The following is a 72,089-nucleotide window of genomic DNA, read 5'->3' as shown; positions in this document are numbered from 1 at the left end:
CGCCTTCTTACTATAGTGTGACCGCAAATAGAAGGTAGTATGCATATCACTTCATTAATAGAAGCTATATCGCACGACACTTCTGCGTGTTTATGCGGCAGCTGCCTCAGTTGCGCTCTATTTTCGCCGAGAGCGATATTTCTTGTTCATCATCGTCGAGGCAAAAACAACAGAGTCCATTACCTTGATTTGCTTTTCATCCGACTTTCCTCACCCTTGTACAAGGGTTCTCGATTACTTTTATCAGTGAAACCTTGGAACAGAGCCGGTACACGGTTTTTCAAATACGCACACTTCCTTTTGTTCTTCTCGATTTTCGAGATGTTAATGCTTCGGCGAAACTTTTAATAGACTTGTTTAAAGCCATACGAGCAACTAAACTTTCTTTTTTAATTGATCAACAAAGTTTTAACAAGGTAATTTATAAAGCTTTTCCAAAGCCATTTAATCACACTCGGATCGATCCAGCGTATTCATCTATCGCTAATCTTCTCCGAATCACTCTTGCACGCAGCTTCCCACTTTTTTCTCTTAAGCGCGCAGCGAAGGTCTTTTACGGAAAAGTTTGCGGATTCCTCCGGTAAAATATCGCTGCGGATCTTTTCGACGTCAGGCGCATTTGCACAATCCCCGAGTCGCGATTTCAAAACTGAAACTGGGCTTTTAGAGAATTCGAGAAAATTACGGTTGTTTCAAATTTTTTATAAAACGTGTAACCGCCAAACGCCACCTCTCAATTCTATGTTCTCCGCAGGAAAACCTTTCCCGTAACAATATTTTCTTCGGCGCCCCCCAACCCACGAAACTGGAACAAGCGAGGGAGAATCGACTGCAGCTAATGAAATGAAACGCTCAGCGCACCGCAGCATCGACGGCTGTACGTAGGCTTCTCGAGTGAGGGCAAACAAAAGGAAAGCAGCTGCTGCGCGCGCGCTCGTAAAACCGAAGGAACGAGACTTTCGCGCAGGGTGTTGACGTAAAACGGACGTGGGAAAAAAGCCCTCGCGCGAACCGAAACGAGAATTCACAAACAGCTGGATTAGAGAGTGAAAAGCGCAAGTGGAGTAGTGTTAGAAGCGAAAATTTGCATATCTTTAAATGGATGCGAAAACGTGAAAGTTAAATATTTTCTCCCGGAAGTGGTGTACGGGCGCGCGGCGAGAGTCGCAGCTACTCGGCAAACACAGTAGGCAGCGCGAGAAAAAGACACAAAGCCACCCAGACAAGCAGAAACGTGTAATTACGTCGCGCGCTCGTGTTCTCTCTCGGTGGGGAATTTAAGAAAAGGGCCAGTACTATTACACCCCGAAGAGGAAGAGTGGGCGCGAGCCGCGAATACAAATGCCCTTCGCGAGACGCTGCTGCTCGTTTTTCTCGCTAATGGCGGTGCCGCACAGCCCTCGAAACGTGGATCTCTTTACGAGGCTGGGGATAGAGACAATGGGGTGGAATTTTTGGTACACTCTGTTGGCGGAACCGTAGCTGGCAGCTTGGATTATTGAATCGACTGGTGGAAGTGATGGGTGAGTTTATTCTCGGTGGGATTGGATTGGTACAGTTAATTTTGGGCGGGGTTTGTGGTTTTCATTATGAGTTAAAAAAGGTCGATCAAAGTCTTATAGTCATACATAATTTGTCCCTGTATGCATTTTATAAGGAATATTATATGGAAACTACTCTTTTGGAATTTTACCTTTTCTACATTTCTCGTGCAGCGAGTTATGACATCGCAGGAAAAGTCGAGCGCGCACTCCCCTAAGGTCAAGTATTGGTTAATCGCATACTTTCTTGTAAGACTTCCCGAATAAAAGATTCCATTATCAAACTTTCGCATAGGATAAGGTTAAAGTTAAAAAATATTTGTAAACTTATCTGAATTTGGAAAAGTTAAGAACTCCGAAACTTTGTTGCGTAAACTGTCATTTGTGTTTTTTTTTAAACTTCCTAAGTTTGTCCTGAAGACCTTTCGATTTTTCGTACTGGGAATACAACGCTAATTTTAAGTTGTGTTCCGGAATTACAATACGAAATTATTCTATACACCAGAGGGCGCGAGAGTGGTGTACACTAACAAGAAACATCCGAACTACTCCCAAAGTTACGAGAATGTACACTGAGCAAGTGAGTAAGTCATCGCCTCGTGCTATTTACAGTTAATTTACCCTCTCCAGTCTATAATTAAACACCTCGGGCTGACGTGAAAAATACCCCCTCGGGCTATAGCCGAAGAATGCGATTATACGACGCAAATTGATGCGCCAAAGTTTGCAACTTCCACCTTTTCGTTTTTCAAAGTTCAGGATCGATAGGGCATCTGCGATATTTATTGCGAAGTAACAAGAAGACCGAGACTTCATGAATATCATGTTTTATTTAACATTTTACTTCGCATATAGTGAGGAACAATCGATCGAGCTTTAAAAAAAAGTAAGAAGCCCTCAATCTTTGTTAACCCGCTCGATATCTCCGTACAAGCCATAACCATTGCGTCTCAAGGTGTTCCGTCTCACACTCCATACACCTGACTGGTCGATTCCCTTTTTCCCTCACAGCGAGCGTCTCCGAAGCGATTTGTCTTCGATCGCGGACAAATTGCTTTTGCCACTGCGCGACGGGCTCGCGTGTATATAGGTGTACCGATGGAACTCGCCGGTCTCTCGAAAGAATACGAGGAGAGAGAGAGAGAGAGAGAGAGCCTTTGCCGTGGGATTACAGCGCCTGAGGGCGGGACCGGACACGTTGTGTCCCCAGCGTTACTCGTTATTTTGAGGTTGAGAGGTCGGATGGCTTGCGGACGGCGGGTTATGCTGATCTTTCTTCCTCCTTTTGGGGGACGAGAGAGTGGTAGGATTGAATTTTTGTTTTGGGGTGGACTCGAGGTCGGAGCTATTCTCTGCTGGGTAAACGACGGTTTCGAAAAAATTGCACTTTTCTAATTAAATTTCAAAAGAGAGCAGAGTAGTCGTTAAAACAATAATGAAAAGTAACTTCGTTTGTTTTGCGCTTCTCCCTTTGTCGTCACGCTTCTGCTGCAGCGACGTTTATGACATTTCGTTCCTTTTATTAAAACAATCGCGGCCATTGTAGTTCTACAAAATTTTATCTCCCGTCCGGCAGAGCTACACAGCTACGTCCATTTGAAAAATACAGCTGCGAAACGGTCCTCGCATTCGGATGAGGCTTGTAGCACAATGCCGAGGAATTGTGTAATAATTCCTCGTATACGCGACGCTGAGATGTAGAAACTGGGATTAAAATTTTTAATGAATAAACATGAGATTATTCCGCGACGGTCGGGGCGCAAGTAGAAAGTGCCGAGATGTGTCAGACGCTTGCGTAAGGATGAATTTCTTTTGTGTGTGTGTGTGTATATGTGTGTTGCAGAAGTGTCGGACGCGTTACGAGTAATTTATACGTTACAAAGATCGTTTTAATTTCAAAGCTTTTATTGGCTTTCTTTCCATTCGCTCTGAAAAAAAAACTTCTCCAGCTATTCTCAATGCATTGGAAGAGTCACTCTCCGGTGCGCAATAGCGTAGAGATTTGCTTTCAATTTGTTTGAAGTTTCTATGAATAAATTCCAGCCACGCAACGCTTCTGCTCTTCCACCATAACAAAGACATCGGAGATGAAAATAATTCCATCTCGCATCGCAAAAACGGCTATTAAAAGCCCATCCCGCGGGCAAAAAAAAATTAAATTTCGTTCCAATCGATACCGCCAGTATGAAAAGCGAGGCGCGATCAGTCAAAAAAAAAAAAATAGATAATCCCACAAATCACATCGTCACCCCTTCCAATTTCAATTCCCTTATCAACTCCGCCGTTAACACGCTGTCCATACAGGCGGCGCGAGCGCGTAGACAGACGGACAGAGAAACAAACGAAAATCGCGCGTCGCTGTCCGTCCCATCAATTCTCCGGATGTCGAACTTTCTCAGCGGCGATATTCGCTGCGCGCGGCCGAATGACGTCGGGATTTTCGCATGACACGACGTCGGCTGCATTTCGCCGTGAGAGCATCAGCCACACAGGTAGTAAAGCAATTTTATGCGCCTAATACAGCGCAAAGTGCGCGCAATGAATAGTCGGACGTGCGTCACGATCGTAAAAACGCACTCGCGCGCGTATCTCTCGGCGCTGCTGCGCATCAGTTTCGCAACGCAAAAAGCATCGTATTGTGCAGTGTGTGCTACTCACAAGAAATCGTGCGTGGATGGGACGGCCGCTCTCTCAGCCCGGTCACAATAACACAGCGGCGGTGGCAGCAGCAACGGCTACATGATCAAAGATTGCTATATCCACACAATAGAACCAGAACCAAGAATTACGATGAATTTCTTTTCGTCGGCACTCGCGGAAAAAGAAAAAACAGTCGCATGAGAGGAGGGCGATTCAAGTTGCTGGCGCTTTGTCGCACATGTGCAGTGCGTCGTCTAGGAGGGTGAGAAGAGAGATAGAGACAGAGGGAGAGCGCGCGCACGAGCCGCGTCGCTCGGAGTGCGTGTCGGGGCGCGGACTGAGCCGGAGCGAGCCTCGGCATCGCCACTACCCTCGGAATGTTGCCGCGAGCGAGCGCCACCTTCTTGCTCGATCTCGCTCCCTCTCGGCTGCGCGCGTTGTCTTTTCTTTCTCTCTGCGGCTGATTCTTTCTTCTTTTCTTTTTTGGCCTGCCGCGCGCGCAAGAGAGAGAGAGAGTTTGGGGGCAAAGTCGGGGGGATGTATCGTTAGTCTTTTGCTAGGAGGCTTCCGTCCGTCGCTTCGATCGGGGATTCGTCTCGCAGTTAGACTCTATACTTATATTGAGTTTTGGTGTTTGGTTTTTTTTTGGGATGCAGTGTTGCGCAATTTTGTATATAGGTGCTGGATTTTATCGGGAAGATGAGCGCGGAAGAGTCCAATAAAATGGACGATCGACGTTTATGGGCGATTCTCCGAAATTTGTGAGCTTTTTCATGCGTTCGATAGTTTTGAGGCAGGAGATGTTTTATTTTTTATTGTTAAGGAGTATTTTACCCGGCAGTCTTAAATGCTTCGTTGTGTTCGTCTATTCTAATCCCCGCGACGGTATTTTTAGCAGAAAAAAACTATTGTAGCCAGGCTTGCGATCCACTATTATCGACGGTGCATATACATTCGATAATCGTTCCGTTCTTGTATATTTATATCTCGCCGTACACATCGCAATAAACAAAAAGCATCAAACGATCATCCAGTCTGCTCTCGAATTTCATCTGAAAGTATTGCCTCGTCGGCGACTCTAATTTCTCTCCATATAAATATTTCATCCCATTCAGAGTCCAGAGATAACGAACGTTAATAGAAAAAGGCGACGCTCGTTCCGATTGTAACGAATGGGCTGCAATATTTACCCCCGGCGTCATCTCTCTTCTTCGGATCGCTTTTCTTTTCTTTCCGCGTTTATTTACCTGTCGTTTTCGCTCAGTTCTCGCTTCCTTTATTCGCGCTCGATGCAGCTCTTTATCTCGTTCTCGCATCGCCAATCTCTCAGTCGCGCGGTGACAACGACGTTTATTTAGCGAAAAATTGGAAAAAGACTCGGAGGGGACAATTGCGCGCTTCCTCCTCGCCTGCGTCCTATTGACGAGTTGAGATAGGAAATGGCGCCATTGAGGAAATAATAGAGAATCAAATTGGTATTTTTCCTCCGTAAATTGTGTCGTTAGCAGTTAAAAGTTTATTGAATTAGAGACCTTCGAAAAGTTAAAATAATTACAGCCTTGCCATAAGCCGGTAGTAGTTAATAACGGCCTGAACAATCCACAAGTTACTTTGATTAAAAGCGTATTCAGCGAGGCGATGTAATTTCGAACTCGTTGCAACTCGCCTCCCGGCTATGCTCATTTTGGCCCCACAAAACTACACGCTACACCACCACCGTGTACATACGCGATTAAATAGGATTACGCGACTTTTAATTGAATGCATCGTCTGCATATATAAGCCACCGTATACTCTTCCCCGGCCGCCTCGATTGAATGAAATCTCGAGGCGGCTGTGCGCCGGAGAGCAAGAGGAGGAGAAGGAGCTCTCGAGTCCTTGAGAAGATTATCGCCCGATCCCTGACTCCGGTGTCGGACGACACGTTTTATGGTATGGCGAGCCGAGCGAATCATCCCTTAAGGGCAGAGGACGCTCTACTTTCCGCTGAATTTATTGCTTGCTCGAGCGAAGTAAAAAAAATCTTGGCGACGATAAGAGTTAACTACTTTTTGTTTAAAAACTTTTTGCGAAAATCTTTCACGAGCTAAAAACAAAACGGCTCAAGCCCTGATCCCGAAGGGCTTCAAAATATCTGGCAGTATTGGAAAGCGTTTCTCGTTATCCCAGCGCTCATATCGTCGCGTGTGATCCGGCTGCCCCGTCAGCGTGTTAGTAGATAAAAGACGGAACAGTTATCCCTTATACGCGAGAGTATCCCACGGAAGAGAGAGATAATCGTCGCCCGCACGCGCGGCACTTTCTTTATCTCTCGTGCCCGGAGAGCGAGGAGGATTTAGCCCATTTCCAAGGATTTTTCCGTTCTCTTCCCTCCCTATTTTTTTCCGCCGCTGCGGACTCTCATTGTTGCTCGGTATGTAAAACTCGATATTTTCATCGAAAATGTATTATTCATGATGCGCGGGGAGAGAAGTGCGTGCGAAACCTCAGCGGAACGTCGAAAACGTCAGTTGGATCTCGCGCGCGTCAATCAGCTGCGCGCGAGTAAGACAACTGTATGGGACAAGACTACATTAAGGTTCAAAAATAAACTGTGAAATCATTGTTGATCAGATATTATGACTTTATTGAAATCTCCTAACGATCAGGTCCTGGTGTGACTTTCTCTCACAAGTTGTCGCCGAGAACTGACGCTCTACTCATTAAACGCCGCCGAAAACTCGGGCCCGCTAAACAAAAGCGCTTTCCCGAGGACTGCCGAAGGGATTCGAAGCAGTGCGCGCGCTCCTCTATATCTATAGCTATACACACACACAGTCATATGCCCACGCGAACGCCTCCCGCCACTCGACTCTCTGGCCTGGCAGTCACAGATCGGCCCTTTAGCCTCTCCGCACTGAAAGTGACCCTCAAAATCCGCGGAGTAAAACTCCTAGAGGGCTTTTGCTCCTCCTGGCAGTCTAGGAATGATTATAAAATCACTCCTAACCGCATTGGCCTGAAGCCACGAATCGCCTTGTCGATTCGCGCATATGAGAGCCAAGTGACGGAGAAACGTTCGCTAAAACTACTAATAGGTAGAATATATTATTGATAAAGAATAAATAAGTCGCACTTGCTGTTATCCCTAGCAGCCCTCGGTTACGTCCGGAACAACAACAAAGCATCAGCGATTCAAGCATTAAAAAACAAGGAGCGATTCGCTGATGAAAAATCCAGCGGGACCCCCGTCAGCTGTCCGGGAGCACTCGAAAAGTCGATTACGAATTTAGCGGGAAAAAATAACGCCCCTATGCCTCGCTTATTTTTACGACTCGCCTAATGTGAATCTCCATTATTCACATCCGCGGCAAGGAAAGAAGATCCCGTGGTGCGCTGACCTTGATTATCGAGGGCCGCCGAAAAAAAGAGTTCGAAACGCCCCCGTGTGAGAAAGCCGTACTCTCCCGGGGGATCAATTCTCACGTTTTCTCGGCCGTAAAGTACATGGGACGCGCGGTGCGAGTTCTTCCGTGCCGTTTTATTTATCGCGCGCGATGCAGGCGCGTTATAGTTCCTCGAGTGCGCGCGGAATGAACGATAAAATTCGAGGTGTTCCTTTTACGAGAGGAGGTGCGACAGTGGATTGCGACACGAAATTTTACGGTAAAATGAACGGCATTTTAATGACACCGAGATTAGAAGCGAAAACCGGCGTTTGATGCTACCTCGGCGAAAAGAATGCTATCCTATAATTTCGAAGGTCGTCGAAATTCAAAGCCGCTATCTGGGCCACCGAAATGATACGTCCGAGGCGTAATTGATGAGCCAGGTCGGCTAATCACAAGCTTAATTCAAGTTTCACATGCGGAATTCCGGGTAGCACGCTGTGTGTTTGGAGCGGCGAGAGACGCGAAGACATTCATCAGGCGGTGTATTCGAATAGTTTAAATCAAATTGTTGACAGACTTTTCGTCAAGATGACGTCGACGGCGTCGGTCTAGAGTTTGAGGCGAGTAGTAATTCACTTATAGACTGTTGTGTGCCAGTTAGCCTGTTACAGCTCTGGAGTTGTAACAGATGGTAAACACGAATGTAGTTTACTTCGTTAGTGCTGTGTTATAATATAGTCTGCGGGGAGATGTAGCGAAATATTGTTTTATTTTATTCGCGTGATATCGACTTTCCTATTCAAACTTGGATTATACGGTACATCTTCAAATAATAGCGCGTAAGTTTTAAGATTTTAAAAAATGTTGAACATTATTCTTACAGAAATATCGATTGGAAATGTTCGAGCCGACTGAAATGGTTGATATCGTATGTCGCCGTGCGAGTTTCAACGGAGGGAAGTAGTTCCCTTTGACGATCGTTGAGACGGATTCTAAAGCAGTTACCCAAAGCCAACATCTACACGTTATACGTCGCGGCATTAATCAACTTGCTCTTTGTCCCTGACACACTTGGATCAGTTGAATCGATTAATTGTTTCGGTGAGTCGTTTATTATTGTATAACATAATAAATCGAAATATAAAATTGAGTTTCTTGAAAAACTCAAGATAATAATCGTCAAAAGCTTTTAACACACTTTTCATAAAACTCCCTCTCTTTCTACAAACTTCCGCACACGCGCTACTAACAATGCTTAAAGCCTGAGATCGACGCAAGTAAATTCGTAATTAGAATCTTCGTGCGCTTAAGGCGTTCGTTTGCCTCCTCGACGAAAGCATTTCACTGAAAATGAAGCTTGAATTAATAAACGACGTCTCTGGATCAATGCTGAATCGCTGCGTTGCTCTTAGTGCGAGCTGTAGTGCAGCATCGGGACAAACAAGTCGACTCTCCTCTTTACTCTTCCAATGAATATTCGACGGGGGTCCATTCGCGTTCGCTGTGGAAAAAAACTGACCGAGTCGTAACTGAATAATGTTCGATTGCCGGGGATCATTGATTGAACTGGATTGCGGAGTTTTTTTCCTAGCGGTATGATGGCGCCGTTCATTAGACGATTCTTTTTTATTGATTTTATCGAAAATTGCTTGCATAAAGGCGTAAATATTATACGAACCTTTTTGCGGATTTTATTATAGATATTGAGAGATGTTTATATATATATATATATATATATATATATATATATATATATATATATATATTCGTAGAAAACGCAAGTGATTATTGATAAAAATAAATTCTTTTTTCTGAATTGGTGCAACGAGGGTAGGAAAGATGAGAACTTTTTTGAAAATTACTCTCGGTGAACGTTCGCAGAACCTCATTAATAAATAATGCATTTTATACCTCATTAAAATATTCAAATTCATCGCTATTTTCCATATACCATGATACTCTTCCATGCGTAGTGAAATTAATGAGTGCCAAAACTATTTTCCAAATTAAAATGTCGCTCGCAATTCGCCGAGAACCGAGTAAGTGCATCCATCTCAAGATGAGGGAGTATGTCCTTTCTCCTGTGGGAGATACTGCTTCACGGTCCAAATCTACTCAGCATGGTGTGAAAACGCGCCCGCGTTTTGCGGAATACAATAGAAAACTCGATCATCTTGCAGCTGCTTCAGTGATGAGAGAGTCTTTCATTGGATTCATAGAGACAAGAGTGGGTAGGTCTACGTGACCTGCAAGTTTTAGGTTAGTTAGAGTTTATATAATATGAGAAAGGCGCGCGGGGATTGTGTTGCGGTCTTGTTATCTTTGCATGCATGTTATTATTATGGAACGAGGGGTAGAATTTTCATATGCGTAGAAGTGTATTCAGTTATTTTAAAAATAACACAGATGAAATGCATATTTTCATTTATTTTCCCCTGCTCTCGATGATATATGCGATCGATAAATGACTTACAGCCGGATAGTTACAATTTTTTATGTCACTTACATGTGGTTAATTATCGAAGGATGAGTTTGTACTTGTTTTAGAATCACGCATTTTTTTTTAGATATCGTTTGCAGTAGCGTGCCAAATGCGACCATGCAGTCTTCAAAATCTTCAAAACGTTTTCATTAGGAAATTCTGATCATAAATATTTTATCATAACCGCTGCAGGATGCAGACTAAGATCTACTGACGTAATTTTCCTAAAGCCGCACACAATACTGTTCTTTGTAGCTGTCGAATATAATGCTATATAGACATTACAAGTAGAGCGGGCCAACATACAATTAGAAAAACAGATATTAACTAGATCAACAGTATGGTTCAAAAAATATTTATTTTATCATATAATGACGGGAGTTTAAAAAGGGAGGAATAAGCAACCGGTTATATTGAGAAAAGTTTGCAGCTAGGAACAAACAGTAACTTCATTTGATTTAAAAACCCCTTCGGAGTAAGAGGAAAAGCTAAAGCAAGGTAAATATGAAATTTATTACAAACAAAATTTATAAACGTAAACTTACGTGTGTGCAATTATAGTTGAGAACTTAGATAGATACGCCGCTATTGGCTGTCTAAAGGCGCCAAAAATGGCATTCTTTTTGCACGCGTTAAAAAGATTAATTTCCTGCGATTTTTTGCTATTAATAGCTTTGCCGATAAAAAAGCAAATTATGGTAACGATAGCAACACGTGTATCCCTTGCAACAAGCTATAAGAAGTCACTGCACCGAATGGCAAACTTTTCTACTAAGCTGCTAATTAAGCGCCTTCTAATTGGGGGGCTGCTCCCCGCTACCGGTGAGACAACGGAATACTATTAACGGGAATCGATGATAGAACTACGAGTAGCAGCGGAAATAATCGAGGCCAACATATTAATGCCCGTTTGAAGGCTCCTCTTTGTCTGTCTTGTAAGAGATTGCGAGATGCTTGACTCCTGCGCACTCCTGCTTTGCTCAGACTGAAAAACCCCTTGATTGAGGCGTGAGACTGTTCTGTGTTAGAAATTCGAGTTGAAATTGACGGCGGCACTGAATTATTCGCTGGTGCATGTCAATGTCGAGCTCAAGCTCGAAGCTTGAATTAAAGAATACATGAGGCGATGGAAATATAAGGAGCGAATACTAATATATATATATATATATATATATCAAAGGTTGGTCAAAAAACATGCAAATTGCGAAAATGTAGAGTTTCTGAATCTCATGCATTGATTTTGTCTTAAAATAAATCCGCTATCGGCTGAAAAAATAACAAACGCAAAGTCGTCTGTAAACCTCATCATATACAGTCGCAACTCGTATTTCTGCGCTACGTCGTTTATCGATATTAACGGCGCGTCAGCTGGACGTATATACCCTAGACAAGTCCTTTTGTTTTTATGAGCAAGGGGTCGCTATGTGCACTCGGTATTTTCTTGACACACAGAAACTCATTGCAGAAAAGGTCAGTTTTTTGTCTTTTTAATGTCCCACGAGTAAATGCTTTTTCTTCGCCAATCTTTTTGTACCCGGTTTAATCGTGAAAAATATCACCCATTTTTCTGGGAAAATCAGATTTATGGCTCGATCAAAGCGATGTATCAGGATAATTATGAATCCGCCGTGAAAAAGAACGTCACAAAGCCAAAATTGCGCTACTTTTTCACTTCACATTTTCATCTGCATAGGCTTTCCATTACTCAGTTTCTCGCATTCTAAATCATCCGACAGCGCACCGCATTTATAAAATTGACAAGTCCACGCTACAGAAGCAATTTCGAAGCCCGCAACGCAGTATCGACAAGCCGTAAAGTGCGGCAACTTATGCAAGAACCAGCGCGAATTTAATTCGTTAATTTCAATGCAAATCGGCGATCGGGCCAACCGCGCGTCCGCGTGGTGCTACGTACATTATTGTTTGGAGACGCGCCGGTTCCCAGGTTTAATTAAAAATAAAGCCTCGATTTTCTATCAGGGACGAGTCTCGCGAGGAATCGCGTGGATTATGATAAATTATACTGTTTTGTCGCTTTCTTCTTTCGAGTCGGAAGACGTGCTGCGAAAGAAAGTGGAAGATTAAATTTTTCCATCCAGGATTCTTCGAATGCTTGGCGCGTCGAATTATTTTCTTTCTATTTCTTACGCTCCCTCTCACACTTTGTAGGGGGTATTACCTCGAGCTTCCGCATAAATTTTTGCGAAGAAATTCGTTTGTAAGTAAAAAAGTCCATTTCCTGAGTCGGATAAATGCCTGGATACCGTAGTAGCTTCTTTGAAACGCAAGTTTTTTTAATAGTCGCTAAATTCTAGTTATGGTACAATCATTGTAAACAATATTATAAGACAATCTTTGACATCATATCCTATCGAGCCATCTTTTAGCCCACAATCCTCGCGACATACTCGAAACTTCGCAATTTCGATAATATATTCACACACCACCAGAACGAGAAACTTCTCGCTTGGTCGTCAATGTGCTCTACGTATGCATATTCACGCGAAATTTCGCGCAGAAATCATATAGTCGTTCTCACACAATTACGTGCGCATAGAGGCAAATCTGCCGCACCGACTGCCGAGGATTTCCGTTAATTCCGCCGGAGGCTCAATCGACTGAGGCGCGGGTCTGGCTCGGGGAGATGTGCGATTTATTGAAATTTTATTGACGGTTTAAAGATTGCGCTGCTCAGGTTTGTCCTCGGGTATTTTTATTGGTTAATTCAACGCTAGAATTCGTTCTAACAAGATTGTTACAAGAATGAATGAAATTAAAACGTTCGGAAGAATCGATCGAATAATTTCCTATTCCAAAGCTGTCCATCAAATTTCCATTCGTTTCCTTGACCTCAATATTCCCTCGAACGATTGTTTCTCAAATCGAACGTTATAACTGGTTGTCTTGAAACTTATCCTCGGCAATTTCTTCGTGGCAAAAAGAGCCGGAACTTTCGCTGAAACTGACAGAAAGTTATTTGAAATGCGGAGGTAAAGGGATACTTACCCGGGACAAGCTCGCGCGACGTTTAAGACGCGTGTGAATAAGTGTAATACTCGTCGGACGCGACTCGCTGCCACACTCGGCTCCTCTCAAAGTTATTGCTCGCCTCTTATGGCTCTCGTAACTTTCTCGCGGATAAGAGATAGAAAATTCGCGCGTCGGCTTTTCGTTTCGGCACTAGCGCGAAATCGAGTTAGTTTTGGCATGTAAACTTTGAAGCGCTCGCTGATGCTTTGTTTTTTACTCCGATGCTATTACTAAAGAACGATGATAAATGATTTCAAATGCACAGAAACAAAAGGATTCGCGCGAGCTTGAAGCTAAAAGCCAGCGAGATACAATTTTTCACATCGAGCGATTCCGCATGGCCCAGAAGTTTCATCCTGAGTGGCACTTCCACGACAGCGTAAGAAAAGAGCATTTGCCCTCGTTGTCCTTTATTTTCCTGCCTGCGCATTTGCAAATCGCCCCGCGCGAGTTTTCTTACAGCCCGAACTCGGCTGCAGCATTTCAAGGAAGGGCATTGACTTTTTGCTCTACTCTTCGTATGAAGATTGATAAATAATACCCATTTCTTAGTCTGCTTTCTAAAGCTTCATCGATCATCTGCCGAAGCTGTTTAGTAGGTTAAAAGCTCGGAGATTCGTTTTTAACGGTCTCGTTGAATTCGAATATGACAATGAGATTTCTCTGTTGCGGCGGTTCGAAACGGAAAGCCCATGAATAATCATCCTACGCAAAGCTCTCGATCAGGAGAACATAACTCCTACATCCTTCTGCTCAGCGGACCCTTATAATATTCCTTGATTCGCAAATCCACTTACCCCGCATGATTAATGCACCCAACGGTATTATGAATATCGATAAGCCGGAGCTGGGCTTGTCTACAGAAAAAAAATAATAACATAAACCGAAGTAAGAAGCGGGAAAGAAGCGATGTAGTAGCCCGTTATTTACCGCAGGTCAAGAAAAAAAGCAGCAGAAGCAAAAAGTTTGAGATACCTCGGGCCTCTAATCTCCGAAGGTATACACTCGACAAGTTAGGGCTATTATGCGCAGCATCCGCACAGGCTGAGATATATCGATTCGTCTTTATGAAACTGCTGAGCTTCGCTAATATTCTATATACCTGGGCGTCGCCAATTCGAGGTTAAGAGACGACAGTGCCGAGAGCTGGGGCTCAATGAACTCGGCTCCGAGAGCTTCCACTCTCGATAATGAAACGCTTTGAGATACGATCCTTCTCCGAGGCGACTCCTCGGAAAACGAGAGTCGAGAGAGATGATTTATTCATTTTCGAGGCGATAAGCCACGATTTGAGTTTTGCGCGCTCGTTACTTTTTTCGAGCTCCATTGTATTTGTACATCGGTCATTGTGTTTTCAGTGACTTTTCAGAGACTTCGAGACCGATGTTTGCTAACGAGCTGCGTTTACAGAATTATTTGTCGAGTTGACGAGGGTTTGAGATGCTTCGGAACTCTCGTGTAATATGTAGATTATATTGTAAATTTTTTCTAAGAGTGAAAAACATTTTCATATAACCGTGCGGTGTTACAGTTATAAAGTTCTCCAATATTCTATTACACGCAAGAACTCACTTAATTGGGTGCGTCAACTTGTCTTACACGATTAAGCGGGCGGCACGTTTGAAGCTTCTATATAATATACCTTTACAGAGATTTCACGTGATATTCGCGAAATAATTGGCTTATTACGAGCCGTCGACTTAACTCGAAATGTATTATGACGATGCGCATTATATTTCAGCGCATAATTTACAATAAAGTACATTCCATTTCTTCGCTGGAAATTCTAGTCTGCTGAAGATGAATCCGCGCAGATCGAAAGAAAAACACTCGACCTCTTGGAGAAACCTCTTTTCTCAAGTAAAACACAATCAGCCGTTAAGGCTCAGATTAGCACGGCTAAGTCCGAGTAGCCAGCAAAAGGCCTGATAATCCCTGGAACTGGCAAACGTTCGCTAATTAAGATGACGAATTAGTCTTCGTACAGAGAGCTTAGGAGCCGGCAATGACAGCTTGGCAAATGGGCCTCGTTCGGATATCACGAGCAGAAAAATTTTCGAGCCATGTGTTCTCTCGAGAAGGAAAGTTCTTTGAGGCACGTCTTCGAGGAGAGGAAAAATTGCTACGCTCGCTGAGAGAGACAATGAGCATCTGAATACAGAACGGTACGGTAAGTATTAATTCTCACCATTTTTCAAGACGTACGAAAATGAAATTTTCGTGAAGGATATGTAGGTCATGATTGTGAGGGAATTTTTCCTCTTTTGCCAACGTTTTATTTTTGCGCTTTGTTCTGGGGATTACATTTTTCGATATTATTCTATAATATAATTATTTTCTTTTGATTGCGGTAGTAATGACATCGTTAGTCACGTTGATTAAACAATTATTCAGACGCAGTTGCAGAAATGTAGATTATTGATCGATTCATCAATGGATGACTGGATATAGGGAAACGATTGCAGCTTGTATGCGTTGCATATCTTTTACCGAAAATTTTCCACAATAATCGAAATAAATGATCGAAGAAATAAGGATAAAAATTTTAAATAAATATTACATATTAAATCAGTTGTGCCAGTCGTTTATTATTATAATTTAAATTTCAAACATTAGTATGAATTAGTATGAAAATATACAAACTATAAAAATTCTATAATAGAATTATCTAGTAAAATAAACAAAATCAGCTCCTCAATTAAAATAAGAATCGGCCAAACTTTTCTTCAAATGAAACTACAGTATCGAAGCGTTTATTTGACGATGAAACCATCAATTACTCAACATGACTCAACAATGAGCTGCGTCGCGCATATCGTCAAAATTTCTCGACGGTAAAATGAGATTCGTGATAGAAATCGGAGCTCCAGAGAGAGAATCCCCAACTGCACAGTTTTGTATGTTTGTCGAATCCTCCTACCGCTGCCACCGCAATGAAACTGTTTCGGGAATTAGGCTCTCGAACGCGTACTTCGCACGTCATGGCCTGTATTTGCCGATTGTTTGGCGAATATGTTTGCGCAAGTTTGCGGTCGCTCTAATGCACTGATATACGAGTCCTTTTGTTTGAATGCGTAGATTCCTGATATTGCCAATGTTGCGTTTCACCAGTTAGAAGTGATAATCGTTTTATAAAGAATAAATTATTATTTTTTAATGATGTCTTAAGAATCGAATTTCAGAGCATTTGTTAGATTTAATTGGAATTGTGAGTACATCACGAGTGCACTGAAGTGCAAATTCTGTATAGTGACACCCTTCTCGCATATCAGATAATCTTGAATGTCACGCGAACCTTAATGAAAAATATATTGTGTGACGTATACACTGCATTATCTTCGCTCCATATAATTATAGCAAAGTATCAGCCGTAACAATCGCGAGCAAGTTTATGAACCTCATCTCGCCTTATCACGCGGGCAAATACCCTCGTCTCCTAAGGCATCAATTCCAAAATTTAATAAGAGAAGCTCCTTCCTTTTTTACATAAATGTTCAAACTAGTTATTAAGAAATCAGTAAAAAAATAGTTCCTAAATTTGTTGTTGTATGTACGTTCATAGCAAACCTCTTAGCTGAATTAAGACGGAAATCGCGAACGGCCCCATACAATTTTCTATAGCAGAGCGAATCCGATATCAGGCTCGATAGCGTCCTGACAGCGACAACCGGTAAAACGGAAGACACAGCCGACGACAGGGGGGCTGCGAATTCGAGCGAGGCCGATGAGCCGCGTAGGACGGACTATAGAGAGCGAGCGGCATTTAACGTTTCATTTATATGCTAATGCGAGGAAGGCTACATTGTCCGTCGGTAATCAGTCCTAATGTATTTACGTATTCCAAGACGTCTTCGGGCGTGATGAACGGCATTGTCTGATGGACACACGCGTACAACACTGTATACGGCAGGGGTATATGTGTCGTTGAACGATCATGACCCAGACGAGCGAAGATACGCAGCTCGACACAGCGTATGTGTGTCGCAGTGTGCTATTTTTAGACGTCGCGTGAATAAGTCGCTTTGCTGGTGAAATATTGATAGGTCCACCGCTGCAGTGTGAATCGAATTATCTTATGGTACGATGATGATAATTTTAATTTCAAAAGCCAGTAAGTGGCTTTGCAACAGAATAAGATCGACGTCAAGGCGCGGGCCGCAAATTGTTTCCCGACAAGCAGATTATTATCCTCATATACCTACCACAAGACCCAAGACGTTGATTACGCTATAACATCGTGCGAGATTCGTTATTCATCAAACGCTGCACCGCTGCGAAGCAATAGCTTTCTCGAAATCACGGGTTTCCTGAAATTTTTCACCTCCACTTCGCCGGGAAAAAATCCCGGCCAGATTACGACAGCACATCCGTCTGCAACTCTATGTATAGGTATACATTTGTACACTCGGAGGCTTCATTAATGCGCCCCAGCGAAAGTCGCCTCCCTCGTGATTTAGTGTATCCGCACGCGCGCGCGAGTATTTACCGAGAGCCGCGCGAATAATTCAGAACGCGTAATTCAGCGGCGGCGCGCGGAGTTGATGCCCTAGCGCGAAAAGGAGCGAGAGGGAAGGAAGCGGGGCTGTGCGCTGCGCACGGGATATGGAAGTGTAGAGGAGATGGATATCCGTGGGGGAGAGAAACGAGGACAGGAGTAGTCGCACGCACATACGTAATTCCGTCTTTTTTTAGGACTTTGTTTCAGTAATCTTATACTTTTATTCTCGTTTTTTATTTTATTTTTTCTAAATATTTGAACACGAGAGAAGAAACAATACAAAAATGTTACGAGAAAATATGAAGCCGACGAAAAAGATAAAACTCGCGTATAAAAAGCGAAAGAGATACACGAAAGCAGATGTAGATAAGCAAACAAAGTGGAGGCAGCTTTGGAAAGGGTTTCGCGTATAAGAAGCTCAAAAGTTAGTCAGCCGAGAGATACGGAAAAGAGTTTTGTGTTTTCCTTGCGCGACTGTTTTTCCGATGCTTTTATCCGGAGGGGCTTATTCTGCGGAAGTTCGCGGCTTCTCGCTTGAATAACGAGTCTTCACTCTACAGCGCCGTTCGAATAATGTTCTCGAGCGAGAACGTTTAATACTTGAATTCGGAATGAATATTTGCCGTTATTAGTTTAGATTTCAAGTGGTTTTACTCTCCACTGTACTGGCGTTCAATAAAGTATGACGGCACGGTTCGTTGTAGTTTCAACGTCTGTGTGCTTAGAATTTATGCACGATTGCATTCGAAGTAGAATTCGCAACTTTGTGTACACTGCCGAATCTAATTACGAAATGAAAATGAATCTTCCAAGAGTTTATTTCATTATCCGAAGATGATTATGTAACTGTAGAGACAGGAACAAACAATGGCTGTAACGCATTACGTCATGCTCAGTTTCGAGTTGTAATACTACCTGGAGATCCAGCGCACGCCAGGAATGTCTGACTATACCGGATACCTGCTCCACTGACATGAAATGTATACCTCCGGTAATCCGGTCCGCCTCGCGATTTTTCAAGAGTCCGAGTTTATCAGCTTTTACATTTTCATGCAAGTCAATGTTTTCTCGACTCTTATCAGAGTATAACGCTTTATTAATACAGTTTCCCGAGCACCAGATCGAAGAGTGGATTAAACTCGCCCAACTTCATCGCGAAGTTATAATATCGGAATATCCGATACACTTATTACAATTTTAATAAAAATTCTCCCTCCCCCTCAAGAATCCACGGAAGGCACGTTTTAATAAGGGCAAAATATACGGCTTAGTGCAGTTGGCAAGCTCGTGAAAAAGGAAGAAGCCGCGCAGCAAAGAACCGCTACCTGTTGCCATGGCAATGCGCCGCTCTGGAAATTCGGATCGACGAGCAGAAGCCGATGTAAAATCGGCCCGATTAGGATAATACGACCCACTTTTGACAATGGCTGCTGCATCGGCAGAGCGACATGGAATTCAAAGTAAGGCTCAACCCCTCGTGTGTGTATGAGAGAGAAATATGCGCCGGATGGCACAGTGGACCGTTTTCGACCGGCACTTCGTTGCGCAATCGATCGCCTTGTTGCGCAATCGAGCGCTGTGGAAGAGAAAGACAGCTCCTGAATTTTAAATTCAAATTTTTCCTGTCAATTTTAGAAGAGGCTCTTAGTGGCGCATTATTTGGAGGATTTACTTTTACGCGGTTGCTTGTGGGTAATAAATCGTATTTTTAAACTGGGAGATACATTTTTTCCGGTAAATCAACGGTCGGCGATACCCTTGGGTAAATATTTAACGCGAAATCACATATAGAATATCGATATTCCGTTAACGTTCCGACTTGGCGATAAATCACAAAGAGGTTATAAAACTGACTCAGTCTACCACTGCGTGCTCGTGATTCTCTTCACCTGCATTAAAACGCCCACTGAGCCAAAAGCGCCGATATATGCTTAATCAACTACATCTGCCAATAATAATTCAGATCACATATCCGAACGTTATGAATTTATCGCTGCGAAAAACGGCGCGCTAACGAAGAGCCCCACTCGCCGTTTCATTAATTTTACATCGGGAAATCTCACGCCCCGCGTGCGACGTATCGCGCTCTCTTTCTGACGCGAAGTTTTGCGCTTCATTTGCTCGCGGATCAATCGCGCGATAGCCCTATACATACCGCTCATTACTGTAGTCAAGTCTCGAGAGCGCAAACATGTCATGCGTCAATGGACTCTGTCGAATCCGGCCGCATCGCTTCTGGCCTACTACTCTCTCTCTCTCTCTCTCTCTCTCTCTCTCTCTCTCTCTCTCTATGCACATACGCGCTGCGAATTCCCTTCGATAGCACATTTGCATTGGTAAATGTACGGGACTCGTACGCTTACGGTTTTAAAACGCCGATGCATATTGACTATACGGCGATGACGTTGGTTCGATGGGATCCGCGGAATCGAATGTTCTATACTCTCTGTGCGCATTATTTTTTGGCGTTCCGCGAGGCATTTGTAGTAGATAAACAAAGATGATACTGCGGCAGGATGATACTGGAGCAGGATGATACTGCGGCAGGTTGATTCTGCAGCACCGTGACGCGCATGCGTAATAATTTACATGCGTTGTAATTCACGTGCGTTAAAATTCTTTTCCTTCCTAATTCACGGTGAAGTAGGAAGAAAAAATTTCGGGTGTGCGGAGATTCGAACCGGGAACCCTTCGGTCGCCAGCCGAGCATCTTGCCGACTTACCCATCGGGAATTGTTAGGTGCCCTGAGAGTCAGACGTCTTACCAATTGCGCTATAATGGCTCTCAAAATATATATATATAGCTTGTATATGTAATAAAATTATTGATCCGAAAAAAAAAGATGGTTCAAACAAATAGTCCACGTTTAAAAATATTGGTAGCCCTGAAAAGGGCTGATTGTGTTAGCTCTTAAAAGAGCTGTTTAAATCATTGCTCGGGTTCACTTTCGCAAATGACTAGACGATTTGGTGATCGTCGTCGTCATCGCTACTAAATGATAAGCGCCTCCTCACAGGTCGACGCTCTGGCGTGCTGTTCTCGCCGTCATCTTCAAGCTTCCTCTTCGTTGTTGATTGAGGAGGCGAGACTAGGTCCACCAACTCTGGTGTCATCTTCTCCGGAGTTTTTAAAATTTCCACTTCGGGAGATGAGCTGACCTCGACGACTTCTGTCTCGACGAACGATGGATTATAATACGCTTCCATCAACGCTGGATTGTAGAACGGGTTTAGAACGTATTCCCGTTGGTCTGGAGAAGCCGTCGATTGAGGAGGCGAAGCGTCTTGATGCCAGGACGGTGAGGTTGGCGAAAAATAATACACCGCCTGCCAAGTTGGTGAACCAGGCGGTGAAGAATCTTCTTCTTCAGGAAAGCGCAACATATTTCTTGAATGCATGGTTTACTTGTTACTTGCTAGAGCGAGTGAACCAGAATGACTTATGATGCCAACTATCCTCCCTTTTATACTTATAAGAACACGCTATATGCTGTCATGATCATGGAGGGGGTAACTGATTCCCCCTCCTCTCGGTCTCATAAGTTTTTTTTTTTTTACTTTCAAAAACATAGCTGAAAAAATTTTTCGAATATCTAACACGTTCTCAGCGGCCTTACAATATCAGGGTATATTACTTTTTAAAAAGAAAGTTTAAATAACGCTAAAGAACTTTTTAATTATAAAACTTTACATGGCGCGATTCATTAAAAGAATAATTGTAGTAAAGACTCAAAATCTGTCTTACTCATCCGAGATTTTTTTTTAAGAAAGTTGTAGAAAGAACTATTGACATTTGTCTTTGAGGTTAAGGAACTTATCGCTAAAAAAAAAAAAATTTCAGTAAGGAGAGATGATTTTAAAACCACTCGATCTCTCTTACTTATCATTTAGAAAGTTCTGGAAAGAACTATTCTTTAAGGTTAGGGGACTTATCGCTGAAAGAAAACATTTCAGTAAGGAGAGATGATTTAAAAAAAAATCACTCGATCTCTCTCTTACTCATCATCATCTAGAAAGTTCTGAAAAGAACTATTCTTTAAGGTTAGTATTGGACTATAGTATATAGTCGTTTTCGCGCTACTGGCGACTCATCGTCGCTGTCACCGCCTTTCGGAGGTCGCCGAGACTTCTTTAACTCGCAGAGGATTTTGACCTCTGGAGAAAAAATGGCCAGCACAACTGGTGAATCCTCCGATGATGACGTGATGTCGATGACCTCCGGCTCGGTGTTAGGGCTTCGCTGTAGCTGCTCGGGACAGCGCAAGATGACTGGATTCTCTACAACCACGTAGCGCCTCAATAACGGATTGTAGAGAATCATTGGCGAACCGGCCGGTTCAGCCTCTTGCGAGCTAGTCGACATTGGTGAAAATTTCGCCGACTGCGTTGAGGACACCGAAGGTGATGGAGATGAATTCTCCTCCATCGGCAATGTGGCGTCCATGTCTTCAGAACTGCTGCTGATGTCCATCATAGGCGGTGTTGGCGGCGGAGTCGGCGAATTCATCCAAGCCGGTAATAAAGACTCGATCTCTTCGAGATCTTCGAGCGGGAACGCTTCCATCTCCCCGTAGAGGATTTCCAAATCCTCCTCAGCCAAGCGCAGAAACTCTTCTGGAACTTCTCTTCTTCTATAGACTCTCATCTTGAGAATAGTAGAAGTGTCGAATAACAACTGATGCGTTCGCGCGAAACCGCCGCTCTTTTATGGGCAGCGCGAAAAAAGTTCCCCCACTCAGCGCTCTCGCCGCCGGGCGAGTGAGTGGAGGGAGTCGCCGCCGGTTGGCTCGCTGTGGCTCTCGCGAAGTCTATAAGGGCATCCTCATCCGCGCTTTAAACATTAGTTGAAAATCGTTCTTAGAACAATAAACGTCTGAACAGTACAGACGACAACGGCTGCTCGAAGAAGACCGCAGCATAACCAAGGCCTACGACTACTTTAACACACAAAGAAGAGGACCGGTGCTGCACATCCAAGGCCGACGACGACGACGACGACGACGAGGACGAAGTTTTTCATCGAAGGCCTACGAAGACGACAGAAGTATCCATCGGCCAGGGGCATGAAGAAGAGAATATCCGAGGCTGACGATTACGACCTGCAGAGGCGGCGGCGGCATATAATTTTGTTGCTACGTGGGGAACAAGCTATTTTGTTGACCCGCGGCAGCTTATTCGAACGCGAAGCTGTCGCGGTCTCTTGCGAGATGAAAGCCCTTTTTTTTTTAGGGCTATTATAACTTTTATTTTTTTTGTTTCCCAAACAATCTTTGATATCGACAAGAGTCGATATTCTAACGTAGAACAAACTATTGAGGAAACCTCTATTACGAGCAGATATTTTTTAACGTAGTCGAAATGCATCGGCTCTTTTCAGAGCCCCAATAATATTTAATGCAGGAACATCTATAAGCAAAAAAAAATTCTTTTCCCCTCTTCCCTGTCTTTGTTTTCTGTAGCTTTTATTGTTAGGGAATTTAACGAGAAAGAGAAAGAGAGAGAAAGAGAAAGAGAGAAAGACAATAAATGTATTGTTGATAGGTTAGAGTTGTAATTATAAGTAGTTCTATCATGAATTACAGTAAGAGATGAAAGTGTGTGTGTGTGTGTGTGTGTGTGTGTGTTTTGATATAACATACAATAAAACACACTTTGAATGGTCCTGGACAAAAACTTAGTTCAGCGTACCCAAAATCAGGGGTTTCGATGGTATCAAATGTACACTTTTGCTCATAACTCTTTATCTAAGATAGATAGAGATTTAAAACTTTGTATGAAAGTGTGTTTTGATACATCATACAATAAAAACCTACTTTTAATGGTCCTGAACAAAAATTCAGTTCAGCGTAGCCAAAAATGTGGAAATTTTGTGAAATCAAAGACTGCGATAGTAGCAAAATTCACATTTTTGTGCATAACTCTCTTTCTCTGATAGATAGAGAGTTGAAACTTTGTATAGAAGTGTGCTTACACTTAATATACAATAAAAACCCACTTTGAATGGTCCTGAACAAAAATTCAGTTCAGCGTAGCCAAAAATGTGGAAATTTTGTAAAACCAGAGACTGCGATGGTAGCAAAATTCACATTTTTGTGCATAACTCTCTTTCTCTGATAGATAGAGAGTTGAAACTTTGTATAGAAGTGTGCTTACACTTAATATACAATAGAAGCCCAATTGGAATGGTCTTGAACAAAAATGAATGTCAGCAAAGCCAAACATCTTGAATTTTCATAAAAGGACGAAACCTCACAAAACGGGAATGGGTCTTCGCATAGCACATGGCAAGACATTAATTAAAAAAAAAAAAAAACGTTACTGAAACTAAGATTACCACGGAGACCGCTTACTGACTCCGACCTCGTAAAGTATGCCAAAATTTTAAAAATACCGCATTTTCGCGGCGTGTTCATGAGAAACGATTTGCCTGTTGACGGTCCTCGTTACAACGAATCAGCTGTTGTAAACTTGGATGATGCCAGTGGTCCTGGAACGCATTGGGTGGCATACCGTAAACGAGGAAAATCGGTAGTTTATTTTGATAGTTTTGGCAATCTTCAGCCTCCTACAGACTTGATGCTGTACTTGAACGTTAACGGAGTCAAGTACAACCCAGAAAGATATCAAGACTATAATTCATTTAACTGTGGCCATCTCTGTCTCAAATTTTTGAGCAACAAGCTTCATACTCCTCTTCGAACTATATAAATATGCGAAAAGTCCAAGTTGACTCATTTCCAATTTAACGATCATGGAGAATTCATGTACTCTGACTCTTTCCGGTACTTCATCGGTACTCGAAGCTCAGTATTTTCCACCCATCGAATTATCACCGCATAAGCAATACGTTCTTGGATTGGTTGAACTCTTAACTTTTAATTCGATACCCAATATCGATAAAGGGAATAATAAATTTTACGTTGGTAAGGAGGAAATTGTCTTACCTACTGGTAGTTACGAGATTCAAGATATCAATAGTTATCTTCATGAAACTTTGAGTAAAAAAGGGATTTCGATTAGCATACAACCTAACAACAATACGCTCCGGAGTATTATAAAGTGCGATCGTAAGATTGATTTTAGACCGCAAGACTCGATTGGTGCTTTACTCGGCTTCACTCGACGCGTTCTGCAAGAAAATATGAAGCATTCTTCTGACTCGCCAGTTGCTATTCTCAAAGTTAATGCTCTGCGAATCGAATGCAACATCACTGGCGGTGCCTATATAAATGGACAGTTAGCGCATACTATTCACGAATTTTTCCCCGCAGTGCCGCCAGGATATAAGATCATCGAAGTCCCGTCGCAAGTCATTTACCTTCCGATCACCGTCAAGAGCATAGATCACTTACAAATTCGCATAGTCGATCAAGACGGACATCTTGTAAATTTTCAAAACGAAACTATTACGATTCGATTGCATTTAAAACCAACATAATGGGAATAGTTTATAACAGCAAAGTCGGTAGAGGCTATATAAGCAAACCGACATGTCGCACAGTTATCAGTCGTCGGCGAAACGCCAAAGCACTAACACGGCAAAACATACAGTTCCTAAAAAGCCTAAATTTGCGAGTCATCGCTCCTGGTGGAAAATAAATTGTATACTATTCTGCTGCTTGACGAAAAATGGACGAGATTCTAAGCATACAGTCACCAGTAAGCTTTGATGAGTCATTGGCACACTATGAGCTGCACGCTCATCAACCCTACACGGTTTCATCGTACAACAACAGCGACGAGATTCGCATCGCCATTCAACATCAAGATTTGAGCCTTTTACCGTCTCGTAGTTCGCTGCACATTTGCTGTAAATTAACGAAACCAAATGGTACTGCTCTAGCACGTACTAAGCTTGTAAACAATGCTATCTGCCACATGTTCGAAGAGATCAGATATGAAATGAATGCTGTAGAAATCGACAGGTGTAAAAACGTCGGTTTGACCACAGTCATGAAAGGCTGGATTTCACACAATCCCAGTCAAAGTTTAATAATGGAAAACGCAGGTTGGTTAGACATTGCAGAGACTAAATCACTGACCAATGCCTCCGGCTACTTCGACGTCAACATACCGCTGAGTATGATATTCGGGTTTGCCGAAGATTACAGAAAGATCGTAGTCAACGTGAAACACGAGCTCGTACTAACGAGGTCTCGAAACGATTTGAATGCAATTATTCAGACAGCAACCCTGGCGGATGGTGTCGCTACCTTCGAGGAATATAAATTAGAATTGACAAAAATTGAATGGCTCATGCCATACGTCGTAGCATCCAACACTAATAAAATTCGACTTCTAAATTACATAGAAAAGAACCGTCCGATTAGTATGAGTTTCCGCAGTTGGGAGCTATACGAGTACCCGATTCTTCCAACCTCGACTAAAAACGTGTGGACTGTCAAGACTTCCAATCAGTTGGAAAAACCACGCTTCGTGATTTTAGGATTCCAAACTAATCGTAAGAATCAGCAAGCTCAGAATGCCAGTCAATTCGACCATTGCGATATAAGCAACGTCAAGCTTTTCCTTAACTCGCAGTACTATCCATACGGCAACTTAAATTTGGACATCAACCGTTATCAATATGCCGTATTGTACGATATGTTTGCGAATTTCCAGAGCCTCTACTACGACAAAGTTTCAGAGCCTGTCGTAAATAAGAACGATTTTATTTCACGCTTACCACTCATAGTAATCGACTGTTCGAAGCAGAACGAGTCATTGAAAAATGCTCCAGTTGACGTTCGTCTTGAATTCGAATCTCGAGACAACTTCCCAGCTGGAACCTCAGCTTATTGCTTGATCTTACACGATCGCATAGTTCAGTATAACCCTGTCAGCGGTGACATCAAGATACTCATATAAGATGGAGTACGCAGTGGACATGCAGGGCTTTAAGAAACCAGGAAAAGACTTCGTCTTGAAGGAGCTGGCTATACTACCTCTCGAGGAAAGCGCTGAGCCTATTGTGCTCTTGTTCAAGGAACCATTTCCTTGGTGCATATTAACTCAGAAGTATAAGCGTGAGAATTTATGGCTCGAACTTTATCATCATGGATTGAGCTGGGACTCCGGTGATCACGAGTATACTGAAATAGGAAATATTCTTCGAGACGCATTCAAGGACGCTATCAACATTTTCGTCATTGGTGATTTAAATAAGAAGTGGCTCGAACGTTTCAACTTTAAAGTTACCGATATCACTGATTTCGGCTATCCATCCATTGATCATCCAAAATTAGTCACCATATGCACGAATCATAATGGAGCGCACAAAGCCACCTGTGCACAACAGAACGTCAAACTTATGAGGGAGCATTACTTGGATCATGTGTTAATGGAGTGGGCTGACATCTCGTCCGACACATAAATACTCGCGTAATCGCTCATTCGAGTCATTTGATCAAGATGAGTTCAAACCGAAGCAGCTCCGGCTACACGAGGCTCCCAAAAGACGAGGATAAAACGAAAAAAGATTCCTCGTCATCCTCCTCCTCCTCTAAATGGAAAGAGTATGTGCAAAAGTATTCTACGAATACAAACTCTGTACCTGAAAAAGATGGCTACAAAAGATTTAAGTAGCGCACTTCCAACAGAAGGTCAGAATGGGTAAGTCGCTTAGGTGACAGCCTCGAGATAGAAAAATCTCGAGTTCAAATCCCGCTGACTTCAATTTTTTTTTTCACTCACGCAAAATAATCTTAAAAAAATTTATTTTTTGTTTATACTTAGAGTCATTAAAAACCTATTTGAAATTCACATGTAGTAGATAAGCTTATAGAGATGATAATCACCTAACAATTCCCGATGGGTAAGTCGGCAAGATGCTCGGCTGGCGACCGAAGGGTTCCCGGTTCGAATCTCCGCACACCCGAAATTTTTTTTCTTCCTACTTCACCGTGAATTAGGAAGGAAAAGAATTTTAACGCAAGTGAATTACAACGCATGTAAATTATAACGCATGCGCGTCACGGTGCTGCAGAATCAACCTGCCGCAGTATCATCCTGCTCCAGTATCATCCTGCCGCAGTATCATCCTGCCGCAGTATCATCTTTGTTTATCTACTATTTGTGGAACTTATTCCAGCGTTTTTCAGAAGAGGCTCATCCTTTTTCCGCGAATTTGAATGAATTGAAAAAGTTTCAAGTGCGGCTGTTATACTGTTGCGACCCCTCTTTGTATACCCATGCACCCTGTGAACTTGAAAAACAATCAAAGCCTCCAATGACTACTCGAAGCTAACGATTGGAAAAGTTCGTAATGAAATTAATTACAAGTTCTTCGATTTATCTAAGAGAAAAGTTCCGCTCGCGAGGAATAATATAACTACTTGAAAGCGACCGTTCCTTTTGCTTTACGAGATATAGACTGTGATACCGCTCGTTAAAAGCCGACTGTTCGATAGCGTTGGGGGCAGCAATAAATAAAGAGGTGCTTTTAATGCATTTTATTCGAAGTCCGCCAAACTTTACGTGTCTTGATTGTACTCCCCCGGAAGTGGAACAAGTTGCCTAGGTGAACACGCTTTGTCCCACCCCCACACCCGTACATGGATTTCCTTCTAAAATCAACAGCGGAGAAAAACAAAACTTTCAACTTCAGCAACTCTATCAACTGGAGCATTGGAGTATCGAGTATAATTCCAGCTCACGTCCAACCAAAGCCACAATGTATTTGCAGAGCCTGCCGGTGTATCCCAAAGCTCCATCGAAGTGCCTCGGACAGCGAGGTATACGTAGCATGCAAGGCGCGTGACAGGACTGCCGAGTCGACGCTGCATCGGAATGTCGTAATGGATGCAAGCGCGCGTAGACTCGGTTTTACGCGAGATTTTCATAGCGGCCGATTAAAGCGATGTTGCTGTTGCTGCTGCTGTGTTGCAGTGAAGGTTATATGCAGTACTTGGAATTTCGATGCGTTGCTAGTAGATACTGAATTTACGGGTTTATTTTTGTGAGATTCGTTTTAGATTAAAAGTGTTACAATAGAAATATTGGAAGTAAAGTTTGTTATTTTAACATTTTTATATATTTGTTTTTTATCAAAGAAAATTTTATTTTTGCGTTTCTACTTTTATGAAGTATAACCAAGCTTGTTACATTTTTCCCAATTGTAAGTGAAACCGTTGATCCACGCAATTTCAAAACCGCTAAATAAAAAAAACTCCGATGCTTCGTCCCTTAGTAGCAACTGCCCGAAGTTCTAGCCTACCTATTTTTGCGTATTTTTCCGTCCTTTTTAAGCCTCTGTAGGCTAGATAAACGAGAAAACGTGCCAAGGCATAGAGAACGCCCGACAAGTGAATCCCAAGAAACACCCGATTTCCAGCCTCCGGTTCGCACCGATGCTTCGCCCCTTAGCAACAACTGCCCGAACTTCTGCCCTACCTATTTTTGCGTATTTTTCCGTCCTTTTCAAGCCTCTGTAGGCTAGATCAACGAGAAAACGTGCCAAGGCATCGAGAACGCCTGATAAGTGAACCCCAAGAACCATGCGAAATAGAGCCTCTGGTTCGGACTGATATTCAGTCCCTTAGAGCACGAGGAAGAATTTCTCCCGCGCCGTTTATTTACCTTAAACTTATTACGTACGTTGCCAAAGATTATCACCTTGAACGCGATAGTGACAGGCGGCTGCGACAAAAGGAGGTTGTTGGAAAGGCATAATCCATAGAAAGTTTTCCGATAATTTTCAATTTCCTTGATATCTCTCAGCGTGGAAACAGCGCTGCAGCGAACGACTGCTAGAAGAATTTCGATCTCGCGCTGCAGTGTGAATTTCAGTTTTCCTCTCCTGCTTTTTCTTCATATAATACACTCGTTTATTTGAAGTCGCTAATATTCTTCCGTCGCGCCTGGTGTTGATAGGAAGCTACTGCGAGCCTGGTGCAACCGGATTCGATTGCGCTAATATAACGAGCGGCTAATGGAATTACAATAATAACCCGGTTCAATCTGCCAATCAAAATCAAGATGTAAATATACCCTGCAGCTTCCGCCTTAATGAACCCAGACGTGCTGCGATCCCACGAACATCGAATATATCCTAATCCATAAAACATCCTTCCCGCTCACCCGTCAATAATTCCTTTCACTTTTACCGAAGGCTACTAATCGCATAGTCACCAGGACTGCGCTCGATTCTTACGAGTCGGCTGCATCTCCCGCGAACCGCTTAATTATTACCATCCAATTAAAACTTGCCTCTACAGCTGCATAATTCACGCGTGGCATCGATTCTCTCGAAAGGGAAGCTTGCGGCTAAAAGATACGCTGAATTATTAGGGTGACACTCCTGGGAAATAATAAGAATCTTGTGTGCGATCATTTACCGAGAAAGCCGTCGGATAAAGAATAGACGCGAGAGTGAATACAACATCGCGGATGTGAACGATCGATCGAGCTTCCTCGTACGACGTTGACAAAATTAATAGACCCTGCTTGGAATCGAGAGATCTCTTTGAACTGAATTATAAGGAATTTCGGCGAGATATAGGTCGAACGTCGGTTGCACTCTGCCGGAGCTCATTTCAACTTATTCAATCTTCGTGAAGAGGAGGAGTTCGAAAAAGGGAGCTTGTTCGTCTACTCGACTCGCATGCATGATGACGACGATAATAAGTTTGGGTGGAAGCGCTTTCGATTATTGCCAGGATGGATTCGTTCATAATTGTCGAAGTTCGATTGAAAAATGCGGTTCGCGGTAATAGTCGACGGTTTGATGCAGTTCCGGGAGAACGCTTTATTTTTCATTTCCTGTGAAACACGTACAGCGTCGAAATTCGAAGCGACGAATCGAAGCCCTATCAATGAAGTTCTCATATTAAAACCTGCGCGACTTGGTTGTTTTTATACTGATAATAAATCACGGACGTATATAAAAAAGAGGAGGATTCGGGAGCTTCGAGAAAATGAAAATTTTTTAATATTTTCATAACGCACATGCAGAGTAATCTCTGAGCTACTCCATTTGCCGAAATAAATATTGAAGAACGAGGAAACTACTTTGCGATTCTTTCCATGCAAACTAGTAAAACCTTTCAAATCTCTTAAGGCAAATGCCAAGTAGCTGAATAATATTACGTCGAGAGCCACCCTCCAGCGACAATGGAAACTCTAAATGGGCTCATCATCTCCAGATAGCTACTTAACACTTCTTAACATCATAGCTGTTCATAAATACAAGCATGAAACCATTTTTCTAAAATAGCAATTACAACGGTAAGACCTATGCAGTTTAACCGTTGCGCGGAAGTACATCCTAATTTGATAAGGCGCCGAAATATACGACTAGATTGATTGCCAGGTTTTCAAAAGTCTTTCGCAAGCAAAAACTGCCATTGTGCCAATGGCGATGCAATCCTGGTGCTAGGGGGCGCTGCTTTTATGTAAACTGAGAAGGAGAGAGGGAAATTCGAACCGATTGAAAGAAAGTTTGAATGACGAAACTTCGGAACGAGCCGCCCTTTTGTAGGTATACAACGAGGAAGAAGGTGTCGACTCTGCAGTATACGGTCCGTCATTCAACTGTATATCTAGATACAAGCAAGGGAGAGGGAGCGCTTGATTTATTTGGACAAGTGGTTTTAGAGCCACGTCCGGCTTCCATTTCCCGAAATGATCGATCGCCGACTGCATCGACGAAATGGATTGCGATTACTTTGCTCTGAAGTGAATTAATTCTTCTCTCGCTCCAGATACATCCTCCTGCGTGTATATAGATTGGACCAATAGATTCATGCAGGTATGGCTCATGCAATATATAGATGACGCGTGCGTGCAACACCTGACACAGACATCCTCAGCGTCGTCTGAGCTGGGGCGCGTGACGGAAACTCAATACACAGAGGCCATAAATACACGTTACGACGTGTCCGATTTCATTATTCGACGTGAGACTGGTGCGTGGAGTGACTGCGACAGGCTTATAGTGTAGGTTATGTTGCCTGTGGAGCTAATTCTCGCGAGTGTTTAGTACGCGTACTGGTGACTTTACACAGAGAGCTTGCGAGGACTCTTGGTGTATGCGCTGTATTCGAAGGAGCTTAACAAATGAGCAACATAATTCAATCATACCAACTATTATTATCATCTAATCACGCGAAAAAATTTGAAATAATCCAAACACCAAAAAAGAAATTCCCCAAAAGCATTCGACCGCGGCACCGAAAGTTCGCCGAATTAACATTCCCGAGTTGTCAGGCCAGCAAAAGTGTCGTCGCGCGCGATGCTTGACTAGGGTTAATTGCCAAAGTTTTCCGGCTGCGCTCGTCGCGATGAGGACCATAAAGCCTCCTAGTCGTCCGGTGGTAAAAGGGCTCAGGCCATACGGTTGGGGTAGATAACTTCCGCTTGCACAGGGGAAACTGGATCGGATCGGAGATCGTGGCTCTTAATGCCGACGCATGTGAAACGAGCTTAGAGCCAATTACTCTCTCGGTGAGTGCACCATGGGCGCACTCAATTTAAAGTTGTATCGTCCGCTGATCAGTTTGTTGTTGGTCGCGATGTTCGGCGGCGATTCGATGACTTTGAAGTAATTTATTATGGAATTACCGAGTGAACGCTGACGGTTTTATGCCAATGGCGGAGCTACTGCAAAATTTAATGCTCTTAAAACTTTTTTTCGAATCAAGTTTTTAGGAGTGTAAAACTTTCGGGGCCGTAAAATCATTATCCCGAGACTCAGTGGGATTGTACTTTTCTTCATAATGTTTCTTATTACCTGGAGACGTTTTATGAAGATAAGAAAGTTTTAATAACCGAGAAGTTCTTTGAACAAATTCTCCTTCAAAATGAAATCGTGCAAAAGGAGATGGACTAATTAAAACTGTACTGAAATCCGGCAATCGATGCGCCTACTTCTCGAAATCAGTCTCTCCGGAAACGAACACCGACGCCGACAGTACTGTAACCACACCGCTTTAGAGCTCTGGTTTCTCCTTTAATCCGTTCCTTAAACTGCCGGCAAAGCGACTCCGGCCACGAAGTGGCCATATTCAAGCGGCCTCTACTACCACTACTACAGCCGCCACCACTGCACAGGACAGCCGCGCCGACGTAAATCGCCTCTGGCTTGAAAATAAATTAAAGCAAGGAGGCGAATCCCGAGTCGCTTAAAAATCAATCAGGATACGAGGGGTAGTAGCGCTTCTTTTTTTCGTCCCGGATAAGGTTTAGTTGCGTAGCAGGTACATCGGATGGAAGTTGGAATAAGATTTTCTCCCGATTGAATTCCTGCGGTTGCTGGTATCTGGATATATTCAGATTAATAAAGTTTCTCGCACTGTTTTGTTAAATAAAGAAACAAAAAGAAATCGTAATTTCGCAATACTCTAATTAGAATCATCCACAGGCTGCTCTTTATTCTTATTACCGCACAGCCTGAGTGCTTCAGCGGCAATTAGCGAAACGAGTTTGGGCGTCCCAACTTATTCTCCTGCCGTTCATAAAACTGGCAGGTAATCAAGGCGGGGAGCCTAGGAAACCCCTTGGCAGAAACTCGTCGCGGGTTATTAGCATCGACAGCCCGAGAAACTGTTGCCTCTCGGAATTGACTACTTCGGGCGGAAACGAAGTCGATTAAAGGCGGCGTCGTTATTTCTTTACGAGAGGCGCTTAAGTGCGTGCGGGGTGCGGGTCGCTGGTTTGATTGCTGGTGCGATTAAAAATTATTCAAGGGCCTACTGGGACGATTGATTGTTCTTTTGTTGCTTCATGAAAACCAAACAAAATTCGTGCGGAAAATATCTTTTCTGAAAGCAACGAAAAGAAGAAGCTCTTCTCCAGCCCCCGATCGTTACTCCCTTTACGAGACTCGCGCTCAACACAGTCATCCGCAGCTAGACAGCGGAAGGGGCCAATAAAGCAGAGGCCAAGTGTTCGCGCGGGCAGGAGATTGGCTTCGCGGCGCGTACACAGCTCCGACTCGAACTTGAACGGCAACGTGCAATCGTAATAATTGCCCGGACGATCGAGATAACGGCGCGCATAACGGCCGAGGCGAAAGCGTTATTTGATATAGACTCGTCGGCGAGGGCTTGTCTGCCGTATCGGACTCGTGCAGGACTATTCGCGGCGAGGGCGAATGGCTCGTGTCTTCGCGGGAGCCGTTCGCTTGTACAGCGTCGCTGCGGCTTTAAAGCGCGGCTGTTGAGATAAAGCTTTTTTCTTTTTTACGAGGCTTGCGCGGTATAGCGTTTTTTGATGAGAGCTTAAATGAAAAACTGTGAAGTTGACGTAACTGGCGCATGAGCGCAGAGTTGTTTTATAAAACTCTCTATATGGGAGTAATCGTACTTAAATGTCAATCTTCCTGTCAATCTGAAAGCGATTGACATGAAACTCTTGAATAAGGGTATATGTAATACTCGACAAAAACTGCGTCACTCTTCACGTACAGAACTAATTTATACCTTGTTTGTAACCTTGTCCTCCACCGCATTCCTCGCATTTCTCCCTTCTCTCAAAAAAATTTTCATTAGCCACCCTTCCGTTCCAAACGACACCTGCACTCGCAACATAATTGGGCCGCTCTCAAAGCGCCGCTTAATTCTCTCGCCGCTCCACCGCGAGGACTCTTAAAGCGACACATGCTTTAAATAACACACAGTCAACTGGAGAAAGGAAAAAAGCTGCCGTTGTGCGACGGCTCCTCGCGACAAAGGCCTTGGTTGTAAGCATTGTGTCTCTTGCATTCTGAGCTCGTTAATGTGCGTGCGACGAGCGAGATGTGTGTCGTGAATTGCCTTTCTTGCCAGCGTAAGAGTGTTTCATGAAAGACAGAGATTACGTGCGTAGGATGCGACGCGAAGAAGCGGAAGACTTTTTCCTTGTTATACCGACGCGAAAAGAAATAAAATCGATGTTGCGAAATCGCTGCAATCTCGCTCGTACAATAGCGAAGTTCGATAAAGTGCAATAACCGTCGAGCAAGTAGTACGAGCGCGACAATAGTCAGCCTTCCGTCGTTCACAGTTTCGAACTTGTTTCCCCACTCGATCATATGCTTCCGCTACATTTCCCCCTCGAAATCCCGCAAAACCGCACTCCCCTAAACTGCGCCGAAAATCACAATAAAAGAACCGTTCAGCGATTCGCGCACCGCAAAAGCCAAGCCTTGCCAAATCAAGCGCAGCAGACTGCCGAAATCTATGCACCGCTAGTTGAGAGACTATATAAACGAGGTTTAAAGACCTCGATAAATATGATTTCCCGTCTGGATCCGAGCCCTCCAGGATCTTTGGCCTGGTGCCACAGTGAGATACGGATGGGCCGTCGGTGGCCGCCCCATTGTTCTCTCGAGTACGACGGTGCAAAGCCGATATACATTCGGCCGCGCCAGACGTGGTTACATAAAGACGATGACTTTTTCGGTTGTTGGTATAAAGGAGCTTTATTCGAGTCTGCGGTAGTTTTCAGAAGCACCGACGACGCAGTAACGCCGCTTTTAAGTAGGCAATACGCAGGAGAGAATCGCGAGGACAATGTGTTGATAGGGGTGAATGCATCACTCGTAACTGCGCGACTATGCTTTTCTTTGTTGTTATCATGATCGCGGAGAAAAAGAATTACACGAAGAGCGCCGCGTCGCGTCTTTTTGTTCGGATCGAAGAATAGGGCGTGCACCGCGGATGACTCATTAATAATTATAGCGCAGCGTCGGCTATAGTCAGCCTTCGCGTGTTCCAGCTCGATAGCTGCAAATGTCAAACTTCATAAAAACTTCAGGAGGATGATCCAACTTCATTACTCTCCAGCACTCGGTATAATGGTTTATTGCCCTGTCTTCAGCGGCCGTTACAACTCGCATTACAAACTTTCCGCCGCGGTAATTATTCACGCGTGTACGCTCGTTTAATATAATTACATTGCGATAACTGGAGCAAGAACAAGGAGCTCGGAAACAAAGCTGTCGCGGTAAAACAATCAAACTGAAATTAATCACGGGGCTGCTTGCATTAATTGACTCGGAGTCGTCTAAAAACGCGAGACCGCTGCAGCGGCGCGTATTTGCTCGGTTAGCGATGAATATTTATGCGGCCAGTTCTTCGCATTGTCTTTGACGCGAGCCTGTGCATAGTGTCTTCCCCAAGGGTCGCAAGGCGATGGTAGGATGGTCAACCGCGTAAACCACTTTGTTAACTGGCCCGACGTATATAGACGCAGCGGATAAATAGAGCCGGCTTTGAGCCTCTCTGTGCGCTGTGACCGTTTGTGGAAGGTTAGGCAAGAGCTTGATTCTTGGGATTAATTAATTGCTTGGCACGAGGTGGGGGGGGGGGGGGCTAAGGTGATCGCTTACTTTTATGCTTGAATATATTTTCTGAATCTTCGCATTCGAGGAAAGGAAGTTTTATCGTCATCCGGGCGTATTCACTCAAGCCGAGTGTAAAACAGAGCAAAGAGAGCCGAGATTTCCCCTTGAATTCTTCGAAGTCATTCACGTAAGACGTACTCGCTCGACTGCTCTCTTCCTCAAACAGTGTCTGCATGGGCTCGAAATAAAACTTTATCTTCTGCAGCAGTAACGCAACAGTTCAAAAAGCCACGGGCTTTTACTGCTCCGCAGAGCAGCAGCGGCAGCTTCGAATTCTAAGCTCTGCGTTGCTCGATGTTTTGTAGTGACTGAACGAGCCCTTTTTCATTGTACTACACCGCCCATTCGTGAGTCTAAAAAATTCACGTTTCGAGGAAGCAGCGCAGATAAAGTTCTCGATTTCGTAAAAGCTCTGCTCCCCGCGTAATAAAAAAAGCCATCATTTCGCAGAGTAAACAACGACACATCTCTTTGCTAAATTAAAAGCAAGCCTTTCTCGGTTTTATTTCGAGCACACGCGCGTATACGGTGGTTCTACATAATGCTGCCGGAGGCCATTACAACGAAACGAAAAAATTCCACGGAATCGACGTCTTCCTCCGCACTTTGTCGCTGAATGACCTTTCTGGAGCGGCCAAGTGCAACGGAGCTTCTTAGCTTCTTCTTCTGGGAATCGGTGTACAGAGCCGTCGTAAAGTGGCTATAGCTATAGAGGAGGTTACTTTTCTGGAATGCCGAATGAGATAGATTCGTTTTTTTTAGCGGGAAACGTAAAAGTTAATTTTTAGTTTAAAAAAAAAAATAGAAATTTTATTAACCTTCGTCAATTTTCACGTTTTGCAGTTATTATAACTGGGAAAGACGCTTCGCCGACCTCTTTCCGCACAAAGTAAGTAATTCACTACATTTACTTAGACTCTTCGATCAGCACGCGACGTCTCTCGTGACTCTGCGCGCGAGAAGCGGGGAGAGAATAACGAACTGTTCGTACACTTACTTCGCGAAGTTGCAAGTGCTCTAATAACTTACCTAAACACGACTACGCAGCGTGTCCGTGTGTAACTTGGAGGATAGGACGCGCGCCTATAGTTCTTGTTGTTCTTGCGCGTACAATTGACTTTGAGAGTCTTGGCGCGGGTCAATGTATGCGAGATAATTTCTCGAGACTACTGCCTATTTGCATTAAATTTGTGTAGAGCAAGGAGAATCGATTTCACGAGGGATTAGCGCGAATTTTTTATTTTACGGCTGATGCTTAGAAATTTACGTACTCAAGGGCAAATATTTTCAGCTGGTTTTAATTTTTTTACTCATCCGCTAAAATTTTCATCATTTATCAGTTCTTTTTTTATTTTTATTATTAGTTTTTATATTTTAGCAACAACAATTACATGTGTGGTAATCAAGTATCGTACCGACTGAATTTTTCGATACCGTTTACGTTTGCTATCGGTAAAGAAGAAATCTGAAATATTATGGTTGGAGATTACCTTTCCTAGATACCATTAAAATATGTATAATTGTATAGATTATAAAGAGCCAGAAAGTTAAAGTAATAAGTAATCGAATTATAGATGTGTAATATTTCTAAATAGGCTTGATTTGGTAGTTTGCCAACGACGAAATAACTACGTCGGGTAAGTTAGAGTCCCTGCCATTCAGCAGTATGAAACACAGCATCTATCGGTAAGGAAGAACACTACATAGCTCAAGTTTGACTTACGGTAAAAGAAGTCGTCCTTAAGTGATGATCCGGAATCTCCGTTGCTGCTATAGCCGGGTTTCAACTTGCACCAAGCTGTAAATAGTCATTCAAAATTAGTTTAACCATTAAACGGTACCATGTACTATTGTCTTTAAAAATATTTTTAATAAAAAAGAACTCAAAATGAAATTCATAATGTACCTCTTCTAAAAAACACGCCAATTCTAGAGTGCTTAGTTTCCTGTTGTCGTTTCCATCTCTCCCGATGATGCTGCCTCATGCTCTCGATCTCCTCGTCCATATCCAGCACTGACGAATCCTGGAAGCAAACAAACAATAAATGAACATTTTCTAAAACTCTATAGCCAAATCGCCCGGTTAACGAACTCTCGTCTCGCAAAAGATGGAAGGTCGCGAGTGGCGTTTTTCATCAAAGGCAAATGATCGGGCATTGATATTCGCGAGACCAGCGACACGTAGCCGACTGAATTACGTCGGCGCATGAATACGAACGACGGAAGAACTTTCTTCGATTATATCGCGCGCGGCCCTGCGAAACCTTGAGACAGTAATTGTGAATGCGACTTTGGTCTCGGAGACGTCGGCTTCCCTTGCGTTTGTTTATAACGGATGCATCGCTCAATGGCCGACAGGGTATTTCATAAATTAGGAGTTTGCTTCGTGCAGTGTAAACTGCACTTTTTTCGAAATTTGATCGTTAAATTTGTCAAATTATAGAATAGCAGAACACATAAATATTTATTTTCTTCATTTCATGACATTTTTATCACACTTTAAATTATATTTATGATGTATATTCGATGACTGTGTACAGCACTAAACGTATTTACGCGCTTCGAGATTGCACATTAAAATATTTTGATAAAATCTTCACCAATTTTGTCAATTTATGTTTTTATTTATGCAAAAAAGGAGTATTAAAATTGTCGGATAGTTTAAATCTCCAAGAGAAGTTGTTGAAGTAAGTTTTAATTACCATATCCTCCCACATAGTAGCAAAGTCAAAACCTCACGTAGAAAATATAACAAAGTTTAAAGTCCAGAACACCGGAATACACACACTATTCGAAAAGCACTTTGCGGTCGTATAAAGTCCGTCGGAACGCGGGATGTAAACTAAAAACGGATGTACTTTCCAGCGGCTTTCCTATCGTGAATTTTCGGTCCTCTCTCTCTCTCTCTCTCTCTCTCCCTCGCTTCATTTCTCCATTTCACTCCCACTCGCAGTCTTCACATCACAATCAGGATTATTTTTGGTTCGCGGTTTACATTGCTCGCTCTCGCGCATTGTACAGTCGGCGAAAGTCAGCCTGGCGTAGCCAATGAATCGTTCTAGCGATGTTAAATGAATCAAAATGTTTGAGGAGATTTCTTGGCTAACGCTAGAGTTTTACACCGCCGTTTAGCGGAATTTCTTAAGAAGTGCTTTTAGCAGTTTGTGTACGTAATCTTTTCTAGTCTCGTTTCTTATACGTAATTTTTTGCTAGATTTAAAATTTTAAAAGTTGATTTTTTAATTACCTCATTCAAATTAAACTTTTCGACTTTTCATAAGCGACGATGTGTTTGATCTGTCGTCAACTTAAAAATCAATCTCTCATTCATCTAGTGTCGAAGAATGTATGTATTTACCTATGCAGATTCAGTGAACGGAAATAGCCCATCCGACAAATGGCACTTGTCTTAAGTTCCAACTTTGTTTACTTTATCTCTACAATAACACAGTTCGACATAATCCACGCTGGAGTCACGCCAAATTTTTAAGTTATAACTCTTTTCAAAAGAGATCATTTTCATATTTCTCAGGCCGTTTATTTTATATAACTCACCAGACATTCGCTCGCAAACTCATCCGCTTCAGGTTGCAGCATCTTGATTCTTGACAGTCGTGGAATTCGCTTCTTTTTTTCTAAATATTGATTTTCTCCAATTCGTCTGAGATGTATAGTTCGGCTCGTTAGGTCAACATTTTTAATAGAGAATCGTGTGAATCAAAGTTTTCGGTAAGCGAATGGTCTGAATTTATGATATCTGTCACTGGATTTGAGAAATACATTGATCACGCGTGGTTACTCTGAATTCTTTCGGATTCTTTACTACTCTCCGACATGATGACTTTTTTCAGCAATTTAATTAATCACACACTCACAGCACTGTGTACATTTTTTCCCCCAAACTTCACTCGCTTTAAAAATTACACTCCACCCCTTTTAAGCACACGGATAATTTCTCTAAAAATCGCAAAGCAGCCTAAGAAAACACAAGCCACGAACCGAGCAACTTTGACACCTGCAGCTCACGCGGACACTGACTCTCACAATACAGCTCGCGCACTAGGCTCACGCGGCTTCGCGTAGGAGATTATGTCCAAGGCTATTTGCGGGTGAGCTGACGACGACGACACTTGGCCGTCAGCCAACGACACGCGCCCTCGCTTTCTCGTGTCTTTTCCACGATTTTGGACTATGGTGGTGCGCGGCGCGATCCTCGTTCTTCTCTTTCTTCTCTGATGGTTGAGGAACGGAATTAGCGGGTTCGCCTTTACGACATCCGACTATTCGTCAAGAGGCGACTGACGGAAATCGGGATCTCGGCGGGCGTTGCTAAAGCGATGAGGAGAGATAATGTTCGTTGGTGGTGGGTTTAGAGCGATTTATCGCCTTTCGGAAATTTATAAGGCTTATTTGTCTTCTGGTTCTGCAACGATGCTCTGCGTGAAACCTATAAAGTATTCTTTGAAGCTAATAATAACGTGATGAAAATTCCCGCGGTTAAACCATGTACACAAAACGAGTTGCGTCAAGTTGACAATGTAGTATGGAGGTTGTTGCGCCTGCCGCCGACACAAAGCACACGATCTTCGCGTCGCGAATCAACGTCGGCCAGATGATTAGCCGCGACGACAGTTACTAGCTGGAAACGTTCTCAACGGCGGCGGCGGCGGCATCGACTGTTATAACAGTTACGAGCTCCGCCGCTCGGTCTTTGCAATCCAATTATTCTTTGTGGAAAAAGATGGCCGGCGTCGCGGACGTGGATATTGCTGTAAGTGAAGGAAGCTATCAGCGTTTTCGCTTTTTGCCCGATCCCGGGGGTAATTGCGTAATTTGCAGCGGAGCCCCAGCTTTTCCAACGACGGTAGTTTACTTTTCAGAGCGCTTAGGCGTCGCATATAGTAATGCATCATCCGTAAGCACATAGGCTCGCGGTGCGTAAAAATTCGCCTACACATCTCGTCGGAGTCATCCCTCTTAAGTCGTTCATTAAGCCACTAGTCGGACAATCGCAGCTGGTCGTCCGGGCGTCTCTCCGCAGAACAAGAGGCGCGTAACCGTGTCGGCGAACAAATCGGCTACAAAGCTAGAGAGGGAATAATGCATCGGAAAGGCGCGCTGCGCCCCGCAGCGCGCGCACGGGCGCGAATTGTCCCTGTACACGACGCGGCACACTTTTTCGAGCCTCGAGCGCGCATTATAATACAGACGTTATAGAGGGAGAGTGTGTCCTAGTCCCAGCTCTTCGGGACAGTTGTAAAATATTTAGGAGTCGCCCGCCGACCGCCTCTTGCCTTTGCACTCCGGACAATGGGCGCCGGTGATCTTCTTCTTCTTCTTCTTCTTCTTCCTCTTCTTTGGCCCGTGTATAGTCTTATTTTTGCCTTGTGCGACGTGCTGACCGAGTGAATGGACCGGCCGGTTCCTTATATTCTCGTCCGGGACTGCAGCTCGGGCGAATTCCTTTATGGATGCATTAGTTCTGCCGGGGATTACGCCGAGAGAGTGAAGGTATAGACGAAAGTGTGGCGTACACACCGCTGGGTAAATTAGCTTCGTTTGTGAGGCTGGGATTGGGTCGTTTCGCGATTTTACCGGATAATTCTGGACTCCAGCAATTACTAAAAGTCTAGAAAGCCTGTGTACCCGCGGATTTTTATTATTACGTTGACGGGCTGCATTTTTCGCAGCCTACTTTCTAGCTGCATAATGTGTGACATTTGGCGACACTTTTTTACAACTCGGTTATCCACAACGTATGTTAAATACGCGAAGTAGCTGCTGGCGTGAAGGAGTTCTCGGAACCGATCGCTTCTCTCTGGCACACTTGATTTCTTAAACACAGCATCTGCTCTCGTGGAATATAAAGTTACATTTCTATTTCATTCGACGCGACTTTGTAGACTTTCTAGCCATAAATGTGTACTTTTAGACTCATCAAAGTCGGCGCAATAATTTCATTTGGGAACGAAGAAAAAATTTAACAGCGTCTGCACCAAATAACTTTTTCTGAATACAGTTGCCGAGGATCGTTTAAAATTTTTAGAAAATCTCGAATCCGAAAATCGTGCATCAGCCGAAAACGAGAGGGAGAAAGACGGAGTAGGCCGCACAGGCAGAAGTGCAGCAGCCAACCGGCGTCGATCGGCCGTGTTGGGTCTGCGGACGATTTTCCACGCGTCACGGCGTGTAACGCGATCGGCCACGGCATATAAGTACGAAATAAACAGGGTCCACCTACCCGAGGCTCATCCCTCGGCTGATTGAATTCCTGAGCGCAGGCTGCGTCGAATCTCGAGTCACAACAAAACGGCTCCCGAGCCATTCAACATCAGCTACTTGATGCCTTTTGGAACGGGAGTGTGTGAAGGAAATGTTTTTTTTTCTCAACAAATTGAAAACATTAATTTTCAATGAATTACATCGCGGAGATGACGTCCGCTCGAATTCGTCAAATTTTTACCACTCAATTTCCTCTCGCGGGTAATTTCGTTTGGGCAATGAACGCGGCGTTTCTCGTAAGAGAATTTACGTTTACCGAATTCTCGAATAATCGCTTCGCTTTTAACTCTGCCGCTTGGTGCTTTTTTTCCGTAAATCGAGGCGCGACAAAAAGTTGAAATAATCGAAACTCGTTTCACCGCAGTTTTAAGTATAGGGGTCGTTTAACTCTCGGTGCAATTACACGACTATTCCAATATTTTCTCAAAATCCGCATACTTCTATGCGTCGTACGTTTTAATCCAATTTCTACTCGGTCCTGTATCGAAAATTCCTCGGAGCGTTTATACCTACACTGCGCATTATAGGCAAAAAAGGCCCTCGAAAATAGCCGTGAAAATCATCGCCTTCTCTGTACCCTCGAGTGAAAAGGAACGGGTGCAGAGTGAGAGAGCAACCCTACACACGCGGCGAAAATCAAGGATGACGCGTGCGCGCATGCAGCTACATAGGTAGCACACGTCACAATGCAAAGTCGCGTCGCGCGCGGCTCGTGTCGGGCCCTTTCAGCCAATTTTCGTTTTTCCCCGGCCCATTCAGCCGAAGAAAGAGGGCCCGCAGCTGGACGAGATGCATTTTTCTCGTTTGTACGTGGCACATGCATGCGGGAGGACGCGTTGCTCGTACATAAATATATGTGCGGCTAACGATCTCGCAAAAGCCTCGAGGACGGATGACGCCTGCCACCGACGAAGCTGATTTTCCATTGTCAGGGAAAATGCGAGGGAGGACGAGGAGCGTGAAATCAATGCTTGTGGCACCGCAAAGGGTGAGCGTTAAGCCGTGGATTTTAACTGTAAAATGAAAATTCACGATAAAGAATTCGATGCCGGACAAAGCGTAACACTATAACCGAGGCGTTATTCAACCATACGACGAATCCACACACACACACACACACAGGCGAGAGCTCGCGTGCTCAGCTCTCTTGAGTAAAAAGAAAAGGCATCCCAGCGGCGCGGCACATTAATCGCTGAAAAATCACGTGGGGATAACGAGCGTGTCATTAATCGCGTACAGACGCGTACACTACACGTAACGGATCGCGCGCAAAAAGCGCGCTCGCGCGGCCTCCGTGAAAAGGCGGGAAAAAGAAATGATGGCTCGCACGTGCGGCGGCCGCCCCAAGAGACACGCAGAAACTACACGCGCGGCACGTCTTCAGCTCTAAATTAATTACCCCTTGGCAGCTACAATTACACGGTGAGTCAAACGGTGCCACCGCGAGAGATGCTGCTGCGCTTCTTCTTTGGCGCCTTTTTGCCCGGATGAAGACGCTGCGATATGCCTCTTATTCCTCTCTCTCTCCGTGGCTTTTTTTTCGTCGGAGCAGATGCGTGCTGATATTTGCATGCGTGAGTTTCATAGTTCATCCGTTACATCTGCTGAAAAAGAGTCGTCAACTCTTGCGCACTAATCATCGGAGCTCGCACATTTTTTCTACGGTTAGTTCACTTCCCTTCACCGTTTTTTTCTCTCCCAGCGTCAGCAGCAGCAGCAGTAGCACTGCGACACGCTCCCGTTTCTTGGAATATTGCGATTGGACGCTCATTAAAGGGACGTAATTACAGATCGCCCGATTAAATAGAGTCTTAAACGATCGATTCCGCTGCTCTCCTGCAGAAATGTCGCGGCAAAACGTTGCGACACGCTGACTATTATTTCCACCCCGCCCCTTAATCGCCTTAAAGCATCAACTCGTCCCTTTGTCCACCGACACAGTCCGATGGAATAATCGTGAAAACCGGCATGCAAAGTCGCTCTCTGTCTCTGTAACGGCTTCATCGGCGTCGGCGCGAAAAGAAGAATCATCCCGACATTCCGGGTCGCGCGCGGCACGCGACCCCCGCCGAGAGAGCGCGGCGAAACGTCAAAGGGGCACCGGAAACGCGTTCCGGCTCTCTCTCTCTCTCTCTCTCTCTCTCTCTTTCTCACCTGGTGTCATCTCTGGAGACCGCACAGGTCGGAGTTTGCGTGGCCCGCTGCTCAGCAGCTCTCTCACTGCGGATCCGCACAAAAGCGTAATGTTGTCGGCCGAAGAGGGGAAATTTTGCGGGGACTCGGCGTTTTGTTCCCTTTTTCGAGAGTCTAGTTGTGTACTTTGCTGCGGACGCGTGTTTTCCGAAGGGAAATTTAGCCGTTAAAGCGGGAGGGTGTGTACATTCTTTTCTGTTGCCAAGCGGAGCTTGGCTTTTTGCTATGGATAATCGCTGGAACCGAGCGATTATTGGTCGGTGAATGCTTGTTTCTCGCTGGATAAGTGAGGGTGGACGCTTTGATGGCTCAATATTGATTTTCTCCGGGGATACAGTTTACACGGCTCGGAATTTCGTGGAATGGACAGTTCGATTTTACGTAAGGGTGACATAATGTCCTAGTGCCGTTGCAACATTCTCCAGCAGCTACGGCTATTATCGGTATATGTAATGGGATCAGTTGTTCTAATTCGTATAATGTATAACTGCTCGCGTAAATTCAAACGTTCGCAAAATCACGTACGGATAGTAAAAAATTACCGCCTCAGTCGCTGCAGGTCAGTCTATTTAAACTCCCGTCAGCGTCGCTGGCATTCCGTCACATAGCCGCCATTTGTCATTAAAGCCAAGTAGTCTCTCGCCAAAGGCTCAGACGCCGCTTCCCGTCCTGGCAAAAAGCTCCCCGTCTGCAGAAAATTTTCCAGCCCAAAAAAAGGAGTTGAAAATCAGAAAATTGTCTTCTCACAAGAGCAGCAGCAGCAATTATTACGAAAGAGCGGCTAATTAACGCAACAGCCGCTTAACGATCTCCCGCCACACACACGTTCACGCCGTAAACAGTTAAAGGCTGGCTCTCAGTCATACCGTCGCCGAGGATTCGAAGTTGCCCGCCGTGAAGCCAAAGTAAGAAGTTAAAGAGGCTGCTGCTGTAGCTTTCTCATAACCGTTTGTCGGACATACCGTGGGGCCACCCCGGCGAGTAATTGCGCGTAATGCTCCCGAAAGAAAAACTGCCGCTGCCGCTGCCGCCGCCGCCGCCGCCGCCGAGACTACACGACGAGGTACACGCGCTCTGCTATGTCCGGCACGTTCTTGTCGTGCTGTACACGCTGAACGTCGATGTCCTGCGTGGAGAGATGCCGAGTTACGCGGATGCTAAAGAAGACGTGATGCGCCGCCGCGACTTTTCACTCGCTGCTGCGGATGATAAATAACGAGGGGACGTGAATTACGGCCGGAGGGGAGCAGTTTCGATGGATTATTTTAAAATAAATAACAGAGTACGACATACTCGCTGATTGCCAGAAAGAATGATAATTTGACGGCGTATAATAAAACCTAACGACCATATCATGTGGCATCGGGTAAAAAGGGAGTTATTCGCGGGGTGATTAATTTAAAATCAGCTTTGCACACAATCGTATCAAAGTGCATTTTGATTGCACTCTATTACGGTTTTTATAGGGCCCGCACTCTCCGGCCAAACCTGTTCCGATACCGCCGACTATCAAACCGTGGGGTGTATAACGAGGGTCGAAAACACAATCACCTTATACCTATTAGCCAGTAATTCAACACTGCTCGCCATGTTCGCTAAGAAACGTTATGAAAAATAGTCTACGCGTAGCACAACCACAAAAAGCAACATCTCTATATCCTTCCTCTCAAACTATAGCTCTACATAAGCGACCAGTCTCTAGCAAGGTTTTATTGCATTTTACCTGCTCCATTAGAATAATGATTCTCTGGCTTCGATGTATATAACGCATAGAGCGCGCTACTCGCGCCTAATAACGGTCGCGTGAGCCCCCCGTGTGTCTTTTGTGTCAAACGCCGCGCCGCCATTACTCGCCGATTTAACAAGCTACTCGCTGCTAATGACGCGCGCGCGCAGCATCGGCATGCGTGCAGTTTCAGCTCCTCTCTCACTCCAGCCCTTCTCGAGAGATTTTTCTTTCTCTTTAGGCTGCCCGGCGGTCGAGAGCGGTATAGAACGCAATCAGGTTTCGGATCATTAGAGAGACCGGAGAGCGTTTTAACTTCTGCGCGCGTGTGTGTGCGACTGTCTGGGACACGCTTTTCCGTCTGCCGGAAGGGAGAATTTTGAGGAATTTATCCGCGGAGAAATAATACACTCTAAAAAAGTCGATTGGTATTTTAAATTTCTCAAACTATTTATTTTGATTATAGTTCTATCCATGCTTTGAACTTGTGCTTTTATCTGTTGAGCAATGCATTATCCAGTATTATTTTTAATAGATTCTGCACAAAAGCCTCTTGATTGATATAACGGTCGATTATCAATACGAGCGAGATGCTTACGACACTCCGGATCATTCATAAGTTTCATTCACAACCGCGTTCAACAATCCTCCCGTAGTCTTACACGAGGTGTAGATAAAAAGAAAACCGATCGAGCCAGACAGCGCGGCTTTTCCAGCGACGCTTACTCGACGAAAAATCTTCCCAACCAGATCATCGCCGCACTGCACCTGATGCATCGTCACTGCTCGTCGAGAATGAAAGCTCGAAATCATCTTCGCGCACGACCTCGAGATACGAAGAGCCGATAAGCGGGACGTACAAACTTCCGAAAAGGCTGCGGATTGAAAGGAAAACCATTAGTACCGGCTTCCGGCTCTTGCTTTCTAATTTTTCTCGCGTTATTACGGAGTTCGAGTGGCGCAACTAGACTCCATTCGGGATCATTAAAAAGGATATTGAATCGACGACAAAGTATAGCACTCTTTTATCAACCCCATATCGCTTCCGCTCGTTCGCGTCAGAAGAACTTAACGGGAGAGTTATTGCTGCCATTCGAAAGAAAAAAAAAATATACGAGGCCACTCGATCACCCTGTTTGTTAGCAAACGCGCGCATCATTGAGAGCTCGATACAAAGGAGCCGGAACGTAAAATTCCTCGTCCTAATCCCGGCGCACAATGCGCGCACCGCGTAAACTGCATCACAAGTCTACGCCCACATTCCTCCGTACCGAGACATTCGCACATAAGCGGCGTTTATTGGTATAACATTGATTCTCCCCTAGTTTCACGCTCTTTTCTCTCTTTGCCCGGCTCTCGTCCCTCCCACATTCGAAATCTACCTACGTGCGAACACCCAGAGGAGCATCTCGCATTGTGTCCGCGCCGCTCTACAGCGTCGTAGTCGCCGTCGCGCGAGAGAGCCGCGGGTGGCGTTTTCCCCCCTCGTGTAGCTCGTAAAGGCAATAATGGCCCCCCCGAAGTCGACAGAGACGTTCGGCCGTTCGACCGCAACCTCCGGAGAAGTAGTCAGAGCGGCTTTCGAAAGTGTATCTCTGCGCGCACGTTATAGCCTCGAGTCCGCGGGAGATACATAGTTTGCTTCTGGTAAAGAAGCCGACACACCTTTACGACTGGCGGAATCGTCCCGGCGTTTTTATGTGCATTATATGCCGGGGAGAATCTGGCGACATTAATCAAGAGAGAGAGAGAGAGAGAGAGAGAGAGAGAGAGAGAGGAGGCCTTTCGGATGTCTTCTTCGTGTGCCGACTCGACGGTAGTCGTGTGTTATAACGCGTGTATACGGGTGTCGCCGTCGCTTTGTGCAGGGGCGGGTGGAGGCTGAAGTCTCTCGATGCGCGGACGATTTATAGCGAGGCATTCGGAGGAGGGCGGAAAAGATGTGAGGCCTGAGAGCTGTGAAATGCTTAGCGCTTCCGTGGAATAGTTATTGGGGCTCTTTTGCGAAATTTTGCGCTGACTACTGATTTCAGAAATTTCGCTCTCGCCGGCGCTATATTAGTCACAGCGATTATACCTGCGCTGGGATTTCAACGTCGTACACGTCTAATAGTTATAAGTCGTGTTCTACAAGGGTAGCGCTGCTAAAAAACCAATTAAAACGCTGTCGACTTTTTCAGCCTTAGATAGTGCTACTCGTATTGTTATTTTAGACACCGGCCTCCGTAATACTTCCATTTCCTCCCTATACACACTCCCTTTGATGACCTCCCGGTACCGCCGAGCTTTTCCCCGTATTTCGCACATCGCATAAACCCGGAGCCGTCGACCTCTTCTCACGCCTCGGCAGAGAACAAGCGAGGGAGAGATGTAAAAGCAATCGCGGAAAGCCAAAGCGCGCTCGCGTCCGTCCATTGTCCATGCGCTAATTAGCGCAACTGGGTCGCGCGAACGGCTCCCATAAATATCGCAATCCTCGCGCCGGCGCTTCTGCGAACGGCCATAGTACCCTATACACTGCGCACAGAGATGACAATCGCGCGCGGCAAAAGTCAATCAGTCGGCTGCAGGTGGGCGGAGATGCCTTTACGAGCAAACTGCACAGATGACAGGGCGGCGCGGCGACGCGGCCATAGCTTCCACTTCCGGTTCTGCTGCGAGCGAGAGCTCATTCTCTTTGGCAGGTCTATTGGAAAATTGCCTCGCCCGCCGCGTATAGAACGACGCAGGTGAACGTTCTTATCGGGGTCGTTGATTTTCGATGCGCGGCGTGTCAAGGATTTCTCCAAATCGCGACATGCGACAGATGAAGAACCGTTGCTCGGGCTGCGCGGGTAATTGCAATCGCGCGCGCGGCAAAGTGAAAGAGGCCGGCCCGAGAAAAACGCCCAGCGGGATCAGCCTCGCCAATTACCACAGAGCGCGGGGGACGGACAGTCCGGAGGCAATTTGCAGCGGACGCAGAGAGAGAGAGAGAGAGAGAGAGAGAGGGGGAGAGGGAGAGAGAGCAAAGGGCGGAAGGGTGTGGCCGATTAGCGTGCGAGTCGTTTTACTTCGGGATAATTCGATCAAAATGCCCGGGACGCATTCCTGAACGCGCGACAATCTTAATTCTCATACACTGGCATCGATCAACGATCGGCCCGAAAGAATTCGACATTGTATAGAACAACTGTCTCATGTTCGTATCCGAAAATTCCCAAACTCGCGCCTCGCTCGCGCGCGAGATTCTCGGGATCAGTCTGCGTGCGCCGCGGTATGCCGCAGGTATTTCGATTGCGTCACTCTTTGCATGGATCCTTTGATTCGCGCGCGGCCGAATATTCGTCAGCCTACGTGCGCGTATGCGTTGCTTCCTCCCACGGTTCGCTGCACGTGTAAGACGATACGAGCGCTTTCGCCGTCCTATACGTGCGCGCGCGCGCGCGCGAAGGGCTGCGAAGATCGAAGAAGAAGCGTTTGCCGCGCTGGCTTTGTTTCATCGGTTTCTGACGGCTCGTCTTTTGACGATATATAACGAGAGCTGAGAAAAGGAGGTGACTCACTTCGGCTGTGGGTTTAGAAAATGCGCGATTAGTTATAATTCAATGTGAGGGAAGACGCTGATATTCACCTCTGCTAATCAAAGGGACCGAAGAATTTGGTGATGAAAGGGTATCGGTGAAGTTGAGATCCGACGGTGGCTGTCTGCTTGAATGAAACTTTTTATTCTGAAAACTAAGCCAAGTGCTGTTCATTGTCGGTATGAAATTCAAGCGATCCGTGATCAAATGAACAAACTCCAGATCACTGAACCAATGCGCTCCATCATTGAAAAACAGAGAAAATAAGAACATCGCACCAATTACGGTGAAACTGATCGACTTCCTCGCTTCCGCCTTGTTACAGCGCATCTAGCCTGTATTTATAAAAGTCCTCGTTAAAAATAACAGCTGTGCGTTAGGTTGTCAGTCTCGCGGAATCACATCTCGAATCGGCAGCCGATCGGATGAATGGAACGAGCGGAATGGAATGCCATTGAACATCGTCGTGGCGCAGGATACAATGAGAGTTCGAGCAGCGCATCAGTCGATTCCGTGTGCTATATGGAACAGACGCTGGCACGTATGACTGCAAACGCGCGGAATAATGCGTGCGCAGGAGCGTAAGGAGAGACGGCACGATTTTTGATCGGATGGTCTTTTTGGGAGGTACTCGGTGATCGACAATTGTAATCGGTCGTGGATTTTATTAAAAAGTATATCCTTTGCTTAATACATTATAAGAAGTATGATGTGTTAATAAGTATGGTTCATCGGTGATCACGAGGTGTTACTCAACCGGTGGATTAAAATGCAAGCGCGCGAAAGAAAGTAATTTATATGCAGTCCTAAGCTCGTCCATCAGTGACGTTTTGCTGATTAAGATAAAAATTTTGGTGTTGCGCACAGCTTTTATAATCTGCGGCCGACACTTTCGGACTGTAATATTTCTGAGAGGTACGTTTATTTTATAACTGTTACTGAGCAGGAGTCGATAACATTACTTCGAGTAACAAGAAAAGTTGTCTGAAAAAATCAATCTCGAATCAGAACACCAAAAATAAGATCCATGCGTGTAAGAAGGCATGTGTAAATTCAACCTTCTAAATATTCCAACAATATGTAACAGCCATCGTGAAAACATCGTACAGCCATCGCAGGTTAAACTTTTTAATCGAGGGCCAGACCGAATAAAAGACGCAAAAAACGCGATCAATCAAAGGCCTCGAAAGGCTATCCAAAATGGCCGAGTCTGGATTCGCAAATCATCGTATGGACCTTCTTTACCCCGGGCCTCTCGGATTCTTTCGTACTATGGTAACACAGAAGTGGGCTAACGATTGCTTGTGAAAAAAGGATAAAAATTATAGACAAATTCGACATTACTGGTACAGATGAATATTGATCGAAAGGCAACAGATACCAAATTGGCGACGAATTCAACAATTTTTAATAGAAATAAGATTAAAGTATTATTTATTATTAATTATTTCACGCCAATTGATAGCTATATACTCAATGACGAATTGATTCTTTTTATTAACATTTATCCAGGATTAAATCTGCTCAAAAACACCAACTCCACAAGCATCAGCCAAGATCGAACGACCGTCCATCGGCAAGCAAAAATCCACACGCTCACTCGCTCGCGCCGCATCGCAACGTTTACCTTAGCCCGTCGGCAGTGGGTACCTCTTGGCAAAAAGCGTCAAATGATTGGCAATCACGCGAGTGATGCAGATCTCATTGTCCGGCGAGAAAAAGAGCTTCGTGGAATGTCGTCGCGTCAGCAGCTGTGCATCGTCGCAACGGATATGATCTTATCCGTGTATTGTACGTTGCTTATAGTCGCGCGATCGCACGTGAGCCGCGCTAATTTATCGTTGGTTTGTTGACACTCGCACCTAGTCTGCTTACTGCGCTCGATTGTGCAAACGTCGCTGTAACGTTGTTGAACATTCGGACGATGAATCAGCCGGTCACTTCTTCACCTTTTTCGCTGCGATCGGAGATTTCGCGCACTTCGACGATTCTTTTGTTTAGACTTGTGCACTTCGAAGCAAATTATATTTTAAGAACCGAACTTACACACGGTACGAACACTCGAGCGAAGATGCGTCCATCTACGCGCGTCCAAACTTCTCGAAGTCAGGTGAAGGAATGATCTGGTCCCCAAGAAAGGTAACAGTGTCGATACAGTAATGAACATTTCGATCTGCGTCTTTTCGTCGTATTGCTCCGATGATTCCGAGACACAGCGGGACTCGATATTGGATGATCGAGACGCAGGTCGATCGCGGGCTTCGTGCCCGTCACATTTCCACGAAACTTTCGACTCGGCGCAGCTGCAGTCGATGCACGGGTTGGATCCGTTGCTCGAGATAGAGCAGCTCAAGCCATACAAGAGTAATTGTAAAAATATAATTTTTTTCCTCAAAATTGTATTAAAGTTAGTAAAAGTGGATAAAAGTAAGAATTAAAAATATCAAGAGACTTTTTCTGAAGAAGAATTCGTGCACGCAGATTCATCCGAAATAAGCGCAACCATCGAAGGAATGCTCGTGCAAAAAATTACCGACTTTCCAGCGCTGTGCTCTGGAATCAATTTCGTGCGACAAAGTAAAGCGAGCTCCAGTCGCGGCCTTTGACGCTCTGACGACGGCGTCCCTCGAACCTGCTTCTAGGAACGATGATCGGGGGGATCTCCTTATAGCTTTCACTTGTGGGCGCGATCCTTGCACAACTGCACGGCTTATCGCGTTAATTGATTCAATTACGCGATTGTCACGCAGGTGGTGGACGTGCCTGAACCGATCGGCGATTCGCGCGAGCTTGAATGAATAGAATGCGAAAGATCGGTATAAGAAGGTGTCGAAGCTTCGCAAAAACTCCACGTTCTGGGCTTTGTCGGTTATTGTTGAAGGCTTTGACTGATGAAAATGAATGGCTCGTAGGGGCAAAAAGCGAGTATGTAATCGGTATTACATAAACAAATGGTTGGATTTTGGAAACTTTTACGTAGTTTTTTGAATTGTTAGAATTAAGTTTTTAATTACGGGACGATACACTTGAGTATCTGAATAAACAGTCGAAAAATCACTAACTACTGCAAAACAAAATCGAAATCCTAAAGCTACACGTCATAGACCAGCTGGCGTCTTAATACAGCAGTTTTCATGTCCTTGTTGCTCTAGCCGCCATCTTGAGCCCATGTTGCAATAATAATGGCTCCCCGTTGCACAATCACCATCGCGCGCGCACCGCCAGTCACCCGCGAAACTATTGACCGACTCCGGCAACGCTTCCACATCGCAGCGCGTCGCTTATGCTAAAATCGATGGACAAACCCCCGGACTCCGGGTCTTGAAAAATTTTCCATTATAATCCAAACGGAAAAATCTCTCGGGGTAAAATTCGAACAAATCAGTGCACGGGTGTGCGTAATACAGCTGGGAGAAGGGTTATGGAGAGAAGCGAGGAGTAGCGACAGGTGTCCGCGGACAATTGTTACCCAGCTATCCGCAGACTCTCCCCTCAGCATCTCTCGCTCGCGGAGAAAGAGAAGGTGAGCGAGGAGCGCGAGCTCAACAACCCGCGGTTGCTGGGCGTGGCGATGCCTTCAAACTCCTGCCGATTGGTAGATTCGCTCCGAAGCCCCATTTCTCGCTTCCTCGTGAAACACTGGGCCTATAATTGCCATCGCGAGTGTCTCTCCGTCTCTCTTGCGCTGCTACTTCCTGTCTCTCTTTTGCCGCTGCGGAGAGTTCGTTCGCTTGGGTTAGCCGAGCTGATATGGGTGAGTATCGATGGATCTCGTGGAGATGTTATACCGAGAGTTGTCACCCGAGGTTTGCGTTGGTGAGTATTGAATCGGTATAAATTTTTTAAAATATAATCTGGCATTACCCGAGATGTCGGCGGATTTAAACTTTTAAGCATTTGAAAATCAGATAATTGTAATTAAGCAGTTGAAATATTTTTGCTAGAGAATCGGTGTTACGCAGTAGCAAAGGAAGTCGGTGGATGGACGTAATGATATCCGTAGGTCTTCGGGTTTTTCCCACTTTGAATACTTTAAAGTTTTCGCTACTAAATGTGCGCAGCAAAGATTTTTCGATAAGTGCACGGAATGATTCATGCATTCTTTTTACCTGCGAGCAAATAGTAACTTTTAGTGGTACGTTGTATTTACTGTACTACCCGATCAATACTGTGACTCGACTGGTTCATAAAATTAGAAACGAAAAATAATATGCTTTTTTTAAATCAACAATTTTCTTATTTTTATCACGTTCTTTTGCAGCAAACTATAGTCATTACTTGACAAACAAGCACTAACATCCGCAAAAAATGACAACTTCATCGTATAACAGAATGCATCTCAGCGACATGCAGGAAAACCTACATAAGAATTTTCCACTGTGACTCCTCCAACGTATTAAAAGAACTAGATCAAGGCATTTTCACTTAGCCATGATGACCGGCGCGATTCACGTCTTTCCCTTTCGGTTTCGTGTATATCGCGCTCGAGACCCTACTATACATATATACAGCGCGGCTTATTTTATAATTGAGCTATAGTTCGACTATGACGATTCCGTGAACTAGAGGTGCATCTCGATTCTACGAACAATCTATTTTTTTTTTCGTTCGTTATCGAGCAATTTTGATTAGCGCCTTATGGACCCTGCCCCACACTACTTGCTCGGTTGGTTAGATTCCGTGAATTACCGGCGGCAGCTCGAACGGTATTTAAAAGCTGCAGTAAGAGCAACTGTAAAATGTTTGATTGACTGGCACACATTGCCTAATCGGTGTTAAATAATTAATGCGACAATACCGAGAATTAATTATTATTATTTTTTTTTGCGACAACTAACATTAATAATTTAGATCGAAAAATTACTTTTGAATGGACGTTTGAACGTTATCAACTTGGATGTATATTTCATAGCTATAAAAATACTTGGCGTTTGAATCATTGATGCGCTTCAAACATGAAAGTCAAACTCTGCTCTTACGTTAGAAATAGTTCGAAATAACTCAATTTCTGTTCACCTACACTGTGAGCTATTTTAAAACGAATCGATATAAATACGAACAACTTTTGTCCAACAGCGTATTCTCCCACGACGAAAATAGGCCAAAATAGCAACAATAACAAGAAAAAAACACACGATCAATCGTAAAACTAACATCCACGAACCGTCGCGTAAAACCCGCTGTCGGCTGCCCAATAATAAAAAGCAAAAAGTAAACGAGCCTCAATTAAAGCAAATCCCGCAACTGCGCATTCAATTAGCTCTACACACACTATACACATCTACCTTCGCACCAGCAGCCTACACAACAAACCAAACACAGGCACAAGTTAAAGTCCGAGCTCTCGTGCTTCTATACCGGTATATACGTCTCGCGTGTAAACGTATGTGTATAGGTATACGCAGTTCGTGCGCGCGAGCGAGACGTAGTCAGTCTCGCCCCCACTGCTCTCACGCGGAATCTATGCACGTATGCCGCGAGAGAGCCGACGACGTACACACAACGTGCTATCCGTCGCACTTAGCCGCACGCGTTTTTGGCTTCACTCGTCGTTTCGTTTGTATCCTGATAGCTTTTGGGCTGTACCGGCTTTGTTTTTCGGTGCTTTGGAGTCTGTTGAAAAGTGTCTAAATTCACCGGGTTCGATCGGAGTCGCGGAAAAGTTTTTGGAGCAGCGCAGAGGAGAAAGAGGTGCTCGTATCGATCTTGGGTGAGTCAGTTTGTTATCGGAGTTTGTTTAGAATTGCGATGATAGTGTGGATTCTGTTTTTATTTTACGCTGCTGAGGTTGTTAAGTGACTAGGTCAATATAGTTTTTTTTTTGATAATGCAATTAGTAGTCTGATGCCAGAGTGTTAATATTACTATAGCGATTTTAGTTCTTTAAATAATAAAAGAGATTCATGTTCCCAGTGTTTTAACATTTTAATTTAAACTTTTTTCGTCACTTCTGGAGAATCAATTTAAATTCATATAAGCTGATGTTCGTCTGTTACAGGAATCACTGACTCAGAGAAAATACTCCTCTCGAGAAAAAAAGTACGGAAAAGGCGTTAGAAAGGAAGTCGGAAGAGACCAGGAATTTCGTGGGCGAAGCAGTGCGTGGGCGTGAACTCGACACTATACTCGGGCCAACCTTGGAAGTCTATTCGTTATTGGCGTCTTTCAGATCCATCACAAGCCGTCGAGTATCGGTGCGCGAAGGAACGTTTCGCAAGCTAACAGATTGTGCAGTTGATAAGTTTTCTTCAGAAAAAAAAAATTCTCTTCAACGAGAGATAAGAAAAGACGGGGTTATCTTTGAAAACTACGCGTCTTTGAGACAGCAGCAGCTAACGCAGGTAAAATTAAATCGTTTAAAAATCCACATATAATAATCTTGAAGATATAACCAAGTATTACAATTTTCCATTATTTTCATTTAAATAAAACGTGACGAGTCCACCTTTCCCGTGCATCTACCGAGAAATGCAAAAACGGACGCGCGCCAAATTAGCGTTTAGTTCGATCAACAAACCGGCTCTCCCGGCGCGGTATAGAACGGAAATGCCGCTTATTCCGTGCCCGTACACACTGGCAAGAAGCTGCGCGTTATAGACTGTTACGCATTCGTTATAACTGCACTACCGCCGCTAAGCTGAAATATTATGCAACGCTCAGACCTTGGCGACCGCGCGCTAATAACCCAAGCGTCTCCTTCTCTGTTTTCATTCTGCTTCGCACTTTCAGAAGCGTGTTGTAGCCTGGATTTACGAACTTTGCTGGAGCACTTCTGTGTGTTTTTTCTTCGAGCAGGTAATTGCTTGATTGCTTTTCCTGTGTGTCATCGTGAAAATTAGCGTTTGTTCGACAAAGCGCTTTGTTACTATGTGCAACGGTTGGCCATTAGAATTCGTTGAAAGGTTCGTAAAACGAGAAAAGTTATGGTAAAAAATTGTAACTGAAAAAAAAAATGTATCGCTGATGCGTCTAACGTCTCAAGATCGCGATAAGTCCATCTTATGTTTTATTAAACTGAATTTAACGAGATCGCGGACTATTATTACATCGATCGGAATTTAAATAATTCAATTAGATGTTTATACATTGTTTGCTGCGTCTGGGCGTCTAATTGGAGCACGCGTTACATGCAAGGTAGTTCCATCCAGTTATTAATCTGGCCGGCAATGCTGTACTGCCAATTAAAGACAAGGCGAATAGACTATAAGAGATTCCAGATAAAAATACGAACCTATATCGATGCCACATTGTTAGGAAGTGTATTGCAAGACACGCGCAAACCTGATTTTTTGCTCTCGCGATTTTCGCGTTCTCTCGTGCTTGTAGACGATGACTGGAATAAGTTGACGTATGCTCGTCGAGCATCTCGCGCTCGTTGACCTCTTATTTTTTCATTCGTGACTCTTAGTACCGACGCACTAAGTGTATAGTAAGTAGGCGCTGCGAACGGTATTAGACAGTTTGAAGTCGGTGGGTCACGTAGAAGGAGAAATATTTTTCGTACACACAAATTGACTAACACTAAGTACAGAATAATTGATCGTTATTGGATTTAGAAATTATGACTTTTCAAACAAATTGGTCGATTCTATTTTTGGAATATGACGCAATTTATGAAAGCATTATAAAAGATGGTCACAAAAATAATAAAAAACAGCAATCGTCGCGAGCTGACTTTCAGCTGAGTCATTCACATTTTGAAAAAAAAAAATGAAAAACTGTAAGTCAGCGTGTAATATTTCCAAGCTCGTTCAAAAGCTGTAATGCGTTGTCACCAAACGTCAGTTCCCGTCGTAAAGACGAATAAATTTCTCACGTCCAGCTATTCCAATTTAACTTTTCAGCGGAAAATCTTCGCCTCTTCTAATACCATTATAGCATCTTCCGATTCCATTTATTTTCTAATTCGAATCTTCCCCGGAAAAGTGTCGCGTTTTCCAATCCCGAGAACCCCTCACAAAGCGCTCCCGAAATACAATCACAACTCTCGGAAAATTCTCCCAACGCAATCACCAATTCAACGTAAAGTCATCTCCACCGCGAACTTCCTTGTACCAAAAATACGGCCCAGTAATGGGAACTTCATCTCTCGTCCCAAAGGCTTTCCCCGCTATAATAACTCTCTCTCCCTCGCGAAAATAATATCGAACGGCCGGTACTTAATAACCGGTACAGAGTGTGCCGAGCTCGGCGCGACTCTTCGGCGCGAGTATAAGCCGTCTCGTCGGGGCCGACGCCAAGAAAACGAGATCGATAAGGCGGGAACGGCGCGAGCTCGAGCTCAGTGGCTCTGCGCTGCCCGAGAAAGCCTGTCTGTCTCGTTGCCTATTTCGTCGGGTCGTTCGCGTTGTTCTCTCTCTCTCGTGCGGATGTTCTCGCCGTCGAGGTTTTTCGGAGTTTCTCAGTGAGAGAAGGAGTTTTTTTTTTCGTGAAGGTGTGCAAACGGAGCGTCGTGGGAGAGATCCAGACGCTGCTGGCGGCGGAGATAGTGGTGAAAGGTTCGTTTGCTTTTTGACGCGTAGTTAAACGATTGCGCGAAGGTTGAATTATTGATTAATTTAACTGGGTTGTTACTGCTAGGATCCGCACGATACAGTGTGACTTATCGATCCCGAAAACCGTACACGTGTGTGTACATATTTACCGACGAGCTGCAGATCAGAATCAGCTCCTGAATTTTTCATAAAATTACAGCGCGAAAAATAGAGCAGCGTTAAATATTTCTTCCGCGGATCACAATACACCGCAATCTCCCGTAAAATCCGTCAACACACTGTACTTCCTACTCTATACTCCGGTCAGTCGCTCTAAAAATCTTCGATCGTTCCGCGCACGCGATCCACAACCATTTTCTATTATTATCGCAGCTCGTGAAATAGCTCGCCGGTATAGACGCGCACATGTACACCGCAGCAGCAGCGCTACCTCGAGCGCTAGTGTGCGGTTAGATCTACGAGCCCTGCGTTTGTGTGCGGCGTGCGAATTCTGACCCGCTGACACACATTCGCGCACGTGGAGCGCGCAAGGCTGGAGGAAAGAGCGCGGAGATCGAAACAGATCGGTTGGATCGTTTTTTGCGGAGCAGTCGCGATCGATAAAGGCAGAGAGTCGCGATCGGTAAAGAAGCTAGCTTCTTTGAGAGGAGGAGATACTCTTGGCTCGAGTGGACGCACGCGCCGCGGGAGCTCGGGTTATTTATGCTAATGCGCGTGCGAGTCGAGAGGTCGGGAGAGCATGTGTGGACGCTGGCGATCGGGTTGTCCACTTCGGCTACAGATGTCTCTATCGGTGCTCTTTTTTGTCGACGAGTTTTTTACTCTACTATATGTGCTTTTTGTATACAATGAAAAGTTTTAGTTTCTTATTCAATCAAATACGAAGTGTCATATTTTTTACTAAATAATTCGTAAATTATTGTAGAGATCGAATCGTGCGCGAACATGCTCCAGTTTGAATCGACTATTCCACGGTATAAAGCCGGACACCTCCGACAGTCATACATGAATATCCACTCGACACGACTCTATATATCCCTCTCGCCTATCCCGACCACACAGATATATCATCCCCCAGCAGCTGTCCTCTGCTCCGGAGCAGCTCCTTGAAAAAAAAAACTCACATACATATACCACACTGATTATCCCCGTCGCGTCCCGCTATTTTCCACCTCGGCTCTATGCGTGCGCGTGCGGAAAATCGAAGGAGTCGACCAGATGCAGCCGCAGGTGCGCGACGGGCCCCAGTGTATAGCATCACACAGACATCACCTGGAGATCGTCGGCGCCGCTCGGACTATGGCCCATTGTCACACCCGCGCGCCTGATATATGTGGCGCGCGCCCGCCATCGAGACAATGCTGTCACTTTTCGATTTTTCCATTTCCTTCTTGTTCTCTATAACGCGCGGAGGATACGCGTGGACGAGTGAAAAATTGCGTTCACCAAGGGCGCATAAGTGGCTCCTCTATACCTCGCGTGAACAAGGAGGCGTAATGGACTGAGTGAATGTGATTTTTTTTCTTTGACACTACTTTTCGAGAGGTTTTCATTTCGGTTCGCCGCTGTCGCATCTGCGAAATCGACATTGTATAATTATTAGCTCGAAGAGCGAAGCGAGATAATCTCGTTTTAATACGAGTGGTCCGCTTGCCGATTCACTCAGCGAATAACTTTGCTACAAATTACATCTCCGCTCGTCCCTAATAAATATATTAAACACATACACGCCGGATCTCGCGTACGTGCCTCCACTACGCGGCGTCGGGTCGTCGGGCGCGGAAGAACTGGATTGCAGCCAAAAAAAAAAGAAAATAAAAAAAGAACGAGAGAAAACGAGTTTTGGCCGGTCGAAACAAACGCCCCGAGCGCCTGGTTCGCACGCGATCGTGTCACTTCTCGCGGTCATTTATATGTCATATATACATAGACGTTCCCGGATTTTTAATAAGCACGTTTTACTGCGCGGTCCCTCAGCCAATGCCGCGACGCGCGAGAGCTGTTAATATTTATCGCGGAACGGAGAAAATTAAAATTTCGTAGATTCGCGCGCGAGAGGCTTCCGCTAAGCGACGGGTATCTGTAACGGCGATCTGGGGATAGTATCTGGAGGATTTCGTGCTCGCGCGTATTAATCCTCTCTTTTTTTTGTCCGATACGAAAATCCATGACCCGTACGCACAGTGATTTTCTCACCTGACGATATTGCGTCAACGTAATTTCACGCGTTAATTACACGCCGGCGCACACAGTGTATCGGTACTCCATTTTATTGGACCATAAATCAGAGCCGCTGCGGAGGAGAAAAACGTATTCCATAAAACCATCCTCTCTCGCGATACATTGTTAACATACTCCCCTGTAATCACGCGAGCGTAAATAATATCTGAAAAAATTCCCTCGCAACGTCTAATCAAATTTTACGATTTGTGCAAGAGACGCGCCGCGGATCGTATAACGGGTGAAAAAAAAAGAAGAAGTATAGAAGAAGTGGGAAAGGAGGAATGTTTCGCGACGAAGGGCGCGGAAAATTTCTTGTGCAGTGCATCGCGGTGATTATCGCGGAGAGGCCTTCCACGGGAGGAAAATGATCCGTGGACTCGTTGCCGTCACACACAACTTAATCAAATCGCAATGACTTCATCCTCGAGAGCGTGTGCGGCTATTGTAGTATAGTATTCCTCCTAACACCTTCGAGGAAAGAGCGCGCGATGGATTTTGTTTTATCGTCGTTTTTTACACTCCTAGAGGAGAATAAGACGGAAAGTACGCACGGAGCCAAAATTGGATTTTTTTCTCTGGGGTTAACAATGCGTAGGTGTATTTGTCATCGCGGATGCTAATTGAAGTCTAAAATTAGCCAAAGTTTGCACGGTGTGTACGCGGTAATAAGGAAAGTGTTTGTTATGAATGGCAGGTTGCTATTCCGCGTTTGACGTCTTTTTTCGCAATTTACTACCACGAGCGTAGGTGTTTTTGAGAAATTACGCTTCTGACGCGCGAGTAGTTTTTAGGTGTATTCTTAGTACAGCTAATACAACTAATTCGCGATTTATAAAGTCGATTGCAAGCCGGAAACAAAATCGGTCAACAACCTCGTCAACAGCTGTTGGCCAACAATTTATTCAGTCCCAGCTGGAACAGCTCATCAGAACGCTTTGATTCACTTTTTTTCTGAAAACGGGAAACTATATTTATTACATATCGTGTGTTGTGATACGCGTAGCGCATAATTATCTATTAATGCATGAGGTCCTTGGCACGAAACTGATATTTCACATTTTCATGGATTCATCTAGGCGATTTTCACCGCTGACTCATGTGAACCACACATGTGACTCATTTCGTCTCTTCTAAAACTTCCACGTTCTCTGTGATTTCCATTTCGAAGGCATTTCTAGTCCCCGTTTTTTATAAAGATACACGCCTGGATCCAAAGAGTTCTCAAATGAAGTAACGAGAGAGGATGCGACTCGCTTTCAAATTACGCGTTAGAATAAATTGTTGTGAGTATTTTACCGCAATTGAAATCAATTTCTTTCGATATTCCCGGCGCAGTAATAGAATAACTATCCCGATCCGTTGCTGTTCTTAAGGCCGCAACAATAGAATAATTCAATATCCAATCACGCATCCAACGATACAATCCCATCTCGTCGCTCCTATCAATTAAAAAAATCCACATCTCACGCAAATTCCATAAGCCTCGGGGAAAGACGGCCCGACGCGCGCGCGAGTTTCGCGCTAATACGCGACGCTCTCACCGCTCACGCTCACGGTCAGCGGGCCAAGGTCGGGCCGATTCGTGTCATCTCTCGCGTCCGTACTTACACGCTGCATACTTACGCTCATGTGCACGTAGGTGCATTGTACGTCGCTCTAACGACGTCCGTCGTCGCTTATCGCCGAGTGTGAGCCACAAATTGCTGCGGTGCACGTGCAGCTCGTGATGGGCCGTTAAACGAAAAGGTGTACGACCGCGAGCGAGGATAGCCGCGTGAAAATGCAGTTGAGGAAAGTGAGAAAGAGAGGAGTTAGTGTGAGAATTTCGGATCGTGTGATCTTGACTGCCCGGCGACGGTCAAGTGAAATGTCTATGTAAACTAGTTTTTTTTTTCTTCTTTGGAGATAGCATCGTGGCGCTCGTTACGTTTTATTGTTTTTATTCTCGGTGCGTGATGCTGCTTGCTCGTACATTCCGTATACTTATGTGCACTCAGCTCGTAGTGATGACTCGAATAAAGTTATGTAAAATTGATGTTCGGCGTTATTAAACTATCAGCTGACTGGCGTCAACTTTTAAAATTAGATTTCGATAACGGCCGCTATCACAATGCCTTGCCTTCGGAACGGCTTTGTTTACGTATATACAGAATCATGTGCAACGCATCTATACGTCCTAACGATGAGGCGCATTCTAAATTCGTTTAATTACCGTAAACGCGCTTGACCCGATATCATAGCGGGAACGTGAGGACAGCCACGTAGGCCCGCGATCCTCGTATATAACAAAAGCTCTCGTCGAATTTATCTATAAAAGCGCATAACGAACAATCTATTAAGCCACAGAGACTGATATGTCAAAGGTATGAGTTACGATTTTCTTGAGTATAATGAGAAATATCGAATGCGATGCATCTCGTTGCATCACGAGCGCGATGCAGCATCGGAGATTTATTAAAGTATATAAGATTCACTTGTTGTATGACATCTCGAAGCCGCAGCAGCTGGATTTATTTATGATTTTCCCTCTTGGATGTTTTGTTTTATCGGTACACATTGTTTAGCCATTATATGGAGATTATTTATGAACCGGCTGCGAGCTTTAGAAACGTCCAGAATATAAATAACTTGACGTCCAATAAAATCTTGAGCGAGCGCTCGAGCAGTAGTATGTGTATTTAAAATTATGGAAATGAGCGTCGAACTGAATTATGGATCTATAATACATCCATTATCTGAATCATTGTATGTACTGAATACTTCGAGAATATCACTTTCTTTTCTCGTACGTCGCATCGATTAACTGTCACACGGCACTTGTGCCAGTAAATTTTTAGCACTGCATTATAGAAAAAAAATCGACAACGAAGAAAGTGGCGATTGCACCGCAAAGCGCAACAGCTGCATAGCCACCTTGAATACTACAACAAATACGGCGAGGTCGTGCCACCTACTAATCAATCGTTCGCCTCAATCTCAATCGCAAATCTCAGAAACGCACCTCCAACAACCGCAACTCTCTTACTTACTTACACACATCCACTCGTCGTCGACCTTAGACGTGACTCACTCGATCGGCCTTATTCGAGTGTAACAACTGCCTACACTTTCACCCGCCGCGGATATACATGTATACATCCACCCATCGATCTCTACTATAACTGTATGTATCATATACGCTCAGCAGTAGTCTGCCTGTCTCCGGGGCTTTCTCGACGGGCGCGGAAAGAAAAAGAAGAGGAAGCGGATCTCTCGCAGTGACGTCAATGCACCGATTTTTCCTCTGCAGCATCGAGTGCAAGCATTACTTCATCCTCGGTAGATTTCGCGAGAGGAAGAGGGATGTGTTCCTCGAGGAAGTAGGAAAGCGGAAAATCTCGAGCTCCGGGGCACGTGTGTTATACCGATGATTTTAGCAGGTGTACGCAATCGCATAGGCGTATGTAATCTGCCTTCGGAAAGGTTCCACCGGGTAGCGTTCAATTATACGACTGCATCGATGTCCATACGTTTTCCTCTTCTAATTAGCTTGCGCGACTTTAATCTATGATGTACACGTCTCACGAGCGAAAGCTCTCGGAAAGTAAAGCTTAAGATCGCTAAATAGGCCTCAACCTGATTGTGTGCCGATTTTCAAGAACAGGATCGGTCCCGCCGATCGGAATAACCGGAGAGCGATATTCCACGCGCACACGTACGACGTGTCTTTCTCTCTCGTTGTGCAACTTTGACGTCAGTCGCGGGTCGTTACACCGCGCGGAGAGACTCTGAATCAGCGCGAGACTAGGCACGGCTCGTGTAAATCTTCCAGATAATGCTCGCGCTCACTCCGTCTGTCCTGTTGCGTTGATTTTTGCGGTGTCCTCGTGGGGTAAACCTACTGGAAGTCTTAGTGGACGAGGAAACGTCAGTGTTCTGTTATCGAGGCGATAGGCGAAAATAGATTCAGTCTAGGCTATAATAAGTCTTTGGTGGGAATTTTTGGAATGTTTCCTTTTTGCTGACGCGCGATGATAAAAATGCGCACTGGATTATCGGTAATTGTGTAATTGCTGTGTTTGTATTTACGTGATTTGGATAGATTTAATTTGAAAATTGAATCTATTTTAAATTGCGTATGGAACTACACCGATGACATACAGATTTTTGTAGCTTCTGCTATACGATGCAAAAAACGAGGCAGAGTGCAGTAGTAAAAAGTGTCCTCAAATAGGTCATTCCATAACTAAGAACTCATCCGAGACTGCAAACTAGCTATGGAAGTTTTACGATTTCATAAAAATCGTTGACCGGATATCGATAATTGCGCCGTTGTATGACTGCGTTTGTTTGCATTATAGCCAGAAAAATCTTTCCTAGATTATGTAAAGCACGCGCGCTCGCGTAGTCGCGTGCAATACCGGGCGGAGCCACGAGATAAGGCCGTCGCATCGGTGACACCATACTCGCTTGTTTTTGTTTGCATTTTTTTTTCTACACACAACTCGATTAAGAATCCGCACGCTCCGGCTATCTCTAGGGCATCAAACCGCAGATTAATCTCTTCTGCGCCGGTGAGTCACGGTCAAGGACAAACACGAATCGATTTTATTCCGCCGAACGCACACACGCGGATATACGTATACGAGGCGCGCATTACACACACGCGAGAGAAAAAAAACCTGTTTCCCACAATAAACTGCTATTACGCTATCGAAGCGTCTTTTCTATTTTAGCGTGGAATCATTCGCGGCGGCGCGCACGTGGCAGTCTTTATACTCCGAAACTTGTTTGACGGGCCTCTTTTCGAGATGGAGTGAGAGAGGTAGTACCTATCGCGCGAACGTCGGAGGAGCGCGTGCGCACTTCGTTACGATGTATTTCATATTATTCAACACCTATGCGGCTGTATAGTTACTGCCACCGGTTCATTAAGAATTCACAAGGCCGGAGGGTTTTACCCGCGTCGACACGGATACCATTTTAAAGCGACGCGCCCGCGATGCATTGCACAAAGCTACCAATTGCTCCAGCTATGCGTCTGTAGTTTCGCAATGGGTTTCGAATCGCGACTCTTTTTTATCGATCTAAGAGCCGTCCAATAACAGTGTTGATACACTGGTTGATTGCGTCGAATTAGTGAAGAGATTTGAAAAATTCGAAAACGATCGGCTTCGAACAGTCGTATAGTTTCTGACGCCGAGGAATGCGAGGATAACGCAGGCGAGTCTTCCCTTAAACTTGGCAGATTTCGCTCCTCTGAGCGGTGTGTGCATTTGCAAGAGCAGGTTGGAACCTGCAGAGAGAGCCGAGCCCAAGTAGCCGGTAAGCTCAAGTGGGTCAATCGAACAGAGTGAGAGTGTCCTCGCAATCGTGCACCAATGATGCAAGAATTGTATTTTGAGAATAATTTTTCTTTGCTACGCGTGTTTAGATTCCGACGCGCTATACGCGTTCGTACGAATGGATGCGTTATTATTTGTTTTTAACAATTTGTTCGTAAGATAACGTAAGACTTACGTAGCTGCGATCTATAATTAGCTTTCAGCCGTTATTATATCCTATAAAACGAGAATAAAAATGTCTCAGTGGCGGAAAGGTGCATGTACTGGAATCTGGAAGGAAGCAGTTCACGAGTTTTTTTCTTGTGTCTCCGGAGAAGCGGGATAATGACAATTATACCGCTTGATCGTTTAGACGTCATCCGATTGATACAAGCGCGTGTGGGAGTTACACTATGTAACGCAAACTTATAGCTACGAGTTTGTATTACTATACCTATAGGAAAAACTACGTGACGGTGGATTCTCTGTTATAGAAAGGCTAAAGTTCTCAGAAAATCCGCTGCACCTAATTAACACCGTTATACACATGTGTCGTATTTATATTTATTTCTGTCTAAATAAAAATAAGCAATCTCATCCTTATGCCAGAAAACCCCCAAAACTCGTGTCAACCTGACGAGACGGGCATCTCTCATTATGCAACATTATGCAAAGCGCCGCAGGAATCCCGCGGGTGAAAGTTATCCCATCATCGCGTGAATCGAGGTCCATACGCACGCGAGCGCAGAAGCAGCAAGTTCAAGGAAGTCCGGTAACGGGACCGGGACATCGCGAGCGTCTGATCTCAGTTGCGCAAGCGCGCCCTGCGGTCCGAAAAAGCGTAATCGTGACTAAACTCCTCGAAAAAGTAGCAGCGCGCGATCGGCATTCGGACGTCCGCTTCCGATGATTCATGATTCAGAGCATTCCTTAACGTAGATGGGCTGGATCTTGCGCCTTTGACGTACGCGGAGTTGGGCCACGCCATATATCTTCTAACGTTTCGCTTTTCTCAAGGCTATCGATTCTGGGATCGTGACTTGCGCGACTTTGGCGGATTGTTAGAAGGTCGATGCCGCTCTCGTTATGTCATGTACGTATGTACGTGGCTTTCATGAATATTCGGCATCATAATATTTGGGTTTCGAGCTGGAGGATAGATCGCCGTGCTAATTTGTCCGGAATGCAGGAAACTTAGAAAACCGAGCGATGCAATGTGTAACAGGTGTATTTTTTCCCGATTCTCTCGAAGCCGCGAGCGACGTCAGAATAGGAAAAATCAATAAATATGAGCGAGAGGAAATCATAATAATGCGAACATCCTTCGCTGCTCGACTCATTAGAGTCTAAAAATATCCTCCCCATTCAATAAAATATGATGAATTATCCAACGAATTACTCAAAGAAATTCCCTGTACCGCTTGCGGCTCGCGCACTGACGCGCGTTTCTCAAAACTCAAATTCTCCATACGTCACTGACGTCCAGCGAGCTCCGGCATCTCTTACACACCCAACTATTTCATTCACTCTTCGATCCCTCAATGAAACGAGAGCCCCGAAAACGTAATCCGCGTTACACAACGGCGCGTATACGCACGAACTTTTCCTCAATGAAACAAGGAGTCCAAAAGTCCAGCAGCAGCTATACACATGACGTCGGTTTCTCGCGATCTCCCATTATAATGCGCCGGCGTCCCGAAAAAAGGAGGCCGCGAGACACCGCCGCGAACGAGGTTACATGTGTGTCTTATACCTCTTTCGGTCCTTTGCTTCCGTAGCGGACTGTGTGAATTGGCCGCCCGACACATTGCTCCGGGATGAATGAAGTTTTTTCTCGGAAGTTAGCGCGGCTGATTCAGCTCCGGCGCGCGTTTTTAACGATCATCGTCGCGCGCGCGTAACGAGACTTTGCGCGAGCGTTATTCTTTTAATAGAGCTGGATTTTCCTGACGCTTTGTTGCCTCTATTATTATTTTCTCTGCTCTCTCTCTCGTCGTTTGATCGATATTTTCGCGCTGGAAGGATCGTCGAGAGAGCGAGTTGCGAATGAAGCGTTGCGCGCTGATGTAATATTTTTATAACTGTTGCCCGCGCGCGGAAGTTGACGTAGTGCGCGCGATTGAAAACAAATACACGCGTGCAATTGCGTCAATGGCGTAATTGAAAGCCTTTACTTTCAATAACGTACTGATAAGAAACTCATCGTCTAATTATACGTTACTCACGCATTGTTTTCGAAAAGCCTCCGCGTATCGTTACATTGTAAGCGGCTAAATTTAGCATTCGTGACTCAAATCTTCTTAACAATAAGCGGTAATTGCAGTGACACCCGCGAAGATCCACCTATTACTAATGCCTGCAAAATACGTTTCCTGCAAACCTGTAAACCCCGCACCATTAAATTACACACCTGTGCATATTTTATCAGTGCAAAAAGATCTCTCAACACAGAATTCGGATTTCCGTGACGAACCGAAAAAGCCCACGTCGCTTGCTCCGCTCTTCGAGTTTCTGGAAAAAGTGATCGAAAGACAATCGGAGCGTGATTCTCGACTGCTTCTAGCGTGTCTGGCTACACGTTTCAATTAAACGAGGGTTGGAGAAACTTCGTTTCCTTCCATGTTTCGGAGGGGTGTATTACGCGCCGAGGGCGGCTGGTCCTGTAGCTTCGCGTGACGCACCGGAGAATTTGGCAACTAAGTTTAGTCATCTCCGGAAGAAGTTTCGGAAGCTACTGATTCATTGGGAGGAATCGATAGTTCCTTACTTCCGTCGCCCACTATTATGCGTGGGTACATTTTTATATGTATTTTTCTGAACAATTCGTTTATTTTACAAAACGCTATAATAGATTATTACTATTTTATCTATCTCTAAAAACTATCACGGTTCACAAAAGCTTTCCGTAAAAAAAACGTACAATCGAACCTACACGTTTACGGCAATATACAAGGCGAGTAATAACCTCAGGATAAACGACCTCCAGGACAAGACAACAATCGATTCCAAGCTCATTGCCCCCAAAACACACCTCTCGGGTTCCGTCTGCGCTAAAGAAGAGTATTCGGGCAACCCCTCCATCATCACGTCGTCGTGTGCGGTCAAACGTGCCAAAGGTCGCGATAAGATTTCACAGACGCGCGCACACACGCGCGCGTATCACCGTCGCACTCGACACGTCGATGCAACGCTGAATGAACGGCTGCACACGCTCGCAAACGCATCAGTGAATGAATCGAGCGCAATAATCTTATCGCCTGCGCAGCGCAGTGGACAAACAGTCTGCGTTGCTGCACTTGTCCGGAGGCAGCTTGGGAACGCGTAATCGGATAGTCCTCTCTTTCTCTCTGTTGACGTTTCAGCCTGCGCTGATTGTGTTATTGTATTTCTCTACGGGCTATGGCGATTCTAACGAGCCCGATGCTGATACGCGGTAATTGTTGCATTCGATATGCGACTGATAAGGGGCCGATTCTTCTATTCTTTTTAGAGCACGACGGAATGAGGGAATTCGATAGGTTTGGCCTTGATTTCATTTTAAAAACGGGGCCGCGAGATTTGCACGAATATACCATTTTGTTTTTATCGATATGAAGGAGGCATCGGTACACACAAACTCTCGAAATCAAAACATTCGCATCGATGCATGACTCAGCGCGAGAATGCACTTGTCGCATTTATACTATTCTAAAAACGTGATTCCCATTAGCATCGCGCGCTACTCTCGCATCTTCCTTTTCCCGCGCTCGACTGAATCGTTTGAAAAAAACACCTACGCCGAGTGCATCAACACCGGCTTTCCGCGATAGGAGAAAAATCGACTAGTCAAAATAAAATGCCAGACAGGTGCGTGATCGCGAGAGAGTAAGCCGATACACGGCGAGTTTCCGGAGGAAAGAGAGCCTATAGCATCAGCTGAAAGCGTATGCGGCGAGGATGACTCACGCGCGAGGAAAAAAGAGAAGAAATGCTCTCCATTACCAGTTGCGCCGCGCGTATAATGTACTCGCGGCTGCGCCTCTCGAGTGATGGACTGGGAGGATTAGCATGCGGTTTTTATTTGGAGTTTGCATTCTTAAAATATTGTCGCGCGTCGGCTAAATATTTTTCGACGTTGTTTATACGGCTGCCGTGTGCTGTTATTGTTGGCCGCATGTGATGACACCGCAGAAGACGCGACAGTGTCTTATTTACTCGTCGCGCGCGCGCGCGCGCATTTTTTTAAAATTGCACTTTGCGCGCGGTTCGATGAAAATTGTACGAATAAATTAACGCTCGAGGCGTAAAGCGAGCCTAAACCCCGCCATCCATCAATCACGGAGAGAGAGAGAGCGAAGAGATAAGGCCTCACTACCCCCGGCCATAAATCCTCGGCTGTTAACTGCCACCGAGCGAGTCGCTACTTACTCCGCTCTCTCCCTCGCGTGGGCGTCTCTGCCGGCGCGCACGTGTCGCATACTATGCAGATGCCGCGCGCTACTCGCGATCTCAAATTCCAGCGGTGCACTTTTAACACACAGCGGCATAAGCATAGAGGTGTGTGCACGAGCGAGCGGGTGTAGGTGTTCCGCTTATGCCGAGTCGCGCAGAAAGAGTGAAATCGAGGCGGATTACGGGGAAACGCGTGCGCGAGTGAGAGCAGGTGTCCGCCGAGAGCGGAAAAGGAGTAGAGAGACACTCTAGACGCGTGTCTTCGCGGGAGATAGCCGGGAGTATTGTTGTGACATGTGTAGGATTAGGCCTGGGAGAGATAGGCCGAGGAGGAGGAGGAGGATCTCGGATTTTGAGCGAGAGTTTTCTGTTGCCGGTGTAGGTGAAGGCTTGAGGCGTGAGTCACGCGTGTAAGGAGGCGACGGTTGACACTGTTTAGAGCCTTTTCAGCGCGTATGTTACGCAATCTATACTTTGACTTTTATTCGAATAATTGATCGACTTCAGATTATTAAATGATGATCCTACCATGATCTTCGTTTCGATCCACATCATTTCTAATTATATCGAGATCATATTATACACTGGTCCACATGAGACTTTTTGATTCAAAACTCTCTTCTTCTTTTTTCAGGTCCCGACCGCAGCAGTCTGGTGTGAGATAGCTCTTCTGCTATCGGCGTTTTAAGGTGAGTGTTGAGGTATTTTTAGTTTTTACAAACTCACGTTTGAGTAGTTATAGCCCGACTTCATTCATATACGCGATTCTTCGCCGCAACATCCTGTGACGTCTGTTTGACATTAAACTTGCGTAAAGTTGTTACTATCCACCTGCAAGGCGAGCCATCGTCTGCAATAAGAGGCGTTCGTAATTCGGCAAACAGTATATGCGATTTTTCGTTAGAGCGAGGTCGTTGACCCCCTCTAATCTTTGCCGATTTCCGGTCGATAAAGCAGTTCGCGTGTGTTTGCGACGCACAGTGACGTGCGCTCGAACTTGTGTTAAGTCTGAACTATATTCATGTGGGAGTTAGTGACACATGGTTTTTCTCAGCGGATTGATTAGCGCTTTTACAGAATATTTGGAATCGTTTTGAAATTACGAGCGATGAGGCGCAGCAATTTTTTAAAGATTCGCCTTGAACACCTCTCGCGCGAGCAGTCCGATTGAGTGCAATCGGCGAGGAATCGCTCGATAATCACGTTGTACAGCCGCTTAATTTTCCAATTTCCACGAGAAACGAGCCGATCTTAAAATAGCCAAGGTGTCTCTCGGCAATTTCGCGCAGCCTGCTCTAATATTAGGTGGAACACACATGACAGTCACCTCATTCCTGGCTGCAAGGACGCAGTCCCGTTTTAATACAACGTCTGCGGCGCTAATAATCACGATTCGCCTTGATCGGCGGAGACGAACCGATCCCTCGGCAGCGATCGGTTGGCACCTTGAGAGAGAATAAAAAAGCGTGTACTTGGCACGATGAGCATAATTGTCGCACCTTCTCTTTTCTCCGCGTCGGGAGAATTATACTCTTAATTGTCGCGCGCGCGCGAAGATGACATGAATCTCTTAGCGCTGCACATTGAGTCAGGGGCTTTAAATATGACACGTTTTCATACTGCTCTTGGCTTTGGATCGTCATTGTTTACCCTGGGAAATCGAGTCCGTCGATCAATTAGAAATTATACACGGTGTGTTTTTCCATCTGCTGATGGTTTGGCCTGGAGGTAGATACGAATGAAAACTGCGATCACTCGGCGTTTACTCTATTCTGTAGGGATTTTTACTGTCCCGATTCGACGAGGGATATACAGCTTATGTTTGCGACTAGCAAAAAGTGCAGAGTCATAAAGTTAAGTAAACGGATGATTAAATTCACACGACTCTTGATGCAATCGTCGTCAATTCCGATTTCTGAGAGACGCTGTATGAAAATGAAGTTGTCCGCCCGTGTTCCGCAGGCTACTTCGTAGAGTCTATTAGTCCCT

At 44.7% G+C, this 72,089-nt stretch overlaps 2 protein-coding genes across 2 annotated transcripts; one reads left to right on the top strand and one right to left on the bottom strand.

The window, feature by feature from the left end:
- The first annotated feature begins 25,191 nt into the window (after positions 1-25,191).
- Positions 25,192-26,430, top strand: LOC116415782. The gene has a single exon (XM_031920983.1). It carries the CDS (start codon positions 25,192-25,194, stop codon positions 26,428-26,430), a length of 1,239 nt encoding a protein of 412 aa, XP_031776843.1.
- An 11,112-nt stretch (positions 26,431-37,542) lies between these two features.
- Positions 37,543-39,884, bottom strand: LOC103317884. The gene is made up of 3 exons (XM_008217853.2): positions 39,440-39,884; positions 37,791-37,908; positions 37,543-37,682 (listed from the first exon to the last, which is right to left on the bottom strand). Exons 1-3 carry the CDS (start codon positions 39,479-39,481, stop codon positions 37,543-37,545), a joined length of 300 nt encoding a protein of 99 aa, XP_008216075.1. The 5' UTR covers positions 39,482-39,884.
- Positions 39,885-72,089: the final 32,205 nt, after the last annotated feature.

Source organism: Nasonia vitripennis, chromosome 1 (genome assembly GCF_009193385.2).
Source record: "Nasonia vitripennis strain AsymCx chromosome 1, Nvit_psr_1.1, whole genome shotgun sequence".
NCBI classification, from domain to species: Eukaryota; Metazoa; Arthropoda; class Insecta; order Hymenoptera; family Pteromalidae; genus Nasonia; species Nasonia vitripennis.
Note: the sequence above shows the minus strand (reverse complement) of the source record. Positions and strands in the feature narration are given on the sequence as shown.

Bases quoted from the DNA above. Each gene is read 5' to 3' on its own strand.
- LOC103317884 (XM_008217853.2), bottom strand. From the start codon at position 39,481: ATGCTGCAACCTGAAGCGGATGAGTTTGCGAGCGAATGTCTG. The intron at 37,909-39,439 runs GTGAGTTATATA...GTTTGCTTCCAG, and splicing joins AGTTTGCGAGCGAATGTCTG to GATTCGTCAGTGCTGGATAT. The intron at 37,683-37,790 runs GTACATTATGAA...GACTATTTACAG, and splicing joins TGGCGTGTTTTTTAGAAGAG to CTTGGTGCAAGTTGAAACCC.
- LOC116415782 (XM_031920983.1), top strand. From the start codon at position 25,192: ATGGACGAGATTCTAAGCATACAGTCACCAGTAAGCTTTGATGAGTCA.